The sequence below is a fragment of the Nicotiana tomentosiformis genome, chromosome 4 (assembly GCF_000390325.3).
Source record: "Nicotiana tomentosiformis chromosome 4, ASM39032v3, whole genome shotgun sequence".
NCBI classification, from domain to species: domain Eukaryota; kingdom Viridiplantae; phylum Streptophyta; class Magnoliopsida; order Solanales; family Solanaceae; genus Nicotiana; species Nicotiana tomentosiformis.
Genome location: NC_090815.1, coordinates 6,437,936 through 6,510,024, shown reverse-complemented (window position 1 = coordinate 6,510,024; position 72,089 = coordinate 6,437,936). Strand labels below are relative to the sequence as shown.

Genomic DNA, 72,089 nt, shown 5'->3' with positions numbered 1-72,089 from the left:
TATAACAAGTGTCAGTATCAAACGAACAAGGAATACCATATCAAATGCCAGACATCGGAGGAAAGATAATCTCGTGAGTATTCGGACTGCTAGCGATATAACACACGATTATGCCGAGATCGTTCGGCCCGATCCGAAATAATATGTACACTACCGAGGGTCGAGCGACACGAACTATAAAAGCATCTATTATACTGCCGAGGCGTTCGGCCTGCTCCACAAGAAAGGATGGAAACCATCAAATTACGAGACTCGTGCTTACAATACATTACATGAGCACAAAGTGAATATAACCTTTACCGTTTCTCAAATAACTCGCCAACAACTCAAAGTGATAAGGCTTGGCCATTATATATATATATATATATATATATATATATATATATATATATATATATCAAAATTAATTTCAATTACAAATTCAATTAATTAAGCCAATAGAATGAGTTCAAATAATTCAAATATTACATGATAAAGTCCTAAGTCTACCCGGACATAAACATGCTTTAGCTACGTACGGACTCTCATCACCTCGTGCGTATGTAATACCCATAACTAGTAGCACATAACAATTACATCGCCTAGGGGGTAATTTCCCCCTTACAAGGTTAGACATGACACTTACCTCGCTCCGAAGTTTCATGACCGGCTTCAATGTCTCTCTAACTCTCAAACCTATGTCCATTGATCCGAAACTAGTCAAACAAGGTGCAAATCAATCAAAATATACTCCAATATAAATAATTTATCAATTTATAATAATTCCCAACTCTGCTAGAAAAATCAACAAAATCAACCCTTGGGGCCACGTGCCTGGATTCCGAAAATTTTCGAAGATAAACTTTACCCATAACATTACGAACTCAAATATATGATTTATTCCCAATTCCATGTCCAATTACGTGGTCAAAATCCAAAAATAAAATTTCTAGGTTTTTCTACCTAAATCCCACAATTTCTACTAATTTCTGTGTTTAAATCCACAATAATACGGTGCTTGCAATTGGAAATAGAAGCAACAATTTACAGCGGGACACCACAAGTAGTAACACAGTAGAATGAGCTGGACACAGTTTAAATCCGATGAAAAACAAATAAAGGAAAGACAAGTCGCAACCTGATAAGAATAACCGCTTTCGCACCAGGTTTATTCAATAATCCTCACGAGGTACCAAACCTCAAAATTCACACAACCCATTCATGAATCCTAATCACTTGAAATCTCGTGCCCTCATTACAAATAATAACTGCACGGACGACTCACGTGCTAATAGAACCAATCTAACATATAAGACAAGCAGACGAAGTACGTACAAATGATCGGTAGCATCAGAGTTCATCTTCTTAAACCGATAGGGTGATAAAAGTACGTGTATGCTGGTACGAGTGTTCTATCACAGTTCGGGCCAACGAATAAGAGTAGAGAAAATGAACGGCACATAAGGAACGATCCCCCCAATTTGCACCAAGTAAAACTCACACAGGTTAGGCACGCCACTACACAAATATCAACAACAACAATGCCCTCAGGCCATCACAAGTCATCATAAATCAATCCCCGACTTAGCCCACCTTGTCTCGCCATGTGCACTATAATAAAGTAAATGCCCACTTTGTCTCGCCGCACGCGCATAATAATAGTCCCACCTTGTCTCGCCATATGTGCAAACCCACATATATAGCCCGCCTTGTCACGCCGCATGTGCATATATCAATAGTAACAACAACATGGTAGAAACCTCGTGCAAAAACCCGAACAAAACCTCCCAACAATATCACGTGCCAAAAACACAACATCACAATATAATGACTTTCACAACATGTGCCCATATTCCACAATATTTCATCTAAACAGTGTCAATACCACAACCGCGCATAGCCCTCGGCTCAACAAACTGAGTACAACAACAACAATAGCATAAGAATACGACAAGTAAATCAACTCAAGAGATTTGGATCACAAAGAAGCAGTAGAACGAGCTCACAAAGAATAAACACAATAGGAAATACTAGTTTCAATAAGAACAGCTCAACAAGGGAGAAATGATATGTAACAAATGATTCCACAAAAGTACAATCCGACATCAAGGGAGATAACATGAGTCAATAATTCCAAATAAGGATGAGGCCACTACGATCAAGGATAACTAGCTTCATTTAGGGTTGAGCAATTACGAAGAGGTACGACAAATTCAATTAAGGATAAGTAACAGAAAATATAATCATAACCTCTATTAAGGATAGATAATTACAGAAAAGATAATAATAATAATTTTAATTAAAGATAAGCAATTAGAAAAGGATAGCTTGGCAATCGAAGAGGCAACAACTTCAGTTAAGGCACACAAGAGTCAAATAGGCAATAAGAATGGAACATGAAAGTAATTAATTCCAATTAAGACACGTAGAGGTGAAACTAGTAAATGAGGAACATAACATAACAAAACAACTTCATATCTAATGAGCATAAGAACCTAAGAGCCCTAAAAAATCAACTTTTCACAAAGAAGCCCGAGCACGTACTCGTCACCTTGCGTATACGGACTTCACATAACACAATTATCACCCATGACTCAATACCTAAGGGGTAGTTTTCCCCACACAAAGTTGGGCAAGATACTTACCTCAAATCACGCTCAATCAATCAATTAGAAGGCCTTATCCCTCGATTTCCAACTCTAAACGACTTGAATCTAGCACAAGCAATTTCATACTATAATTATAACTATAGAAAACTAATTTAAATAATGAAATAATGATCTTAGATAAGAGTTGAAAAATTGCCCCAACAAAGTCGAACCAGGCCCACGTCTCGGAACCCAACCAAAGTTACAAAAATTGAACAACCATTTGATATCGAGTTCAACCATACCAAAATTATCTATTTTCGACCTCAATTCGTCCTTAAAATCATCATTTTATATTTTGAAAGATTTCTTCAAAAATTCCCATTTTCCTAAACTCAAAATACTAATTATAAAATAAAAATAAAGATGGAATCAAGGAATATAAATAATTTCGGGTGAAGAACACTTACCCCAATGGTTTGCTTGAAAACCCACGAAAAATCTCCTAAAGCCGAGGTCTACAACTCAATTGTTGAAAATGGCCAAACCCTCGACTTATATGATTCTGCCCAGGTATGACCGCACCTGCGACATAATTAGTCACTTTTGCAGCGTTGCTTCTGCGACAAAAGAACCGCACCTGTGAAGCCCACTGAACAGCTTCCCTCTCGCACCTGCGGACATCCTTCCGCTTATGTGCAACAGCAGGTGTGCATGCCCATATCGCTTCTGCGCTCCATCTCGCCTCTGCGTCCAATATTCTGCTTCTGCGAAAATGCAGATGCATACTAATTTTCCGCATTTGTGAAGACTACCAAGCCCATCCCTTCTCGTACATGCATCTTCGTCTTCGCACCTGCGACCATCGCTCCTGCGCCTAGGGTCCGCAAGTGCGACCACACCAGACTTAGCCCAAACCAGCCTCACCCAAAAATGTTCCAATTGATCGGAAACACACCCAAGCCCCTTCGGGACCCCGTCTGAATATACCAACAAGTCCTATAACAGAACACAGACCTACTCGATGCCTCAAATTAAATCAAGGAACGTTGAAACTACGAATCGCACCTCGAATCAAACATATGAAATTTCGAATATTCCAACTTCTAAAACCAATGCCGAAACATATCAAATCAAGCCGGAATGATGTCAAATTTTGCATGCAAGTTCCAAATGACATACCAGAGCTAATGCAACTCTCGGAATCGCATTCCGAACCCGATATCACCAAAGTCAACTCTCGGTCAAACCCCTCAACCTTCCAAAAATTTCAACTTTCAAATTTTGCCGAAATGCTTCAAATTATCCTACGGACTTCCAAATCCAAATCCGGACGCATGTCTTAGTCCAAAATCACTATACGAAACTATTGGAATCATAAAATTTCCATCCTGGAGTCTTTTGCACAAAATTCAAATTTCAGTCAACTCTTAACGCTTAAGCTTCTAAAACACAAATCCTTTTTCCAAATCAATGTCGAATCATCCGAAATCTAAATTTGACTACGCACACACGTCATAACACATAATACAGAGCGCTAATTCTCAAAACGACAAACCGGGTCGTTACATTCTCCCCCTCTTAAACAAACGTTCATCCTCGAACGTGCCAAGAATCATCCAGAAGTCATTAAATCACTGAATGTATTCATCCTACATACACCCGCAGGTGATCCCACGTCACCCCAATCCACATAGGCCCGACGACACTATCTCAACTGATATTTTCCCCTCCCGCCAATACTAATAAGCCTTAGAACCAAATTTCTCATTATCCCATCGTTCCCAAAAGACTCGATTCCTGCATTAACACACGGTACCAACCTCAACCAGCTGCGACAACTTATGCCTATGCCCACATGTCACAACCACATGATGTAACACATCACCCATATGCCCTTAACAATAACCCTAGCCACAACAACTGCCCATAATCAAATCTAGCATCGGCAATTAGCCTCACATCTGTTAGAACCTTGTTTCAAACCTTCACAACACTGACAACGATGTAATAAACATGAAGACTTCACCACTATTCACCCGAATCAACAAATTACATCTAACACCACCTGGGCACACACCCCGCAAGCTAAAACCCAATAAGCACAACACGAACATTACTGAATATGTAAGGAGAAACACATAAGAGAACTATCAAACAAGCCCGACAAGCACCACTCCATATCAGTCTCAGACTACGAATCAATTTCATAAAGGGAGAATCGATGCATATGAATAAATCACAAGGATTTTATCTTGATATAACTCCGTCGTGGCCCGTAGCCGGGTTCAAACATATCAAATCACATGAAAACGCGAGGATCCCATCCTCAGCTCTGAATCGCATGTAGCATACACATCATACCAACCGAAACCTTCCACTAATTCAAATTCGCCGACAAAATCACAACACATACTGAAATCTCACACCGGTAGAGCATCTAAATCACAAGTCGTAACCTATCACCCAGAAACCACATCAAAACTACCGAATGAGGTACAAAAGTCCCTCAAAATCTCATAAATCTCAATAATGAATAAAAATAAAATGGTAGACACGAGCTACCACTTTAGAATCTCCCAACAGGGATAAACACATAAAAAGAGTACTAAATCATGAAACTCACTCACATGTGAAGAAAAATAGGAGGACTCATCCCGATAAGCAGAAGAGAAACAAAATACGAATGATGCTCTTCTATGACAGATCAAAACCATACATATACGACATCATCTGGTGCAACGGCCTTAATCATACTGTAGAAAACACATCAATGGGACGGGCCTCCCCCTCTTAGGCCCCCTCTACTCGCCTGACATGTACCCTAAGCTGGCGGTGCAGGGATATCAGCAGCTGGAACCGAACTCATAACCTAAATACCCCGTTGTGACATATCTATCCGGAGTCTGGGATAATCCCTCACCATGTTGCTGGTATCTTCACACTCAAAGCAACCTCTCTACTGATGTGGCTGTAGAAACTGTTGAAAAGTCGAGGTCAACAACTCAAAATATGTTGAAAATGGCCAAACCCTCGACTTATATGATTCTGCCCAGGTATGATCGCACCTGCGACATAATTAACCGCTTCTGCAGCGTCGCTTCTACGACAAAAGAACCGCACCTGCAAAGCCTACTGACCAGCTTCCCTCTCGCACCTGCGGACATCTTTCCGCTTCTATGCAACCGCAGGTGTGCATGCCCATATCGCTTCTGCGCTCCAGCTCGGCTCTGCGTCCAATATTCCGCTTTTGACGAACCGTAGATGCGCACCAATTTGCTGCATCTTCTCGCACCTGCGTATTCATCTTTGCACTTGCGACCATCGCTCCTGTGCCCAGGGTCCACAGTTGTAACCACACCAGGCTCAGCCCAAACCAACCTAACCCAAAAATGTTCCAATTGATCCGAAACTCACCCGAGACCCTTCGGGACGCAGTCCAAATATACCAACAAGTCCTATAATATAACACAGACCTACTCGAGGCCTCAATCACATCAAGCAACGTTGAAACTACGAATCACACCTCGAATCAAACTTATAAAATTTTGAATATTCCAACTTCTAAAACCCATGCTGAAACACATCAAATCCACCCGGAATGATGTCAAATTTTGCATACAAGTTTCAAATGACATAACAGAGCTAATCCATCTCTCGAAATCGCATTCCGAATCTTATATAACCAAAGTCAATTCTCGGTCAAACCCTTCAACTTTCCAAAAAACTTCAACTTTTTAATTTCGCCGAAATGCTTCAAATTACCCTATGGACCTCCAAATCCAAATCCGGCGCACGCCTAAGTCCAAAATCGTCATACGAAACTATTGGAACCATAAACTTTCTATTCCTTAGTCGTTTGCCAAAAAGTCAAATTCCAGTCAACTCTTAACGCTTAAGCTTCTAAAACACAAATCCTTCTTCCAAATCTATCCTGAATCATCCGAAATCCGAATTCGACTAAGCACGCACGTCATAACAGATAATACAGAGCGCTAATTCTCAAAATGATAAGGCAACTTACTTTTTCGCGATCGCGGAAAATGCTTCTTCTTCGCGAAAGCGAACCTTTCCACGCGTTCACGATATACAACAAATCCATAGCAACGCGATCGCAACCCAAACATCGTGAATACGAAGGCATAATTTCCCAGCTCAGAACTCCCTCATACGCGATCGCGAGTCCATTTTCGCGATCGCATAGAACAACCGTTCCTCCAATCCACTTTACTCTTCGCGATCGCTTCCTCTAATCCGCGACCGCGATGCATACCCAAGACACCAGAAACCAGCTATCACAAAACCATGAAAAATGATCTGAAACCATCTCTAAACACACCTAAGGCCCCCGGGACCGAGTCCAATCATACCAATCATTCCCAAAATATGATGCCAACTTGCTCGAGGCCTAAAATCACACCGAACAATATCCAAACTACAAATCGGCGATCAAAATCTTTCTTTAAACTTTCAAACTTTCAAACTTCCAAACTTCGACGAACACGTCTGAACCATCTCAACCTATTCCAAGGCTAGGAATCCCAAACAGACTTCGACAACATCAAAATTCACTTCAAATCAAAGTTATGAAATCCTTGAACTTTAAAAATGACAACCTTCTATAATACGTGCTGAAATACTTTCGGGCCACCCGATACTCGACCTGAATATACGCTAAAGTCCGAAATTATCATACGAACCTATTGGAACCTTTAAATCTGATTCTGAGGTCGTTTATTCAAAAGTCAAAACTTAGTCAACTCTTCCAACTTAAAGCTTCCGAATTGAGAATTTTCCTTCCGAAAACACTCTAAACTTTACGAAATTCAATTTCGAACACACGTACAAGTCATAAAACATGAAGTGAAGCTACTTGAGGCCTTAGCATGCCCGTGTTAGCTTCAAGGTTTTACATATTAATTTTGATGATAACAAACCAACATAATTATTAATCAAATAATATTTACTTGTGGTAATCTTATTTTTGCACAGGTTTATTCAAGAAAGAAGATGCTGGTTAAGATCCAAACAAATATGGGAAAGAGAATATCATGTGATGAATTTATCGAGGAAGATTATTTTCAGAGATTTAATCTCCAAGCGTCATAGAAGGAATAATATTTGAAAATCAAATTTCAAATATTGAATGACTTACTACAATATCAGAAGAAGAATCTGCGAAAATTATGGAAGGAAAGTTTTTCAATATCTTAAAAGGAAACTTGCTAAAATCATGGAGAAGATCTATTGTTTTGTGGAAGGAAGATACTACATGGAAGAGATATTACAAGGCCAAGGAAGAATATATTTTTTATGAAAAATAATATATTATGGGTATAGTATAATCTATATTATGGAAAGAGATTATTTTTCAAGATCAAGAAAGGAGTCAAAGATATATTGAGATCTATCAAAAAGGAAATAGTTTATTGGAAGAAGATATCATGATTTATTTTAAGGAGAAAATCTTTTACACCGATCATGGAATCAATTAAGGAAGAGATTTGAAAAATCTATTTGTACTTACTTACTAAAGGAAAGAGATTATACATCAAACTCACTGAAATACTTTGGAAGACACAAATAAGTGGTCTAGGTTCAAGAAGATTTGGGCTTTAAAATACTTACTACGGAATGCGATGGAAGTAAGAATACTCTTACTTCAACCTGTATTTTGGGAAGTATTTAAATTCAAGGATATGGTTTATTCATGAGAATATGTTTGAATTTTATCTCAAGAAAGAGTACTATTCTTATGAAAATTCAAATATTACCACAAAATGAAAAGAAGCATCCATATTCTTCAATGAAAGAGAAGTTAGACATATGGAAACATAAGGTTAAGGAATTGAGTTATTGGAATTAATCAAGGATGATTAATTACTACAATTATGAAAAAATAAATCACGGGATCTTGATTGAATCATCATGACTATTCTCACGTAGATATCCATAAGATTATATGGCGCACCGAAATGAAAGAGTATTTTATACTCACAATTAGTACAACTAATGTACAACAACTGGAGTCTTAAAAAGGGATAAAGATCATCACTAAGCAACAAAAGTGAGACTCCACAAAGGAAAGAGATATTTTGAGAGGAATGCTACAAAGAAATATTAATCATTGGATCTATTCAAGGAAAGAATAGAAACTGACATCATGCTTGGAAATTCAAATTATCCAATTCAAAAGGAAAATTTGCATTGACAGAAGATATCCAAAATCTACCTTATAGAGCAATGTCAGCAACGGTCAAGAGATCTAAAATAAGATATTATTCCAAGATTCGAGGAAGCATCATAAAACGGCTATAGAAAGATTGGAAGAATCTTTAAAAATCCCTTGGGTTATGCAATAGCTAGAACAAGTTGAAAAGGCTATAAAAAGGAAGACTTATGAAGTAAGAAATATACGCAACATTCTATATAATTGTCTACCCAATTTCAAGTTCTTTATTCTACTCTTAACGAGCATTGTAATTCACTTTTAGTAGATTTACTGTGTACACAAAAGAGTGAAGAGAGACAGAAAAATATTGGAGAGGCAGTGTGTCTTGATAGGTTGTGTCATTATTCATTTTTTGGTGATCGAGTAAAAATCAAAGGGTCGTTATTGGTGAATGAGTAAAAATCAACCTTTTACGTTATTGGTGAGCGTGTTAAAATCAACTCTTGTTCGTCGTTGGTGAGCGAGTGAAAACCAACCTTGTAAACGTTGGTGGTGAACGTTGAAAATCACACAAGATGTACTCAACTCATATTACAAAGAGCTAAAGAGATAACCTCATTGCAACCCAAGGGGACTGGATTAGGATATGACATTGGTTCCGAACCAGTATAAAATTTCTGGTGTTATTTACCTTACTGCTTTCATATTTGATTACAAGCCATTACTTTTGTCAAGATTAGTATATGATTGAATCGAAGTACTAACAGTATTGTGTAGGCTGTCTCCGTATTAGTCGACTAGATCTGAGGAGTAGTCGACTAGCAATTTAAAAAGGCTACAATTCATACCCCCTTGTACTTTCAATTGGTATCAGAGCAGATCTCACATTTTTACTTTTGCTTAATAGCAAGTGCGTAACGATCATGTCGGCACACACAGTTATCAGAGCCTTACTCCAAGAGGGGACTTATGAATTAAGACCCCATACTTCAACGGACAATATTACACTCACTGGAAAGTTCGAATGGAAACTTTCATCAAATCTTATGATGTCAAAGTATGGCGAGTCATCAAGAAAAGTGACTTTCCTCTCCTATATTCCAACCCAAAAAATAAACCAGAAGGATATGTATAAACTGAAACCCTTGATATTAATGATTACACGGATGAGCATATGACAATCGTGCAGATAAATTCAAAGGCAAAAAATCTATTATACAATGCTATAAACAGAGAAGAATTTGAGAAAATATCAAGTTGTGACACATCCAAAGAAATGTAGGATAAACTTGAAGTTACCTATGAAGGTACCAGTAAAGTAAAAGGGACAAGGATAAACCTTCTGATTCGTTATTATGAGCTGTTTCAAATGAAGGATGATGAATCCATTGAAGACATATTTGGTTGATTCAGTAAAATAGTTGTAGATCTAAAATCCTTTGGAAGACCATATTCAAATGGTGAACAAGTCAGAAAAATTCTAAGAAGTTTACCCACTTTATGGCAACCAAAGGTTGTTTCTCTTGAATACGAAAATCTCGACAAATTATATATGATGAACTTCGTGGAGACCTTATAACCATTGAGCAAACCCATCTCAAAAGGCATGGACATGAAGAGAAGAAAAAGAGTGTTGCTTCTAATCAACTATTGTTGAGTCTGAAAATGAAGACGAAGAAGAAGGAGACAAACATCAATATGATATTGCATTATTTTTTAGAGTTGTCTCTAACACGATGCAAAGAAGCAAGAATAATATAAGAGGCAAATCAAGTTCTAGAAAAGGTAATAAAATAAGTGAGCAGTAAAATAATGATAGAAAATGGTATGAATACAGAAATTATGGTCACATCCAAGCCAACTGTCCAAAACTAAAAAGGAAACTTTATAAGAGCGATCGAAAGAGAAAATCTTCCAGCGTATGGAGTGATGAATATGTACCATATAAAGATCATTGTCGAGCTGCCAATCTTTATTTCATGGCACGAAGTGAAACAAGTGAAAAAAGAAAATATTTTAGTGCCTGGAGTGATGAAGATATATCAAAAAACGATCATGAGGAATCTACAAGCAACTGATTTATGGCCCCAAGTGAAACAAGTAAGGTAAGATCCTATGACTGTAATAAATGTAATGAACTACGAAATATCGTAGAATATGCTTTAGAAGATATGAGAAAAATTCTTGATGAGCTCAAGAAGACTAAACGGGAGAAGAAGAACTGGGAGACCCAACTTGAAGAATATAACAAGTTGAAAAAGGAAAAAGAAGAGTGGGATATTCTACTTGAAGAATATCAGGTTGAAAATGACCTACTTCAAGAATAAAATGCGGAACTTCGCAAACAAATGAATAGTTTGCAGAAATCTTCCCATCATCATTTTGATCGACCGAACAAACGGGCTCATTTTCTTAATAATTCCAAGTTGACTGACAAGGGATCTACTAGTAGACGCCCTACATAAAACAAGTCGACTCAGGAAAGCTTCAAGTCGACTAGGGTACCTGCTGGTTAATACTCTACTTCTTTTGTTACATGTCACTGTTGTGGTAGTTTTGGACATAAGGCATTTGCATGTAATTATGCCAAAAGTCATGTTAGATCAAAATTTATTTAGAGACCTAAACAATTACATGTATCTCCAATTATACAAGCTACTAACCATGAAGGACCCTTAAACGTTTGGGTACTAAAAACAAACTAATTTGTTTTGTAAGAATTCCTAAGTCCAGCCATAAAAAGGATCAATGATGTTTGCATATTGGCCGGTCGAAGCACATGCTTAAAGATGCTTCAAAGTTCTTAAATATTCAATAGAGGATGAAGAAAATATGACGTATGATCTAAAGAAGTGACTCGTATCACTAAGGTTTATTCAAGTTCTTCTCGCTGCATTAGGTGATACATATCCAGTTATTGGTTTAGTAAAATATAGCCCAGTATATACATATTAGTCACCTATATACACTTGAGCCCGCTAGCTACATCACATTGTTATTCTCTTTGGTATTATTTTTATACATGACTTAGGGATTTTAAATAGCTTGAGTACATGTCTTTCATGAATCATGTCATTTGCATAAGATATTAGGACAAGCAAGCATGCGATTATATTGATATTGTACAAACTTGACTCATGCCTATATGTATCTTAGATTATTCTTGAAATGAATTATATGTGTGATATTTGCTTTCCTGGCAAGAATACTAATGCTTCATTCAAGTCAAGAGAGTTATTCAACTTTTAGGTCACTTCTGCACATGAAAATTTTCGGGCAATACTCAAAAGGTTGAAGACAAAAGATATGTATTTCTACTATTGATGAATATTCACCTCAATTGGGTTATGTTCAGGATCCATGGGAGAACAATTCATATGAGATATGATATCAAGAAAAATTAATTGTTGATTATGTTTATCCTTTTGGTCAAATGTCTATCCACTATCATGGAAAAGATAAAAGTTGGTAAGATTGATGGTATCTTGCTAACCCTTGCTACCAGCTAATCTTATGAACATGAATTTATCTTATTGCACTAATGTAACTTTGAGAAAGAATGTGAATGCAGATTGGTATTGGTGCATTCATACAAGCTGATCTAGAAAATCCATGAGGAGTATTGTGTTAAATGATATATTCTAGAAATACAAGAATAACCGAATAAAGTCGAAAGAGATAAAGAATGAGAATCGACCAAGTGTACAACCAAGTATATTCAAAAATTAAGCTTGATGATAAGGTATTGAGAAACAACGGTAAACTTACAGCTCAAGGTTTCACAGCAAGAATGTTTGTTTCTTCGTTGAGATTATTGTTATATTTTCGCGGGCATCTTATAGAGTTTTTAAATATTTCTAATATGTTTTACATGGTTTTATAATTGAATAATTTTCATAAAACATCCCCTAATGTTAAGATTTTTCTAACAGTGTTCTTGTAACCAATTCGTTTTATGATCATCACTAAGAGTATAATTTCTCTTCTTTTTCAAATTAAGTTTTTTTTAAAAAAAAAGACATGGTTGTTAGATTACAGCTATACACATATATATTGATGATACTAACGAGAAGTTGTATCAAGAAATTTATAGAGTTCGCAAGGTGATTGAATTTGAGAGTACAGGGGAGAATTAACTCTCCTCTTCAAATCTCAAAATAACGCAAAGCAAGAAAGTAAGTTCATTCATATGGCAGATCATTCAAAAGAACTATTCAAAAGGCTTGCATTAGAACTTTATAATACATAAATACTCTTGTAAGTTATCTACTTCTCTAACCAAAGAGAAATATGCCAACGGTAAGGTAACATGGGAGTATGCCTTGAGGATACATAAATATTTTCTCAATTTGAGGAAAGAAATTGGTATCTTAGTGAAATCCTCGTGTATCCTCTTTGGTAAAAATGATTCATTATCATCTTACCTCATTTGTGTTTGTCATTTGTGTGATTTTAAGTCTACGATAGCATGTATGCGGTTTGATTCTATTAGAATTATTTTCAATAGATTCAAAATTGTTTCGTCCTGCTCTATATTATTAGAAGTCTAATAATTCTCTTCAAATGTTTGAAATTATTTTTGGTTGACCTAAAATGAACTATAATTTCTCGTGCTTTTGTATGGTCAACAATGATTTGGTTACTCAAAACATTTTCCAACTGAATCAAACCTTTGGTATTGATTGCTTAGTGTTTATTATACCTACCGTTGGTTTTACTTTAAATTGGATAAATTAATGGATTGTGCATTTATCTGATCGAGAGATTCTTGGAATATAATTTTTTTTTGTTTAAGTTAATTGAGTGCATGTTTTAATATTGGTTCTAGTAATTTATATCCTATTCCACCCTTTTGATGATGACAAAAGGGGGAGAAAATAATGTGTACAACAACTCAAAAAGCTCTAAACTTCAGGTAGACTGCATGGAGACGGGGGGCATAACTGAGAAATGCATAGAGTGAGGGGGAGTTCACACTTGATGTACTACATGCATTTCGAGAAGATGACTTACAGAAAGTAACCAGTTTATCTAGCTTATACCATTACTGCCTTTAATTAAGTCTTTTGATTAAATTTTCTTATTTTGTACTCAATGGTTTGCCATCATAAAAAAAGAGGAGATTGTTAGCTTCAAGGTTTCACATATTAATTTTGATGATAACAAACCAACGTAATTATTAATCAAAGAACATTTACTTGTGGTAATTTTATTTTTGCACAGGTTTATTCAAGAAAGAAGATGGTGGTAAAGATCCAAACAAATATGGAAAAGAGAATATTATGTGATGAATTTATCAAAGAAGATTATTTTTAGAGATTTAATATCCAAGCGTCATAGAAGGAATAATATTTTGTAAGACCCCGTAAAATATTACCTAAGATCCGGGGTTTCGTGGTGCCGAAGTAGGCTTATGTGTTGACGATTGTAGAGATTCCTTTTGGGTTGAACAATGCGTTGGGGAGTTGAAATTTTTTTTTGGAAGTGTGGGGCATTTTTGCGATCCATTCTGCAATCGCAGAATAGATATGCGAACCGTAGATCTGCCGCAGAATTAGGCAGACTTGGGAAACATTTTTGGACCCTTACGCGGTCCATTATGCGGCCGCATAACCCATCGCAGACCCAACATGAAATTTTTCGAGGGAAGTTTTGCGGTGCATTATGCGATCGCAGAATAGGTCTGTAGACCGCAGATCAGCCGCATAATGAGGCAGAATTGCCGAGTTCCGGAGGGCCATTGTGCGGCCCATTTTGTGGACCACAGAAACGTTATGCGATTGCATATGCGACCGCCGATCTGTGTCGCAACTTCATTTTTCTAATTTTTTTTACCCGACCCTATTTGGATTAAAAGCCCTTTGGGCTCGTTTTGAAAGAGAAATATGATATTTTAGAAAGAATAGAGAGTGTTCTAGAGAGAGAGAAGGAGACCCTAGGCTAATTGTTCAACAATTCTTGCTCACGACTTGGAGAATATTCACAAGGAAAACTCACAAGGTCTTTATTCAAGAGGTAAGGTTCTAACCCTAGTCTTCAATTTCGAGTTTAGGTAGAAGATGAGTAATTAAGAATATGATTCTTGAGTATGAGAGTTGTTTATTTTACATGCATGTACCACCAAGGGTAGTAGGAAAATTGTTGAGCTCTTTTGGGTAAACTTTGGGTAGCGGGATGGAAGAATTCACCATAGGAGGACCTTGAAACCTTAATGCACACCTAGTGTTTGATAAAATGCTCAAGTGAGCTGGAACTATGAACTCTCTCCTAATTTGTGTTCAATTTTGCTATATTTCTAAATAGATCGACGAGGCTAAGAATTCCGGAATATTGTAGTAATTTAAAAAGCTCGAGCCGAGGTATGTTGGCTAAATTTCTCTCTTAAAATTGAATTCCCACAACGATCTTGTAAGTCCATAGTTGTCCATTATGAATTGTTTTTTCTGAATAAGTTTGGTGTCGGATAATGTATATATATGAATATGTTCAGAATGTGTTCTGGAATATTCTTATCGTGAAATGTGGGGATTAGAATATATTTTGATTGGTTTGCACGTTGTTTGACTAGTTTTGAAGAGACGGGCATCAGATTAAGGTGTTTGCGTGTCTTTGGAGCCGGTTACAGAACTTTAGAGCGAGGTAAGTTTCTTGTCTAACCTTGTGAAGGGAAAACTACCCCCTAGGTGATATTAACTGTTATGTGCTAGTTGTGGGTGCTACGTACGCACGAGGTGACGAGATATGAGGTTTTAAATATTTTTAGTGCATTTATCAGAATTATATTTGCATTTTCAGGGCCAAATTGCACATTTTGCAATTATTCTTCGGGAGCGTGTTCAAAGTATGAGTATGTATTAAAATATTGTGACTTCAAGTCAAGCCTAATTGAAAGTGATCATATCAAATTGTGTAAGAAATCACATGTGCCTAAGACCCTAAATTGCTCAAATATGTGCTTAAAGTCTTGAATAGAAATGTTTGTTATTGACAATCCGTGTTAATGTTCTAAAGTAGAATAGTGAGCATGAATTATGAAGTACGACCAACTTGCCAAGAATGATATTGCGTATGGCCAATTATGCCAATAAAATGAATGACATATAAAAGAATATGAATTGAGTGGTAAATACTTTTAATAATAAATACCTTGGGAGTATCGTTTAGCCATCGAGGAAAAGTAGGTCAGAACAACCTAACCCTGAAACTACACGTGCCGGTGTAGGAGTGATTGAGGGGTAAATCCTCGTGTTAATGTGATGAGACTGTTTCCCCTTATATGGGATGAGATTGGTGTGTTGAGATATTTTCCCTTAAATGGGATGAGATTATTGCTAGCGAACTCTGATGTGATGTCAACCCACACGGATTGAGGTGAGACGGCTTAGCCGATAGGGCTGAGATCGGATGCCATGCCGCGCACATAATGGTATTGTGAGTGTATGTCTCTGGGTGAGACGGCTTAGCCGGTCGGGCTGAGATCGGACTTCGTGTTAACATACGGTGGTGTATCAGTGGTAAAGATCTCCCAACTTAAATTAAAGAAACTTACTTGAAATTTACCTTTACCCTAACTTGACACCTTGATACTGATTGAGTCTCTTATTGATTTCATGCTTTATTCTCCATTTACTGTTACTCATTCTATTGAGAGAGTGTTTAGTTTTACATACTAGTACTATTCCATATATACTAACATCCTTTTTGCCGGGGGCGCTGCATCTTTAATGGATGCAGGTGGTTCCATAGCAGGTGGTATTCATCAGTGATAGCAACACACCCTCTCCTCAGCTGACTCGGTGAGCCCCACTTCATTTCGGGGTCATGTATCTGTTGTTCCATATACATAGTGTTTTGAGGTATAGCCGGGGCCTTGTTACCGACACTGTCGTAGCACTCTTTTGTTTCTGTTAGAAACTCCGTAGACACAATGTAGGTTGTATCCTATTTTGGGAAGGTTAAACTAAACTTGTTGTAATTGTATCATCTCTCCCACTTTAACTACGAATGTATAATGTACCTTTTGGGAACTTGTTAATGACGTAACTAATGAAAATGAATTGTTGTTATTCACATGACCTTTTACTATCTAATTAACGAAATGAATTCTTCTCCTTATTCATGGGTAAGTTGGGTAGAAGATATTGTACAGGCTTGCTCGGCTGGGGTGTCTCTTTTGAGAGGGGCATAATATATTTGAAAGTCAAATTTCAAATATTGAATGGGTTACTACAATATCAGAAGAAGAATCTACAAAACTTATGGAAGGAAAGTTTTTCAATATCTTGAATAGAAAGTTGCTAAAATCATGGAGAAGATCTATTACTTTGTGGAAGAAAGATACTATATGGAAAAGATATTACAAGGCGAAGAAAGAATATATTTTTTATGGAAAGAAAATATATTATGGGTATAGTATAATCTATGTTATGGAAAGAAATTATTTTTCAAGATCAAGAAAGGAGTCAAAGATTGTAACGACCCGACCGGTCATTTTGAGTATTACAGTCCCGTTCCCCCATTTACTGGTCAAGTTATGCTTTACAGTTATTTTATGATAGTTGGTTCGGGTTCGGAAGGATTTCGGTGTGAATTGAGACACTTAGTCTCATAATTAAAAACTTAAGTTGAAAAAGTTGAGCGGATATTGACTTATATGTAAACGACCTCGGATTCAAATTCTGATAATTCAAATAGTTCCGTGTGGTGATTTTGGACTTATGAGCATGTCCGAAAAATTATTTGGAGGTACGTAGTGGAATTAGCCTTGAAATGGCGAAAGTCGAATTTTTGGGAAGTTTGACCGGGGGGGTTAACTTTTTGATATCGGGGTCAGAATCGGATTCATAAAATTTTAAGAGGTCCGTTATGTCATTTATGACTTGTGTGCAAAATTTAAGGTCAATCAGACTTGATTTGATAGGTACCGGCATCGTTTGTGAAAATTTAAAATTTCAAAGTTCATTAGGCTTGAATTGGGGTATGATTCGTGGTTTTACAGTTGTTTGATGTGATTTTAAGACTCGACTAAGTTCGTATGATATTTTAGGACTTGTTGGTGTATTTGGTTGGGGTCCCGGGGCCCCCGGGTGAGTTCCAGGATGGTTTTAGATCATTTTTTCTTGTTTTGCAACTGCTGGAACTGGTATCTGGTATTGTTCTTCGTGAACGTGAAGGGTCTCACGCGTTCACGAAGAAGGATTTTGGGCTGCTGGGATTTACCCATCGCGAACGCGATGAAGGATACGCAAATACGAAGAAGAGACTGGGAAGACTACGCGAACGCGAACGCGAAGAGGAAATGTAGCTGGGGGGCATGCCTGGCATTAAGCCTTTGCGAATGCGGCTCGTGTGTTGCAAACGTGAAGGGAAGAGATAGGAAGGCATCGCGAACACGATGAAGAGGTCGCGAATGCGAAAATGGAACCCCGACAACACATTTTTTGTGCTTCGCGAACGCAAAGCTATGGTCGCAAACGCGATAAAGGCATTTCTGGGCAGAATTAAAAGTTCCAAAACGAAGGTTTTGAGTTCATAACACAAAATCAAATTGGGATCTCGGTAGAAAGCGATTTTTGGAGAGATTCTTGCGTGAGTGTTTGGGGTAAGTGATTCTTATCCAGTTTTGGTTAATTTTCATGATTATGCCTTTGCATTTATCATTTAATGTGTGAATTAAGTTGAAAAATTGGTATGGTTAGACTCGTGGTTGAATGGGTTTTCGAATTTTATAACTTTTGTCGGGTTCCGAAACGTGGGCCCCACATGCAATATTTGAGTTAATTTCAGATTTTTATTGGAAAATTAGTATTTCCTTATGGAATTAATTCCATTAATTTTTAATGATTGAATCGGATTATTTGTGGCAAGATTTGAGGCGTTTGGAGGCCAATTTTCGTGGCAAGGGCATAGCGAAATAAAGAATTACACGGTTTGAGGTAAGTAACAGTTCTAAATTTGGTCCTAAGGATATGAAACCCCAGATTATGTTTTATGTGATTGGTTTTGAGATGACGCACATGCTACGTGACGGGCGTATGGGCGCGCACGGTAGGAATTGTGACTGGGTCAATTCCATAGATATGTATAGTTGAATAAATTATTGTTACCCATACATTTTTACACGTATTAGAGAAATTGAACTATAAATCATGTTTAAACCATGTGTTGAAATTGTTGGGACCCATAGAGGTCGTGTACATGTTAAATTATCTGCTAAATTGACGTTTCTTACTCAGTCACGATTTTTACTCGCATATTACATCTTAGTCTCTCTTATTCATTATTGATGCATCATATCATTGTTGTTAGGCTGCTTATCATGATTTCTGAGATTCCGAGAGACTGGAGAGGTTGATGATTGAGTGAGGACGAGGGCCTAATTGTGAGAATATTTATGGGATTGGGCTGTACGCCGCAACATATTTTATCGATTTATGCCATGATTGGCTTGATTTAGTGCTTGGGCTGAAGGAGCCCATTCGGAGTCTGTACACACCCCCAGTGAACGTAAGTACCTACTGAGTGTGAGTGCCGAGTGCGAGTGATGAGTGATTGTGAGGAATGAGCGACTGTGAAGAAAGAGTGACTGTGAGGAAAGAATGACTGTGAGGTTGAAGTGAATGGGAGGACTGAGTGACTATTACTCTGAGAGAATGCAATGATTTCATTATTTCCTGCATTTCAGCTGTCATATATCACTATTTTGGAAATTTCGGAAAAATATTATTTTCTGTTCCAATCAAATTTGATATGAAATTTCTGTGAAATTTTAAATGTTGAACTTGAGACCATGCCTACCCTTTTATGTTGGAAAGTACTGTATTTGGACTTAGCTGAGAAGCTCATCACTACTTTCAGTTCCTTATTTATAATTGTTACTTACTGAGTTGGTTGTACTCATATTACACCATGCACTTTGTGTGCAGATCGAGGTAATCCGGGACATAGTGGGTGTTGATTCTTTCACACAGTTGATTTTTCGGAGATTCAGAGGTAGCTGCTATGTTTCGCAGACCTTGTCTCTCCTTCCCTATACTGGGTTTTGGGAGTGTGTTTATTTCCAATATTGTGTGGTTTATCCTTAAACTTAATTATTATGTTTTCAGTATTTAAAATACATTTTGGGCTATTGGTGTTGTTGGCTTGCCTAGTATTGAGATAGGCGTCATCACGACGAGTGAGATTTCGGATCGTGACATGTTGGTATCAGAGCTTAGGTTGTATAGATCTCACGAGTCATGAGTAGGTTTAGTAGAGTCTTAAGGATCGGTACGGAGACGTATGTACTTATCTTCGAGAGGCTGCCGAACCTTAGAAAAATTTCACTTTCTTGTATTCTATCATGCGAAATTGATTCAGCTTGAAACATAACTCTTTGAATTCCTTCCATGCATTCACGTGCGTATGTGAGCGCTCAGTATCGGTTGTGCATCACCGGCTTGTGATTCCATGAACGAGATTAGTGATATGTATTCTGTGTTTTGGTGATAGGCCAGTTTGGAGGACTTGGGGCCAAGGTTAGACCGCAACTTAAGATCGGTAGTTACAGTTGTGTAAACTTGTACATTTGGACTCATATGTCCGGTAATATCCCTATGAGTGGAAATTATGGCTCGATGAGCATTTTAATGGCTATACGATAAATATGATGTGATTGCAGAATGTGTTCAGATGGGTTGAATGTGACAAATAAAGTTACTTGTGACTCAAGAGTTTGCTATTAGGTACTTGATTTCTGTCTTGATTTGACATATAGTCTTGAATTGTGAGTGTATTGAAGGAGCTTTCATGTTGTTAAATTGTGGGACAAATTAAATTCTCATGTCTTATTAATGAGTCTGGATTCAGAAAGAGTAATTGATTGCGTAGTAATTGTGGCTGCAAAAGGGTATAACAATATGTCAATTTGAGGCTAAACAGGTGGGTTATCTTCTGCAAAGTAATCTACATAGGCGTGTTCCTTATAATGTTGAGTGGAGAGTTTCTTTTCTACCAGCGGAGTGTATGTGTTGAGATTTGAATTTTAATTTGGTTGAGAAAGTTGACTTGACTGTCACGAGAATGAAAGCGAGCTTAGCGAATAAATTGAGGTATTTTGTGGTTTGTGTTAGCTGAGCTTGTGAAGAATTTTCGTTGAACTGACTGCGGTATTATGGCAGTAATAAAGTATGGATATTACGAGTTATGGAATGTTTTGTTCTATGGCTTTGAGCCAAGTGAGGGAGTCTGTTATTGACGACTTGATTTCATTATTAAGTGTGTACTGGTTTCGGTTTGAGGCATACATGTGAATCAGTTATGACTTGCAAAGATTGAGATCGAGGATGACTCGAGTAAAGAAATTCCTAAATACGGGTTATATTACACTTTAGGAGTATATGAAAATCATGGGATGATCGAGTTGTTATTGTTGGATGTAGTACGCACGAAGTATGAATTGATTGGTGGTGTTAAGGCAGTGTTAATGTTGTTAAGTTAAGGGAGCACGTGTCTTTCGGCTCGTTTGGGCGGTGCGATTTAGATTTGAGCATAGTGGAGGACTCTCTAGAAGGTTCTAATGGGTTCAAGATTTATATATAGCAATCGAGGATTTTTTATTTTTTTTCGGATTCGTGTATGGATAGAACCTGGGATTTTCATTTTTGGTGCCGGGACTTGCGGTAATTCTGTATGACTATGAATTCTATATTCCAGTATAAGAAAGGTAAAAAAACAATTTTAAATTCGCATAAGGGATTTTTAGAGTGGGCGTTTTAGTTGTGGCACTTATGGGGGTGCTTAAGAAGAATACAATGACTTATGGGCCTTAGGGCGGTATGCTTTTATGTTAGAATGTCTTGTAGTGAACTTTAGGTAAGGGTCATGAAGTTCTAACATGGAGAAGTGTCAACTTGAGGGTAATTCAGAAGAAACTCGGAGAAAAATAGGACGATTGGGTAGTAGGCTGGACTAGTATGGTATGATCGCTTCTTCGGGTACCTATGAAGTAGTGAGGCTCTACGGATGTTTTAATGGAAATATTCTTCGGTTGGTGACATGTGTGGCTTGGTCGAGTTAGAGAAATTTAGTTCTGATAGCTTGGTTATGTGCAAATGGATTTCAAAGTATTCTTGATGGTTTCTACCATGGTTGAACCAGATATTTTCTACCGGTGTGGGGAACGTGTTGTGAATTGTGATTTCCTCCTGGAAAGAAGCAAGAGAAAGGTTTCTAACTATTAGGGTATGTAATTTGCTGGTGACTCAAAGTTGATAATGAGATTCTTATGCTTGACACATGATGGCATGATAGATGTGGTGTGTTGTGTGGGATTAAGATTTACATGTACAAGGTGGCAGTTCATTCTTGAAGGGAAGGTCACGAATTCTGAACAAAATGGTCAATGTTATATATTTAGATGAGTGTTATAATTGCTCGGTAATCCCTGAGAAGGGTGCGCATTTCAAAAGGGCATTGTGTTTTGATTTACATATGTTCATTGGTATTGCGGTACTCACTTGGTTGATAGACTGCTGATATTCAAATTATTGCTATGTGGCACGGAAGAATTTTGAAGGTATTCCTAGTGGGAAGATTGTGCATGAAAGACGTGTTAGTCATTTGAGTGCTGAAGTTGGGACCAGTTACGGTGATTCATGTGTTCTATGAAATTGGAGACTGGGATTTCTCGGAAGCATATTGTTTCGGGGTTGCGACCTGTTTGAGGTGACTATTTTATTTAAAACTCAGTGGAGGCACTAGTTGCGTTAATTATTTATGATAGCTACGCGCTATGAGTGCACATATATGTGAGGTTTGAGCCTATGTGTGGGTATCAGGTCAAGTATTCATACTCAGAAGAATGCTTAAGCAAAGATATGCCTAGAGTTGACTGTTAAGCGTAAAGTTATAACGTTTCTCGTATTCGTACCTTTGTCGAGAACTATCTGGACTACACTTGAGGTTACAAAGAGGCTAATTCCCTGAATAAATTGGGTAGTTACTATTTCTGCGTTAACTTTCCGATTTGAGTGGTGATAGCACACATTGCACCTGCCTACTCTATGACGTGTTACTTATACCAGTTCAGGAGCATGAGAATCATAATTTATTTATCATATACAGGTGTACTTATTTGAATGCTCAGGTATGATATGCTTGGGCTGGAGGCATGCGACAATGCCAGGCAGATTATATTATTGGCACGTGAGGTTTCCGTGCGGATCCATATACTGATATTATTGGCACGTGAGTTATTCATGCGGATCCATATATTGATACTATAACACGTGAGTTGTCTGTGCGAGTGATGTTAATGTGAGCTCTAGAAGAGTTGGTTACTGTTATTAAATTCGCGTGTCTTAGTTCTACTATATATAATGAGCTTATAGTATTGCAGTTGTGGTGGTGCTTGTTGAACTTGTAATACGGTTCTTTACTTTGGGACATCTTTCATTTTGAGTACAAAGTTGTGCAGTTGTGGCTTGAGTTATATTGGTGTGGCATGTCAGTGGGATAGTTGTGTTTAATAATATATGATCGTTGGACCTAGAATGGGTACTATCAGATTTTACTACGGTATATTGGGAGGATAATATTGAAAGTCATCTTAGAAGGCGATTATGATTCTAGTTGGGGCAAGAAAGCTCCATGACTTGTTAATTTGATAAGGGGTTATGAGATTCCACGTGTTTGTTTCATTATCAGCAGTGTATAAAGGTTTTGGAATGAGGTTTGGCTTGATATGGGGTTTAATACTATTACCGGGTTACTTTGGAGTAGTTATTGTGATCGAAAATGGTGTTGCGAGCATGCAAGTTGTGTAGTGTGCTACGTGATTATATATGGGTTTATGGTTATGGCTTGATGCAACTTGTTCATACTCATACAATGTGTAGATGTGAGATTCGGGTCTTGAAAAGAAAATTCTAAATGTTGGAAATTTAATTCCAAGGTTTATGGGCTAAAGTTGAAGTAATGATCTTCAATTACGTGGTATTTTCAGGCCAATATGGAATAGGGTGGCATGGGATCACCCCCGGGTATATGCGTGGTAAGGTGGAATAGAGATTTGTAGGTTAGGAATAACTCTTGGCACATTCGAGGACGAACGTATGTTTAAGTGGGGGAGAATGTAACGACCCGACCGATCATTTTGAGTATTACAGCCCCGTTCCCCCATTTACTGCTCAAGTTATGCTTTAAAGTTATTTTATGACTCACCGGGTTAGTTGGTTCGGGTCCGGAAGGATTTCGGAGTGAATTGAGACACTTAATCTCATAATTAAAAATATAAGTTGAAAAAGTTTATCGGATATTGACTTATGTATAAACGATCTCGGATTCGAATTCTGATAATTCCAATAGATCCGTGTGGTGATTTTGGACTTAGGAGCGTGTCCGAAAAATTATTTGGAGGTCCGTAGTGGAATTAGCCTTGAAATGGCGAAAGTTGAATTTTTGAGAAGTTTGACCGGGGGGTTGACTTTTTTTATATCGGGGTCAGAATCCAATTCTGAAAAATTTAATAGGTCCGTTATGTCATTTATGACTTGTGTGCAAATTTTGAGGTCAATCAGACTTGATTTAATAGGTACCGGCGTCGTTTGTGGAAATTTGAAATTTTAAAGTTCATTAGGCTTGAATTGGGGTATGATTCGTGATTTTAGCAGTGTTTGATGTGATTTGAAGAAACGATTAAGTTCGTATGATGTTTTAGGACTTGTTGGTGTATTTAGTTGGGGTCTCGGGGCCCCCGGGTGAGTTTCAGATCATTTTTCCTTGTTTTGCAACTGCTGGAACTGGTGTCTGGTAGTGTTCTTCGCGAATGCGAAGGGTCTCACGCGTTCGCGAAGAAGGATTTTGGGCTGCTGGGATTTGCCCATCGCGAACGCGATGAAGGAGACGCGAACGCGAAGAAGAGACTAGGGAAACCTATGCGAACGTGAGTGGGTGGACTCGAACGCGAAGAGGAATTGGAGTTGGGGGCCTGCCTGGCGTAAAGCCTTCGCGAACGCGGCTCGTGTCTCGTGAACGCGAAGGTAAGAGATAGGAAGGCATCGCGAACGCGATGAAGAGGCCGCGAACGCGAAGAAGGAACCTTGGCAGCACATTTTTTGTGCTTCGCGAATGCGATGAAGGCATTTCTGGGCAGAATTAAAAGTTCCTAAACAGAGGTTTTGAGTTCATAACACAAAATCGAATTGGGAGCTCGGTAGAAGGTGATTTTTGGAGAGAATCTTGCGTGGGTATTTGGGATAAGTTAATTTTCATGATTATGCCTTTGAATTTATCATTTAATGGGTGAATTAAGTTGAAACATTTAGAAAACCCTCTTTGTTTAATTTGATGATTTGAGGGTCGAGTTGAGGTCAGATTTTGGTAAAATTAGTATGGTTAGACTCGTGGTTGAATGTGTTTTCGGATTTTGTAACTTTTGTCTGGTTCCGAGACATGGGCCCCACTGGCGATTTTTTAGTTAATTTCGAATTTTTATTGAAAAATTAGTATTTCCTTATGGAATTAATTTCAATAATTTTTAATGATTGAATCGGATTATTTATGGCTAGATTTGAGGCGTTTGGAGGCCAATTCTCGTGGCAAGGGCATAGAGGAATAAAGAATTATACGGTTTGAGTTAAGTAACAGTTCTAAATTTGCTCCTAAGGGTATGAAATCCCGAATTATGTGTTATGTGATTGGTTTTGAGGTGACGCTCATGCTAGGTGATGGGCGTGTGGGCGTGCACCGTAGGAATTATGACTGGGTCAATTCTATGGATATGTGTAGTTGAATAAATTATTGTTACCCGTACATTTTTACACGTATTAGGGAAATTGAACTATAAATTATGTTTAAACCATGTGTTGACATTGTTGGGACCCATAGAAGTCATGTACATGTTAAATTATCTGCTAAATTGATGTTTCCTACTCAGTCGCGATTTTTTCTCGCATATTACATCTCAGTCTCTCTTATTCATTATTGATGGATCATATCATTATTGTTGGGCTGCTTATCATGATTTTTGAGAGCCCGAGAGACTGGAGAGGTTGATGACTGAGTGAGGTCGAGGGCCTAATTGTGAGTATATTTATGGGATTGGGATGCACGACGTATTATGTTTTGTCGATTTATGTCATGATTGGCTTGATATAGTGCTTGGGCTGAAGGAGCCCCTCCAGAGTCTGTACACACCCCCAGTGAATGTACGTATCTACTGAGTGTGAGTGCCGAGTGATGAGTGATTGTGAGGAATGAGCGACTGTGACGAAATAGTGACTGTGAGGAAAGAGTGACTGTGAGGTTGAAGTAAATGGGAGGACTAAGTGACTGTCACTCTGAGAGGATGCAATGATTTCATTATTTGCTGCATTTCAGCTGTCATATATCACTATTTTAGAAATTTAGGAAAAATATTATTTTCTGTTCTAGTCAAATTTGATATGAAATTTCTGTGAAATTTTAAATGTTGAACTTGAGAGCATGCCTACCCTTTTATGTTGGAAATTACTGTATTTAGACTTAGTTGAGAAGCTCGTCACTACTTTCAGTTCCTTATTTATTATTGTTACTTACTGAGTTGGTTGTACTCATCCTACACCCTGCACTTTGTGTGCAAATCCAGGTGATCCCGGACATAGTGGGTGTTGATTCTTTCCCACAATTGATTTTTCGGAGATTCAGAGGTAGCTGCTATGTTTCGCAGACCTTGTCTCTCCTTGCCTATCTTTTGTTTATTGTATTTGGTCTCAGATTATTATAGATCGAGTTTTTCCAGACTTGAAATGTATAGATACTCATGTACTCAGTGATACCGGATTTTGGGAGTGTGTTTATTTCCAATGTTGTGTGATTTACCCTTAAACTTAATTATTATATTTTCAGTATTTAAAATAAATTGTGGGCTATTGGTATTGTCGGCTTGCCTAGTATTGAGATAGGCTATTGGGTCATGACAAAGATATATTGAGATCTATCAAAAAGGAAATAGTTTATTGAAAAAAGATGTCATGGTTTATTTTAAGGAGCAAATCTTTTACATTGGTCAAGGAATTAATTAAGGAAGAGATTTGAAAAATCCATCTGTACTTACTCACTAAAGGAAAGAGATTATACATCAAGTTCACTGGAATACTTTGGAAGACACAAATAAGTGGTCTAGGTTCAAGAAGATTTGGGCAAAAAAATACTTACTACGGGATGCGATAGAAGTAAGAATACTCTTACTTCAACATGTATTTTGGGACGTACTTAAATTCGAGGATATGATTTATTCATGAGAACATGTTTGAATTCTATCTCAAGAAAGAGTACTATTCTTGTGGAAATTCAAATATTACCACAAAATGGAAAGAAGCATCCATATTCTCCAATGAAAGAGAAGTTAGACGTATGGAAACATGAGGCCACAGAATTGAGTTATTGGAATTAATCAAGGATGATTAATTACTACAATCTTGAAAAAGTAAATCACAAGATCTTGATTGAATCATCATGACTATTCTCACGTAGATATCCATAAAGATTATATGGTGCACTGAAAATGAAAGAGTATTTTATACTCACAATTGGTACAACTAATGTACAACAACTGGAGTCTTAAAAGAGGATAAAGATTATCACTAAGCAACAAAAGTGAGACTCCACAAAAAAGAATAGAGATATTTTGAGAGGAATGCTACAAAGAAATATTAATCATTGGATCTATTCAAGGAAAGAATAGAAATTGACATCATGCTTGAAAATTCAAATTGTCCAATTCAAAAAGGAAATTTGCATTGACAGAAGATATCCAAAATCTACCTTATAGAGCAATGTCGGCAACGGTCAAGAGATCTAAAATAAGATATTAGTCCAAGATTCAAGGAAGCATCAGAAAACGACTACAAGAAGATTGGAAGAATCTTCAAAAATCCCTTGGGTTATATAATAGCTAGAACAAGTTGAAAAGACTATAAAAAGGAAGATTTATGGAGGAAGAAAAGTACGCAGCCTTCTGTACCATTGTCTATCCAACTACAAGTTCTTTATTCTACTCATAACAAATATTGTAATTCACTTTTAGTAGATTTATTGTATACACAAAAGAGTGAAGAGAGACAGAAAAATATTGGAGAGGCAGTGTGTCCTGAGAGGTTGTGTCATTATTCGTTTCTTTGGTGAGCGAGTGAAAACCAAAGGATCGTTATTAGTGAGCGAGTAAAAACCAATCTTTTGCGTTGTTTGTGAGCGTGTTAAAATCAACCCTTGTTCGTTTTTGGTGAGCGAGTGAAAACCAACCTTGTAAACGTTGGTGGTGAACGTTAAAAATCATACAAGCCATACTCAACTCATATTACAAAGAGCTAAAGAGATAACCTCCTTGCAACCCAAGGGGACTGGATTAGGATACCACATTGGTTCCAAACCAGTATAAAATTCCTGGTGTCATTTACTTTACTGCTTTCATATTTGATTATAAGTCATTCTTGTTTGTCGAGATTAGTATTTGATTGAATCGAAGTACTAACAGTATTGTGCATGCTGTCTCCGTATTAGTCGACTAGGTCTGAGGAGTAGTCGACTAGCAATTTAAAAAGGCTACAATTCACCCTCCCCCTCTTGTACTTTCAGCCCGAACCATCTCCAAAAAAATAAACTAAATTAAGCTGGTAACCTGAAATATATTAATGTGCTTTACAGAAAAATAATACTCCTACTATATTTAAGTCTAACAATAATAAAAAAAAACAGTGAAACTTTTCTCGACAATATTAGGTCATTCAAAAGCCAAGCACAAGTAATAAGCTTTTAACTCATAAAATTACAATATCTTGTTACACAATATTAAACCTAGGTAGGTGATTAAAAGAAAATACCGTTTTATGGTCTACAAATTAACATAGTCATCCTTACATCAAGAATACATACATCAAGAATCAAAAGTCAATGGCTGCTTTAAAATACTGATCAGAACTTAAAATTAATTTACCGGTGAAGGATTTATATGTATTACTCCTACCTTTATTCACTGGAATCTAAAACATGAGGCTTTTTTTATGAGAACTCTGCAGACTTGGCGTTTTCTTTGTTTTGTATATCATATTGTTGTGTTTTCTTTTGGTTTGTATATTATATTATTGTAAAATATTGGAGATGGGTGGCAACGGGTTGGTGCGGGAGGATGAATCCAAAATTAATTTGGATAGGAGTTTTTCACCTTCACACTTTTTCTTTTTTTTTTTGCTGGGCGTATAAATAATTTGAATCAGAATAGAATTCTAGCATTCAATGATTTACAATTATATTATTAAATTATACAAATATTTAAAATTATTAAAGTCGATCAATATTTCGAAAATATTTTAGTATTTTTATAAAAAGGCATCAAGAGAACCATATAAAATAGGTACGTTAATCAATAGGATATATATATATATATATATATATATATATATATATATATATATATATATATATATATATATATTTTAGCTAGCAAATATAATTTACGGAGCTAACGGCCAATTGTGAATTTTGCCGTTAAGTGCTGTAAAATTCTAGATGCAGATGCACCGACAAGAAAAGGAAATGAGTGATATAGTGACAATCTGAAAAAATTCTATAAGCTACAAATATTCAATGATGCCGACTATCTCTATTATTTCTTTTATGCACTTACTAGTAACAGATAGGGCACGGGTCCAATAAGCATATGTTAATATTGGATTACTATAATTTTGGGGATCTTTATATAAATAGACGGTCGAATTTATTATTTATTTTCTTAGCCGATATGTATAAATTATACACTAATAATATATAATTATACATAATATATACATGAATTATATATTTATGCTACAGATATCGGCTTTTTTTTAGCTTTAAGTAGATAGATGGACAACTATTTAATTTAATTCATCATATTATTTTTTTTATTAAAGAACCTCTTCAGATTTTATAATCTTAAATCACCTAAATAATTGAAAAGAATTTTGTTATATAATTTTGTTGGTCCCAACTATTACTTAGAAATCAAATTTTAGAAGGAGTTTGTTTTATGAGCAAGTTGTGCTAATTAGCATGAGCAAAGTTTTTGTTAAGTTATGCTGAATGGCATAATTTTTCTTTGGCCAAATACCTAGACGATCATTTAAATTTGGCTCCAATTTTTATTTTGGCACTTCAACTCACATTAGTTCCAATTGAACACTTCAACTTTAATAATGTATACATAATAAACACCTCATGTAAAATGCCTAAGTAAATTCAGCCACGTGAACTGCACGCACAACAGCGTGGCAAAATGGACTAACCAAAAAATGCCATATGGCTTTTGAAGATAAAAAAAAGTGCTATGAGAAAACCCAAAAAAAGAAGGAAAGAAAACAAAAGAAAAACAAGATAGCAAAATAACTTCTTCTGTAACTCCATTGCAGCCGCTATCATGTCCCCAATCTTTCAATTTTTACCACCTTCACAATTTTAAGGTTCCCGAGAATATCCCTTTTCAGACCCCGTTTCCTTCCATGGCTCCCAGCCCCACGATTTTCAAACTTTTTTCTATCGGCCTTCGCCGCACCACCTCCCCCCTACCACAACCACGTCTTCCTCTTGCCAGACCCACCTTTATCTCCCCCCCCTTACCTCACACGACTGTTAGATCCTTCTATCAGTATAATCGATAACTATTTTTTAATCTAATCAAAAAGAATAAATAGAAAAATGAAGAATGAATTGAAAATTGATAAGTAAATAAGCTCTAAACATAGATCTTGAGGAGAAGGCCATAAGAATTTTGAAAAAGAAGATGAGAATAGTGAAATGCAAAAGGAAAGAGGATGACCTTGGCCATGATAGTTATACCGGAATTCTCATTACCGGCGAACACTAGTTTGGACGCCGACGTTATTCTGTTCATGTAATGCCAAGAGCAATTTTTTTCTATTTTATTTAATGTTCTTTGTGTTAGATTAGAAAATTATTGCTATTATTATAATTGATTAGTGAATTATTTAAGGTGTACCAGTGGAGCAGTGATCGTAAGAAGAGAGAAGGGAGAAAGGAAAGGTTGATTTTGTGGCAGGAGAGATGAGGAATAAAAAGAAAAAAAAAAAGATGTGCCTTTTTGGAAAAGTAAAGGAAAAAATCTAATTTGAGACTCATTCACGTGCGATGAAGAATACTGATTTTGCCACATCATTGTTTATATGTAATGGGTATATTTTTATTGGAGTTGGAGTGTTCAATTGGTACTAGTGTGAGTTGAAGTGCGAAAATAAAAATTGGAGCCAAGTTTATGTGGCTGTTTAAGTATTTGGCCTTTTTTTTTAATAACATAAAAGATTTGTTGCCAACTTAGACACAAAATTCATTTAAAGTTATTTTGATATTTTTATCAAAATAAATACTCTATCTTTTTTATCTATAGCATAAATTTTTAGTGATACGTTTAGACAAGAAATTCATTTTGAGATTTTTGTCAAATTTTTATTGAGCTTCATATTCTCCCATTTTAGAGGTGGATTATGTTTTTAATCTGAAAATTTTCAATCCCCTTTCAAGTACGGGATATATACTCTCCAAGGGTGAAGATTCTTGTCACTTAAGTTTACAAGATAGGAGTATTTTATACGTTTACAAGTTTTATTGAATAATCCACTTTATTTATTTAATTATCAAATTGTCATACTAACAATGAACATAAGTAATTTAACAGACCTTTTCCTCCAATAATTGAAAGGAACAATAATCATATATAGTTGCATTAATTTATCAATTAGTAAAATTTATTTACAAACCATTCTTCTTCTCACGGGTAAGTGAAAAGTATAATAATGGTATATAATTTTTTGTTGAGTCCTTTCCCTATCATAGTAATAATTAACACAATCTAATTATGACCTTTTATTTTTCATAGTACTAAAAAGCATAATAAAGTATATAATTGTCTCTTTATTTATTCATTTGTCATAGTAATGGATAATACCTTTTTCTTAACCTTAAATTGACTCTATTTTACTATAAACAAAATTCTTTTACCCAAAATAATTACTATTATTTCTATAAGATTTTTGAGATGAATATGCTAAAGGTAAATCAATTTTAAGTTACAATGACGGAAATAAAAGATTTAGTTTTAATTTACAAAACGAGCTTATTTTGTTTATCCAAAAAGGACCTACTATTATTTTATATAATATTTTACAAATGAATATGCTAAAGTTGGATAAATTTTAATTTACAATAAAGGTAATGATTAAATTTACACAAATGAGTTTTTTTTGTATGCTATGAAGTTTATGTTGAAAAAGAAAATATTTAAGTAAAGCACATATGCCAAAAGAGACACCTGTGAATTGTGAGAGCATGTGTCACTTTCATGTGACATCAGCAGTTGTAGTGCCTTTTTGGGCATTGAAAGTAGGCTGTACTATTAGTTGATTTTACAAAATTGTACAAGTGTATTTATTGTAAAAAAGGTGCAAAGTTAGGGGCAAACTGAGACATAGAAAAAAGTACTACAACTAAATCCATTACCCGTTTAAGGATGCAATGGAAATTAGAGTAAATAGTGCTGGTTTTCAGGTCAAACAGAGCAGAAAATCAAATCTCTACACCAGTACGTGCAATACAGCTCAGCAAGAAAAACATATAATTCCAAAACTACCCCTACGCCAGTGATCGTGAGCTGTGTGTATTTCCTCTTATAAGAAGTAGGAAAAAATATTGTTCAAAGGGGGTACACAGGGAAGTTGGACTGGAAGAGAAGAACCCAATAGAAATCTTCAGTATTTTATTTATTAATTTCCTGTATTATTTTGATATTTTTTTATTAAAAAAACCATATATACTAGTTAAAATAGCTTTTGTAATGATTAATGCATCATAAAACTAAATTTCCGACAAAAGAGACGAATTTGACACCGAAGTCACACCAAAAAGATTCGGACAACTGGTTGATTATTTATATATATATATATATATATATATATATATATATATGTGTGTGTGTGTGTGTGTGTGTGTGTGTGTGTGTGTGGCACTTTTCATCTCCTGTCATTTAAATTAAAACTTAAAGTAGTTATTAACTAGTTCAGTTTGTATACGTTATTTTTCCTAACGCCTTACGTAATTTGTTCATGCATTTTCAGTTCTGTCATACCAGAAAGACGTCTTTTAATTATATATAATTTTAGGTTTGATAATATAATAGAATTTTATTTTGTTGATCTCCAACTACTGAAATGGGCACATTTATTTGAGTGGCTTTTAATAACATTTTGCCATCTTTGTATAGCAATAAGATAAGTATGTCTATAACAAATTATGTACGACTGATTAGGAATTTTTGCTTTCTTTTAGATTTAAATTTATATGAATTGATGGTGTAAAAGAACTTAATTAATTTCACTATTATATTGTTTGAATTGTATTACATGTATAGCAGTTAATATTCACTAGGAGTATTTTCGCCCTAGTATCGATTTTTATGCCAGTTAAAAATATAAAAAAATTCTGGTACATTTTATTTCTATTTTTTATTTTTATTTTGCATAATGTTAGGATATGAATTTTATTAGATAAAGATGATTAATAAGAATATATAGCCGACTTTAATTTATTTGAGACTGAAGCGTTACTGTTGTCGTTGCCGTTATAATTTGATTTTATTAGGTAGTTTGAATTTTGAGAATGGTAGATTTTGAAAAGTGAGGACGGCAACTCTCTTCAGCACTTTTTTGGTGTTGCTTCAAATTAAAGAAAAAATATTGAAAATTGTTACTAAAAAGTTTATGATTAGTACATAATATAATATCCAAAAATTGCAAAGTAAAAGAAACTAGTGAACAAATTAGCTGTCAGAATCGGGTTAAGCATACCTGCCATGTGGGGGTACATCTTCCATTATTGCACTAACCAAACTAAACCACTCCCTACTCTATTTCTTATTTTTTGTACTATACAATCACTAGTAATCATTAAGCGCATAGTGGGATAGTTGAGATCTTTCATTTTTAATATGACGTCGCAAATTTAAGTTTTGAGAATCAAAAACTTTTTAATAGAGCATTTTATCCTTTTTTTTTTTTTTTTTTTGTGAGTCTATTCGATGTGAATTTAAATTAATTGATAAATGGGCTTCCGTAGCGGATATGATATGGAAAACAGGGTTGAAATAATTCGGGTATGTAAAGAGGAGGTGTCCAGATGCCCCAGTAAGAAGGTGTGCGAAGTTGGCCATGGTGGATTTGAGGAGAGGTAGGGGTAGTCCAAAGAAGTATCGGAAGAAGTGATAAGATAGAACATGACACATGTGCAGCTTACCGAGGACATGACCTTGATAGGAGAGTACAGAGGTCGAGAATTAGGAATGTTAGTAGGTAGTTGAGATTTTCCTTTTAATACATGTAGTATCATTATTATTCACGGATTTTCTTACACTTAAAACTCTATTACTATCGGTTGTCTCTTTTGTTTCGATTATCTTATTACCATGCTATTGTTAATGCTTTTTTTTTAATCACTTTTCCTTTATTGTATTTCTTTTACTATGATGTGATATTATTTTTTCTGAGTTGAGCGTCTATCGGAAGTTTCTCTACCTCCACAAGATAGGAGTAACGTCTGCACATATACTATCTTTCTCATATCCTACTTGTGAGATTATATTGAGTTTATTGTGAGTATTAATGGGCTTTAAATATCACATGGTTAAACTAAGAAAATACACATCACTAGTATTCCTACTATTAATAAATTATTTTTGGTTTGAAAGAAAATGGAAAGGTGAGGTGTAACAATCAAATCCAGCACATGCAAACGAGAGTATATAGTCAGCAATCGTAGGCCGCCCCACACACACACAAAACAATTCAACTCCTAGCTAGAAGCTGCCAAACAATCAATTGATGATATCATGAATTTCAACAAATTCCTTCTCCTTTCCTAACTTACTTACCTCTTTCCTAAGTCATTTCTCCTTATCATTCTTTCATACTATTAATACCACACCCTTTTTCTCCTCCTCATTTGTTTTTCTGTGAATTCAGATCCATCTTCTAATTTCTCTGGTCTACACTTTCAAGTCTGAACCATGGGTGGTGACAACACTGAGAAGGTAATGCTAGTCTTTTTTATCATATTTGTTTTCTTTTTTCTTAGTCGGTGCTAACTTGTTTGGGACTGAAGAAACGTCTGTAAGCAGGGGCGGATTTAGGGGCGGATGGGAGTTCATCCAAACTTCCTTACATTGTATATATAACATAAAATCTATTTTTTTACCTCTATATATTATATTTTGAATGCGCTTGATACAACTCAAAATCATAGTTTAGTGGTCAAGGGGCGTCACTGGTTCAATTTTCATTGGCTACAATTTTTTTTAATTTTTTTAACTTTTTTTTAACCCCTTAGGGAAATTTTGTCTCTGCCACTGTATGTAGGTGGCTTTTTAAGTCCGCCGTCAAATCAGAGGGCTCATAATTGTTGTTGTATTTTTTATTTTTTTTCTTTCTTATAATACAAAAAAAAATGATCATTATTACATGTTCAATAGCTCATTAGCATTTGGATCCACTTTTGAAGTCTCTAGCGTTGATTTTCACATTTTCCTTCATGAATAACACTATGAATTTTTTTATTTTGGTTTCTTAACAGACCACCGTAATGGTGCTCAAGGTTGATCTTCAGTGCCCTTGTTGTTACAAGAAGGCCAAGAAAGTTCTCTGCAAAATGCCTCGTGAGTCTCTTTTTTCTTGAATTTCCGTCTTTTTTGGACTTGAGTTTAACTTATATACATCAATTGTGTAAAAAGAATTATTGTCAGCTTACTTTTACTTACGGATAACCTATGTTATTTTCAAGATTATAAATCTCATTTTGTATGAAGTGTTATTACAAATATCTTTTGGTTGATTAATGTAAAAGTTTCTTTTGTTTAATAACCTTTTTAGTGTATTTGATGTTGAAATGATTTAAATTGCAGAAGTTAGAGACCAAGTGTATGATGAGAAGGCCAATACTGTCACCATTACTGTAGTATGTTGCAGTCCTGAAAACATTCGTGACAAATTGTGTTGTAAAGGAGGAAAAGCAATCAAGAGTATTGAGATCAAAGAACCTGGAAAGCCCAAAGTTCCTGAAAAGCCCAAGGACCCCGAGAAACCCAAAGGGCCTGAAAAGCCCAAGGAGCCTGAGAAACCCAAAGGGCCTGAAAAGCCCAAAGACAAGCCCAAGGAGCCTGAGAAAGGTAAGACTGTCACCTTTGAAAAGCCCAAGGAGCCCGAGAAGCCCAAGGACAAAACGAAAGAGCCCGAAAAGCCGAAAGACAAAGCAAAAGATACCGAGAAGCCGAAACAAGAAAAGCCGACCATAATTGACAAGCCCAAACAAAAAGATCCCGAGAAGCCCAAAGACGGTCCTACAACTGCAATGGTAGCAACACCGTGGGTATCAGAGCCGGTGATGATGATGCCGGTCCAGGGATACCCACAGGCGGCACATGGATGCGGTTGCGGCCAATGTTATTATACCGGAGGCCCATGTTATCAGTATTATGGAACACCAGTACCACAGGCCCTGGCCCCGACCCCATATTACGGTAACTACTCATATGGGTATGGGCCTGGATCAGGCCCATCTGGTTACGGAAAGGGCCCTTATGTTAACAGTGAATACTTTAGTGAAGAAAATGCTACAGGTTGCACAATTATGTAATGTGACCCAATCATTGTGGGCCTACTTTGTACTTTCTTTATTGGGCTTTTAAATGTGTCCAAAACAAAGTTTTGGGCCCATGTGAATGCCTTTTCTTTGTATTATTATTGTATTCATTAATTTCACATACGATGTACAAGGTATAGTTTCCTTTTAAAGAAAAAAAGTGCAGAAAGAGAATAATAAGTAGGTGACCAGATGGCTTGTTGACTGTCTTGTTATGTAGTTAGTATACTATTTGATTAAAGAAAAGTACTTCACTAATCATTGCCCATTTTTTAAATATTACTTTGTGGTATAATATATCTTCTATTATTAATTTCTTTATTTTCCACTTTGTATTTGTGTTGTTTATATTTAGTAATGAACATAACGGCCTTCATTTCAATGGAGAGGAGAACTTATAACTAGTTTTTTCATGGAACTTTTGGAGAGTGAGTTTGGGAATGGAGTTTACTATATCAAGAAAAGATAAAGCTTGAATAAGAAAATTTTAACATTCTTTGCCTCCTTCATCTTTGGCATGCCGACATTGAGTTGACAATATTGTGGGACTTTTGCGTTCTCATTAGGTATAATATACATAAAATGATGCAGGCCTCTGACTTAGGAAAAACTTTGTAATATACAACTCCTATTTGTCAACCTACTAGAGAAGCCTTAACATAGCTCAAGAGCCTCTTTGATGAGTTCTTTATTCCATATAATACTTCACTCTTTCTTGGTCGAGTTTAAGTTAAATAAATCGACAGTTTAAAAAGAATTTATCGAATCAAGTCATTTAAAAAGTAATTACATATTGATAACTTTATAGAATAATATTGATTGGTAACCTACTATTACAAGCTAATGAGTCAAAAAGTTTATTACACTATATATAACTTAAATCCAGTTAAAATATGCATGGTTGCACAATTTTAAATAACTAGAAGTTGCTTTTGCTAGAAAAAAAAAAGGGAAGGTTTTAAAGGTGGCATGCACGTTTCTTTGTCTTAGACATGGTATCAATATTATTATAATAGCACTATAAATAGAGATGGTTTAGGTCATAAATCATAACTGTTCAATGCAATTAATCATGGGGAATTGTATTGATACACTATTTTCTTCATCTCTGAATCAAGAAAATGAAGAGTTAAAAGATTTAGCCAATAACCAAAAGCTGAGATATGATTCACCTAGATTTCTATGTAATGACATGAGTGATAGTTGCAAGAACCAGAGAATCAAGATTGTCCTTACAAAACAACAGTTAGAGCTGCTTGTAAATAATGTAAAAGAGCTCCAATGTGGACAAATCCCAGTTCAGTCTTTAAGAGTAAGAGATGATTGTCAAAGGTGGAAGCCTTCTTTAGCTACTATTCCAGAGTTATAGAGTCTTTTTTTTCAACCATCTAGTATCCAAAATCTACTAGCCCGACTAATTTAAGGGGAAAGTTCTCGTTACCAGAAATTTTCTATTTCAGGGCTTGAACTCGAGACATCTGGTTAAGGGTGGAATGATCATGTTGATCCCACCACATCCCCGATCAGTGGAGTTATAGAGTTTTTTTTTGTCAACCATCTGGCATCCGGAATCTACTAGCTCGACTAATTTAAGGGAAAAGTTCTCTTTATTACCAGGAAGTTTTATTCCACGGATTGAACTCGATACCTCTGGTTAAGGGCGGAAGAATCATGTCGATCCCACCACATCCCTAACTAGTAGAGTTATAGAGTTGTTATAACAAGAAGATGAGCACTCTTTTTTTCCTTTCATTGTAGGTGCAAAGTTGACAACTTCGGTTTCTTGATTTCTCCACATTATTTTGGAAAGGGAGAAGTCTGAAATGGAGATCATTTTTAATATGATGACATAATTGTATAGTTATTGGAGAAAACCTGTGTTGCGTGGACTCTCTAAAAATGCTGCCGCACCCGCATCTGATCCTCCAAAAATACACTATTTTTGGAGGATCCGACACACACCGGAGACATTTTGGAGAGTCCGAGCATCATAGGAGAAAACAAGAAGCACTCTGCTGGAGGAGTTGTGGGTATTAACAAAAAGGATCAAACTTTCAATTATTCTTACTCATCTGAATCTAAAGCTGAAAATAACTGTACAAGGACCTGGGCAATGGGGGAAAATTAAGAAACTAAAACAAAAGAATTACCATCCAGTTGTGACAGAGTTAGTCACTCACTTTACAAATTACAAATGAATTTTGGATCTTTATTCCTGTGATTACTATTCACCTCTTTGTATATACAATAAATGCAAGAGTCAACACTGATGAACCAAGATCACTTTTTCTGCTTTTTTACATTAATCTTCAAGATGTTCTCACTGACCTTGTTGCTTAACTTTTCGTTTTCTTGCTTCGACTTCTATGGCTTTTGACAGCGTCTCGATCTTCTTAGTTAGCATCTGAAAACACCAAACAGATTGATAAATGATAAAAGGAAGAAGATAAAGTGTGTGCAAGGACTTTAAGATGAATAAGAGCAATAGAGTTTTGTTTTATGGTAATACTTCACCTTAATTTCTTCATCTTTAGTATTCAAAGCAGACTCTTTTGTCTCACAAAATTTCCTTAAACAGATAACTTCTTTCTGTAGCCGGTCATACAAAAAACCTGATACTATATCATCGTTATCGCTCTCCATGCTTCGACCAGTCTTGTTTTCTTCTTTGTCATCTCCTGGATTCTTGATTTTCTGTGCATGTGTGATTTCTTTGCTGTTCATTTCTGCATTTTCTTTTCCAACATTGTCAACGTTCTTATCTCGAGAATCCCATAAGGTCTTCTTTTTCAGACTAATGACTTGCTTCATTTCTCCAGAAGCATCATCGCTTCTTTGATCCGTGTTTTCCTGCTTAGTGTTTCGGCTAATGGTGGATACCCTTGGTTGTGATGTAGATCTCTTCTTTATTCCGGTATTGCTTGACAGAACACCAAAAAAGTGTTTGGTCTTTTGAATTTTTGTGGATCCATGGTTTCTATTGGGATTGACAGAGACGTTGAGCGCTTGTTTCAAGCCTTCTTCGAGTGTCTTGAGCCTCAGTTTCAGCTTATCCTATAGCAAAACATTGACAGAATGAGGATAAAACACATCAGTTTATTTTCAATAAATAAGCTCACCTTTAGTTGTGCTTCTGCCTTGGCTGTTCTCTTTGATATGGTTAATTTGTCTTTCAGTCGTTGCATCTCAGCCTACAATGCCAAGGCGAATACTATTTCAAGAAATGTAATAGATGAGTTTGAAATGTTATTCATTTGCAGTTGAATGTTATGCTTTAATAACCTGCAACAGCCTTCTCTCTTCTAGCCATTGTTTTACAGGCATAACTTTGTCATTCTCATCTTTCCACTCGTTTGCCACGACAGTTGCTACTCGGTTTGCTGAAACCTTAACTCTTGCTAGTTCCCTTTCCAATGTCCTCTTCTCCTCCTACAAGATTGGGAAAAGCTAATGTCTTATGATCTATAACAGACTCGACTAGTCTTATTACCAAATATGTATGCATGGTTTTTACTTGAAATTCAGAAATTTGTCGTTTGTAGTCACGAAGTCTATTAGCTGCTGCTCCTCCAGCAAGAATTGCCTCCTCGAGTTCTATAATGGTTTGGCTAAGCTTTTCCACCTCAAGAATCTTTTGACGATTCGTCTTGTCAAGTATTTTGGTTTCCTCCTGAATTGAGAGAAATTCATGTTAGGCCATACACTAATCTGCTTTTACAAAATGGAGTTGGTTGAAATTTCCTACCTGGAAGATTTCAATCTGTCTTCTAAGTTCAAAGTTCTGGTTTTGAATCTCCTCTACTATTAATGCCCTTTCTAAAGCACTTTTTAGTATCATTTCTGCTTCAAGCAAAGCTTCTTCTTTTGACTTAGTGTGTCGATCCAAAGCCCTTTTATCCTCCTGTAATGCTGCAATCTAGAAAAGCGACAGAGAAAAGAAGTTAATGCCACCAAATATTGTAGAAAATGAAGCACCTGGAAATGTGGCGGAGCCAGGAATTTCAGTAAGGAGGTTTAGAATATAAAGAAGTAAATATACAAAGAAGTCCACGGGATTCAACTTTTACTATATATACATAAAACTTAATTTTGGCCAAGTATATATAATGTAATTTTCAGGCGAAGGGGGTTCATCCCTGGCTACGCCCATGCCTGGAATGAATTTATCATTGTAAAGTACCTCATTCTTATACATCTTAATCTCTGCCTCGAGAGGAGCAATAATGGACTCGAGAGGAGGAGAATCGTCGTCCTTCTGATCTGCATATACTCTTCTAAGAGTTGCTTCAGCAGCATATTGTGCAGCCAGTGCCTCTTTTTTCTCATTAGCGAGTCGTTTGATATCAAGATTCTGCATTTGCAGTCATAGCCAATTATTTATGTGCCCTTTTTGGTAAAGAAATGGTTGCTTTTGAAACACCTTTACAAGAACGATGAGATGACATACCTTTTGGTCAAGAAGCGTTTCGCTGATTTTCAGCTTTCCCTCCAATCTCTGAAATTCATTTCCGAGCTGTGGAAAATAGGAATTGGATTATCAATACAATATAGTAATAGCTCAAGTATAACAAGAAAATGCAGTTTTTGTGAAGGTCTTCTTTTGAGAGTACCTCTTCAACAGCCTTGTCTTTGAGCACTTCTGTTGCTTTCAGAGCCTTAATTTCACTTTGCGATGCTACCAGTTCGCGATCTTTCTCTAATGAAATTCACATCAAGAATTGAAAATCAATAGCTAAATTTTGTTCTTATACCAGCGCAGTGAAGGAGAGCCTTGGCATAATTGGTAAAGTTGTTGTCATGTGACTAGAAGTTCACGTGTTCGAGCCGTGGAAACAACCTCTTGCAGGGTAAGGCTACGTTCAATAGACCCTTGTGGTCCAGCCCTTCCCCGGACCCCACGTATAGCCAGAACATAGTGCACCGGGCTGCCCTTTATATCAGTGCAGTGTGTTACAGGCATGTACATGTAACTATTGATGCTTCAGGAAAGCCAGTTACCAAAAATAATACACTACAGTCTACAGCCAAAATCAGGACTTTATGGAGTCATTGTAGCCAATAAATATATAATGGTTATAGGGAAACTTTTATGTAGTGGAAATTAGAGGTTTAAGGCTATTCTTATATAACTGTCTAGAAACTGCAGATCATTAAATTATTATTTAGCCTATGTTAAAACAAGCTGGACTGACAAAACCACAACAAACTTAGAAAACAACCCAACTCTTGGATTGTTTTATGTAGTTGTCATTGGTTTACAATCTTGAATGTCTGTGCTCTAACATGAAAATCAAATATTCAATAGCATGAAAACATAAACTTGTTAACTCCACTAGCAACTGTTACTGACCAATCTAACTATGAAAGTAACAATTAAAAACATCCATCACTAAAGCATGAAGAGGAGCCTTGGCGCAACAGTAAAAATTGCCGCTATGTGATCAAGAGATCATGAGTTCAAGCCGCTGAAACAGCCTCTTAAAAATATGTAAGGTAAGGCTGCATACATAAGAACCAATGAGATTCGACCCATCCCGGGACCCTCGCATAGCGGGATCATGAAGGGGAGTCTTGGCGCAACGGTAAAAGTTGCCGCCATGTGACCAGGAGGTCACGAGTTCAAACCGCGGAAATAGCCTCTTAAACAAATGCAAGGTAAGGCTACATACATAAGACCCAATGAGGTTCGACCCATCCTCGAGCCCTCGCACAACGAGAGCTTTGTGCACCAGACTACCCTTTTTATTCGTCACTGAAGCATAACACTTCTGTTAAAGGCACAATACTGTCATAGCAATAGGAGTACATACACCAGCTAGCATCAAAAGGGTAGCTCGGTGCACTAAGCTCCCGCTATGCGCAAGGTACGGGGAAGAGCCGGACCACAAGGGTCTATTGTACGCAGCTTTACCCTGCATTTCTGCAAGAGACTGTTTCCACGGCTCAAACCCATGACCTCCTGGTCACATGACAGCAACATTAACAGTTACGCCAAGACTCCCCTTCATACACCACCTAGCATCATAATCAAGAAACACAGAAAGTGAAAACTAAAAGTAGTTTTTAACCTTTGAGTTGGTTCTGCAAATTATTGAGTTCCAAGATAACAGGATCAGGATGAGCAAGAAAAAATTCTTCAATCCCAAGTTCATATATTCCTGACATTTCTTTCTTTTTGTTTTCTGTTGCTATAACTTCTAACTATAGTGCAACTATTGAAAACTGAAGATACTAAGAAAGAAGGCAAATGACTATGATAATAATTAAGTAGTGAATCATAGACTTTGTAATTGTAGCTATTTAAAGAGTCCATTACTTATAAAGAAATTGAGTGGAATTGAAAGGATGGACTTCCCTTCTTTTGAAGCAAACCTCAGAAAATAACAAATCAAATCCAGCTTAGCTGCTCTTAATTCCCTCTACTTTTTTTGTTTAATAAATATATTTATCTTATTTTAATAAAAGGCTATCCCATATCTCCTTTTATTAAAAACTTTAATGCAATTCCACATCCTTTTTCTAGTTTAACTACTCAACTTTAAAAAAGATAGTAATGATTATATGGAACAAAATCTCTATATGCTTCACTCTTTTTTTATGCTTACTAGTTTGTATGGTTTAGCTGTAACATATTCTTGAAGTTTGTTTTTAGTGGAACAAAATTATAAGGAAATAATTTTAAAAAATGGAGTACAAGAAATATTATTGCAAAAAGTAAGTGAAAATTAAACTAAACAAGACAAATTCTAGGGAATAAAGACTAAGTTGTCCTACACTTATCTGGACTTTGCCTTTTGAAGCTTTCCTTAAGCAGAAAAGGGGTGGTAGGTAATCAAGTTTCATTTCTAAAATAGAGCTCTTTTCTTTTTTCTATTTTGTCCCTATTTCCTTTTAGGAAAATAGATATTTTTGGTTTAACCATCATCTAAGTATACGAAACATATGGTCTGACTATTTCAGATTCTCGCAGCATAGTGTTATTTAAGGGGGCAAGTGCATAAATAGTCATTCTCGGGATGTTATTTAGAAATTAGTCAGTATTTATTTAGTCCTGAAATTTTAAACTAAAAATCTTAACTTCAGGACAATTCAGAACATTTTTATCCTAAAAATTAAACTGAAAAACTGAAAAACTGAAATTTTGAACACACTGACTAATTCCTAAATAACAGTCTTTTAGAGTGGCTACCTGGTGTCATTTATATCATTTAAGGGGAAAACGCTTTTTGCCAGAAATTCTTCATTCTCATGGCTCGATTCTGAGACGTCTAAGAGCAGAAGGATACTATTCATCCCACCACATCGCTACATAATAAGGGAAATATTGATGTGATATTTTCCAAACATAATCTCCAAATATTGATGGAAAGCACTTCCTACTTGAGAAGTAAATAAATCGCTTGAGCGTTAAACACTCCTTAAAATCATGGAATCATTGATAAAATACAAAGAGAATGAGGTGTTGAAAACATATAATTGAAAAGGGTTTAAACTGAGTTTGCTTTAAAGTACATAAACAAACTGAGTTGCTTTTAAGTATGAATGATTAGAATATAATTGAAGATAAGAGCAATTGGGCAAAGAAAAAACCATATACTGATACTTCCCTTGTAGATATATTATATAAAGCTTCTCATAGGTGGATGACACTTGGCAAATGGCAATATTCAAGCTGTACATGATCAATGTTTTGGTGAGGCAAAAGAAAACACACCTTTAGAATAAAGAGAGTCTCACTACAATTTTTAAAAACAATTTATAACGGCGGTGTTCGAGCCAGCTTACATGCACTTCGACTAATTTCACGGGATACATGTTACCTCCACTAGCAACATGTATTTGGTAATTCTGTCCACCAAATCTTGAAAAATAGATAGAAATCACCTAGTAATAGTTTTTGCCTCCACTGGAATTTGAACTTGTGTATGTTTACACCAAATTAGAATATTTTACTATAATTAAGTAATAAATAAGGTGACACTACACATTAATTAATCATACTTAGGTGATAAAATTAAAGAGTATTTATGAGATACAAAACTTATTTTCACTGTTTTTTTACACCAAATCAATAGATAAATCACATGTATCAGTATATATATTTCTTTTATATATTCTCATCACATCAAATAATCGGGTGCAAAGAAGTTTTTGCTAAAAATAAAGTTCTGAAAGTGACCTCAAAGGAGTTTCAAGCTAAGTTGTAAAGGTTCTATAATTTCTATTTAATAATATCTTTTGATAATTAGCTTTAAGTAGGTAAATTATGATAAGGATTCGGTTCTAATATTGAATTCCTAACAATTTCATCCTTCTTTTCTATCCCTTTTTTTCTCTTTCTGTTTTTATATTACTTATGTATCACTCCATTAATGGTACCTTAAGTATATTTTTTCTTGCCTAATTAGGACTTCACGCAAATAGTCATGTTAGTATCTCTTCTTCGCTCTACGGTTAAAAACCAATTACTTAAGATTCAAACTATATTTAAGTATGGTCTAAAATTTGCAGTATTTAAGTAAAATAATCTTTTTCTTTTTCTACTTAATTTGTTCTGTTTTCTCTCTATTCCCTCCGCTGAATTTGTTTTTAAAAAAAACTAGTACTTAATTTGTTTCATTTTAATCTCTATGTTTCAATTTAAATGAGATAGTTTGACTCGGCACGGAATTTAAGAAAAATAAAAGATTTTTGAAACTTGTGGTCTTAAAAACTTAAAGGGTAAAAGCTTTGTGGGGCCATGATATTTGTGTGGTTATAAAAACTTTTCATTAAAGGTAAAATGAGTAAAATGAAGTGTTTAAAATTAAATTATTTCCAATTATAAAAATATGTCATTCTTTTTTGAACAGACTAATAAGAAAAGTGTGTTATCTAAATTGAAACAGAGGAGTATGTGATTTTGTTAACTGGGAATAAAGCTAACGAAAGAACGGAAAAGTTTTGAAACGTGCGGTTTAAGACATGACATAACATTTTGTGTGACTATAAAAAATTTTCATTAAGAGTAAAATAAAAAATACAAAATTAAATTATTTTCAAATTTAAAAATAGATCATTTAAAAAAAAAAAAAACTTAAAAGAAAATGATCCCATAAACTGGACTGATAATGAAATAGATCCTATCTATATTGAACTCTAAGAATTTCAAATTTTCAAAATTTTCTAGAAGATAATCATTTTCTGGTTTGCTTATTTACAAGCCACTAATAGCAATGGTATTGGATTATTAATGGTGCTTTAGTTGATAATTAATGTAATTGAATATATGCACTATATCAATGTGTCAAAGGGTCAAATCTTTATCAATGGACTAACACAATTAACATCAAGGGCAGTGTCTTTGTAGTAGGTATTGATGTGTATATATCCTTAAACTATCTCACCAAAAACCTCCAAATTAAGACTTATCTTTTTAGAGCTAGCTATCACTTTCTTTCTACATTATCATAGAATTTTATTTTAATTTCTCCCTATTTTTTCCCTTTATTCTCTACTTTTATTTTTCCCATCCAATAATAAATTTTGGTAGGGAGAAAGAAATTGAATGAGTCAAAACCCCTTTTTAGGCTTTGAAGGCAAAAATCTCATGAAACTTTCTTGTTTTGAGGCTAGATTTCTGTCAAAATACACCATTGTAAGCTTTTATCTTTCGCATCATATATTAATATTATTAACAAATTACCTATTAAGTGATCTGATTGTATCGAATTTCTAGTAGTTGCTTTGGTCTTCAAAATTTCCTTTAAAGCTCAAAGTTATGGCTTTATGCCTTCCTTGAGTCCACACTTTCAATATGCAATATTAAAAGGGACATGATTGTGATTAACATTAGGGTAAGCCGGAAGCAGCCCACCTTAATGTGATTATAGGTTACGGGTTTGAGCCATGGAAACAGCTACTAATGCTTGCATTAGGGTAGGTTGTCTATATCACACCCTTTAGGGTGCGGCCTTCACCGGACCATGCATAAACGCGGATGCCTATTTCACCGAGCTGCCTTTTTTTTTTTATGATTGTGATCTTAACATTCCTTAAACATATCTCTGAAAGCCTAAGTTGAGAGGTTTCCCCTTCTCATAAATTTTTTAATCTTAGCATATCCCTCAACATAAGGAAATCTAAGGCAATTAGACACACAATCCATTTAGATAAAACTGAATGTAAAGGTATCAAAGATTAGGATTGCTTTTGGAAACAATTTGGAGCCAAAACAAAGTCTTGTCACTTTGAACAAAGAATCTTGGCAAAGACAAAAACCTCTGCTTCTCTCCCTCCTTTTCATTCAGAAAGTCCATTTTGTGTTTGATTGAAACTCTAAATAAACCCCATGGAAATCTTTACCAAGCTTTTTCAGTTCAAGAATCATATTGTCACATTATTTGCTGCATCATTTGTTCTTACTTTCTTCTTTGTTTTGGCACCTAACTTTGCTAACATTCTGTCTTATTTCTGGCCTCTTGTCCTCTCTACAACTCTACTTTTGATCACAATACTTTCCTTCAGCAAAATATCACCATTAGCTGTTGACTTCTCCAATCAAAAAGAGAGTGAAGGACTACTGAATTTTCTTGCAGGGTACCAGCAGCAACTGGAAGACTTCTGATATTCGATTGGCGATTTTAATCTGAAAGTTTGGTTTCTGGTGTCCAGTTTATAGTTGGTGATTGATAATGTGCATTCTTGTCCAGTTTAAAGAACTACTAAGATGATGTTGGAAATGTAACGCTTGTCTCAATCCAGTTCAAATTTAACATGCCTTAACTTATATTCTCCAATAATTTGAAATTGTCACAGGTTATGGAGTATATCTATGATACATTTCCAAATAGCAAGTGCATAGGATTGAAATTGCAAAGCATTCAAATTGATTTTTCATTACTACGCAATTCCATACATGCAAACAAAGGTATTGTGTACCAGCGAGTACGAATAAAGGGCAGCCCGGTGCACTAAGCTCCCACTATGTGCGGGGTCCAGAGAAGGGCTGGACCATAAGGGTCTATTGTATGCAGTCTTACCCTGCATTTCTGCAAGAGGCTGTTTCCACGGCTCGAACCCGTGATCTCCTGGTCACATGGCAACAACTTTACCAGTTACGCCAAGGCTCTGGCGAGTACGAATCATAATAAAATAACTGTACTAACTTATTAGTAGCAAGGCGACCTTGTTTTGTTCCCGGTTGAAAAAAAATGTCTTCATCAATCGGAGAAGCTCTTTGATGAATAGATTTGATCTTGATCAAGCTAAACTATTAGGAGTAGAAAACAGCGGCAGTTAATATATTGTAGCCTTTCAAATAATGATCAATCCATGAGTATACCATGAAGTTACAAAGGTTGTACTTGTGAACCAATCTCTAAAGTGAAATAGCTGCAAGGAAAGAGCAATAAACACCTTGGCTCGCCTACTCGAGTCTTGTATGGATATGAAGGGGTGCTCCTAGGTGTGCATGTGTAGGGGTTGTGTTTATTCAGGACGAAGAAAAAGGGGATGTTTTGTTAATACGAAAAAAAAAGTATTTATAGCCGTAACTGTATAAACAAGAATACTCATTTGAGTCGCAGGAACATGTACGTCCCTTCAAGATAGAGGCTTCAGTCATCGTTAGAATCTTTCTATGATCTATGACAAAAACTTAATCAAATCAGATCTATTAAAGGGGTTGATTATCAACTTTTGGATCGAGACGAGTGTAATAATGCAATATCCTTTTCAGTCAATGTGCCTGAATGATCAACATCAAGCATTTTGAAGCTCTCCATTACTACAGAAATATCTTCCTCAGTTATCTTCCCCAACTCTTTAAGTTTATAGACAATAAATTCTGCAGCACTAAATAAAGAAAATGAAAGTGATTAGGATATAGCCCAAAAAACTTAAACGCCAAACAACAACAACAACAACAACAACAACATACATCCTCAGTCCCAAACGAGTTGGGGTCAGCTATAAATATCTGATAGGGCTAAAAGACCAAGCATAGGAACGTACACGTACTAACATGACTAAAGCATATACTCAACTTATTGCTATCGATTATATAGATCTTTTTATTTCATTATGCTCTATCTTTCGTCAAGTCTTTTGAACGCGAAGTAAGAACTTAAATAACAACTTACCTCACTTCACTGTCATGATCAAGATCTGCAGCCTGCAGATCTGAATTTGTCAACTCCCGAGTTAGAACCCATCTGAACATAGATTTTCGCCTTTGTTCTGTGTATAATTCAGCAAGGGAGTAAAATAACTGACCCAAACAAATCGTGCTCAACAGTATCCAAAACGAAGCAAATAAACGCCCCCATTTTGTCGAAAAGCTCTTATCTCCATATCCCAGAGTAGTAATAGTAGCACAAACACAATAAAAAGCATCAAACAAACTCAGATCCTCAACTTGGTTTAAAAAAATTGTTCCAAGTATAGTAAGTGCCACAAGAAGTGCCAATGCACTTAAAAACTTATACTTTTCGATGTTCGTTTCAACCTCTTTTAGGACCTCATTTGAACTGCTATAATTTTTCCTCATTTTTATGGCTTTGAGAAAAAGGATTTGCTGTCTCTCAAGAAAACTATCTGCTGCTTTACTTAGAACAAATCCAACAAGAGCCATGCCCGTGAAGACGAATATACACGCGAGTAGCTTAGCTAAGATACTTTTAGGAACAAGATCACCATATCCGACAGTAGTCATTGTAACAATACACAAGTATATTGCATCAAGAATTCCATTAGTCTTTTTTCCTTCGATTTGATGCCTGATTATGAAGAAGCAAATCGCTCCGATGCCTATATAGGCAGCCAAAAATAAGAGTACAGACCTGAGTCTAAATCTCTCTGTAGCAATGAACTCAGAGGAATGAAACAGTTCCTCATTATTTGTCTGTGGTATATGACTGATATTACAAGTACTGCTGCTCGATTGTGTTCGCCTTCTCTTAAAAGAGTTTATATCATTAAATCGAATCGAAGAATTTACATGGCCTCGTAGTAGAGGTTGTTCAACATCACCTTTATCCATGACAGCCAGAGGCGGACCCATGATTTTAACGCGACGGGGCACAATGTTTGGTTCAATCAGTGCTACCTAAAGACTTTTAGAGGGTGCCAAGTAATTCAAATTAACCATTTTCAAGGTATAACATATATATACAAGATTTCTACCGAAGTTTACGAGGTCCGGTGACCCCTCAACATAGCACGTAGGTCCGCCTCTAATGACAGCAAAAGGACATGCTTCCAAATCAAACTGCAATCAGGATAATGTACATTAATAATCAACTAACATTTCTAGCAAAATATGAGGCAAACAACAACAACGTTAGTGTAATCTCATATAGCGGGGTCTGGGGAGGGTTGTGTATACACAGACCTTACCCCTACCGCGTGGAGGTAGAGAGATTGTTTCCAATAGACCCTCGGCATTTCTAGCAGAATACGAGGCAAAAACATAAATTCATACATTTGAAACTCAGAGGCATAAATATAATCGTTCTTTTGTGTGACTAACTTTGATATCAATCTCAACTATTAAACTTAATACCTAAGTATTTCAAGATCGCGTACTGTTCATAACACCCATTATTGATCCATGTTAAGTTTCAGTCCTTGCAATATGGGCTTCATTCACAAAAGTTAATAAATGGTTCCATACACATACAACTCTTTTTTATAACAAAGAAATACCGAGGGCCAGTGGCATACGGTTGGGCCCAACTCTCTGCCCTATCTACTTAAATATCAGGTTTTTGTCTGCAACAAGGTTAAAACCCAGAATGTGCGCTTAATAACCCACATATCGCGTCGAGGGCTTAAACATACATTGTCTTCAAATTCGCAAACCACGAATTTTCTTTTTTGTTTTTTACCTACCTTAGAATATCTGAGGGGAACCTTGGCGTAACTGGTAAAGTTGCTGTTATTTAATCCGGAGGTCACGGGTTCAAGCCGTGGAAACAGCCTCTTGCAAAAATGTAGGGTATGATTGCGTATAATAGACCCTTGTAGTGGCCGGACCACGCGCATAGCGAGAAGCGGGAGTTTAGTACACCAGGATGCTTTTTTAACCTTAGAACATCTGAAGATCTATATTGATGAAGGCTAATACAAACTTGCTCTAATGATATCATATTCATTAATGAGAGATTTTCAAGCCCATAAAAGTCAAAAAATTGAACAATAGAGAAGGCAAAATTTAATTTCAGAACAGAGAAATGGAATGTGTAAGGAATCCAACAAATTTGAGTATTTTTAAATCTAACTTCAAAACAAGAAACAAAGAAATCCACATAAAATTGCAAAAGAATATGCCTTTTTATGTTAAGAGTTGCACCCACAAACCTATAAATCTACATACATCACCGCACCCCATTAACCTCGGTAAAAGTTTTAGATATATATATGTTGATGTATGTTGAAAACACGTATATATTTTGCGTGAAATTCTTAAAATCAAAAGTCCGATGGGACACCGATTGAGCAGTCCGCCCATGTGCCCCACCATCTTCAAATTTCGGGGTCTGCCTGTGCATACATCATCCCCTAGATTCTTATGATAATTAAATCAAATAAAAGATGGAGAAGGGTCATATTACCTTAGGTTAAGACTATCATATTCATCAAATTTACCCTTTTCAAATCCATGCATGCATTGTATTGTTCTGTTGGATGAACAGAAAGCAAGAAATCAAAGTCTGTAAATTTTCACAAGGAAAAAACAAAAGGTTCTTTTTAGTTATGGCTACAAAATTTGGATCAAAATAACCTGTAACAGAATCCAGTAGTTAAATTAAAGGCACCATAGACAAACAGAATCACGGGAAACAATATGCATGTCTTGAATCTTACACCTACTATTTATGGGACGCTTGCAATTGATTCTAATTTCTCAACAATATATGGTTACTCTTTTTTCACCTCTATGTGGTTTACCTTCCCATATTTATTTTTTAACTAGACATACGCGCGTTGCGCGTGTACCCCACCTCAATTAATATAAAATTATTATGTTGAAACTTTATTTGAATTACAAAATAAAATTTAAGAAAAAAGTATAATTAAGTTCATGAAATGAAGATTATTGATTTTACGGAAAAGGGTCAAATTGTCTTCGAACTATCGGAAATAGCTCAAATATTTCCTCCGTTTGTTTTTGGTACCAAATTTGTCCTCGCCGTCTAAAAATTGGACCATTATTGCCTTAACAACTAATGGCTGCCATATAAGCTTTTGGACATATTTAAATATTACGAAAAAGGGTCAAAATTACCCTCGAACTATCGAAAATAGCTCAATTATATCCTTCGTTTGTATTTGGTACCAAATATGTCCTTGACGTCTAAAAATTGGACCATTACTGCCCTAAAAACTAACGGCCGTCACATGAGCTCATGTGAACAACAAAAGTCTATTTCCAACAGACGGTCCTCCATCTTGACAAAAGCTCCCATGGAAAAAATTTCTTTCTCCATTTTCATTCGTTGACTTATCTAAGTGTTGCTCCTTCCAAATAATTAAAGTTACGCCAATCTTATTATGAGAAATTTAATTGGGCTATTCTTAAGATTCATAAATCTGTAAAAAATTTCAATATACTATACAAGAAATAAAATACCAACTTTTATCATTTAAAATCAGAAATCTTATCAAGAAAAAATAGTGAAGAACAACAAAAACTACATATTGTAGTACTCCCATGGCTAGCTATCCAAGCTCATAGCTCAAAAAGGTCACAAATTAGTTGCAAAGATATATCCTTTTAAAAACAACTCTCATAAAAAAACTCGAAAACCATTAGAATGAGACCATCCTCTAAAATACTATATCCTTCCACTTCCAGCCTTCATCAACAGAAAAGAAAAGAAGACAGACCGCAAATAAGATCTAGACCCAAAACCTCATAAAAAGATACACTTTTTAGTCAACCGCCTAATCCTTCCCCTCCTCACTGGCCTAGCTAGCAGGCCACCTGAAGTGCTTCATTGCGGGAAATGCAGCAAACCCTCGCAGAAAATGGGTTCTTGCGGGCGGAGAAGGTTTTTTTTTTGGTCATATTGTACTGGCATGTCAACATGATTATAATATTTAAATAGGTCCAAAAGCTGATGTGGCAGCCGTTAGATTTTAGACATATTTGGTACCAAACACAAACAAAGGATATAATTGAGCTATTTTCGATAGTTCGGGGGGCAATTTTAATCTTTTTTCCGTAATATTTAAGTATGTCCAAAAGTTGATGTGACAGCCGTTAGTTTTTAGGGCAATAATGGTCCAAGTTTTAGACGGTGAGAATAAATTTGGTACTAAAAACAAACGGATGGTATATTTGAGCTATTTTCAATTGTTAGAGGACAATTTTGACCCTTTTCCGTTGATTTTATTTAGCTATTCAATAAAAAAAGAAACTCCATTCTATAAAAGTAGATTAGTCAACATTTCCGTCAATGTGTAGCTTAAATCTGATCCCAACTTAAATGAAAATCAATTACAGATACACACAAAAACTAAGACACTATATCTGTTTGAGTTGGTTGAAAGAATGAATTCTAATTTTAATTTAACATGAATTCCATAATTTTACTTCTTCTATTATAATATTAACAGTCTTTTTCAGAATTCATCTATTGCATGTATCTTACACTTTTTTTTCTTTTAATTTTAAATATAATATTTATGTGATTTTTTAGAAAATTCAACTCATTAAGTCGGGTACACAATTTTGATTTTATAATATATTATATTGGTCGAAAAAATACTTATTTGTTATTGAAGAGTTATTTTAAATATTTCATAATTTAAATTTCAATACAATATCTGATTATTAAAATTTAGATTCCAATCGAAAAATTTCAGCAGATTTTTCGTCTAATTCAATTATTTGCAGTGACTACTAAAAACATGCATCCCTATTCGAGATGCAGTGGACTTAAATTACGTAGGGCACGAGTAAATCTAACCCAAATCTCTTCGTACTCTTTAAACTTTTTCTCAGTGTGAGCACCTAATTTTTGACCGTGCTTGAATATTTTTCGCTTTCCAGGCGTGTTCCCACTCAATTTTTCTTTCTCCCCATGCTTTGTCTCCCCCACATTTTGCTCCCTACTCCACTCTCCATTGTTCGCCACTCCTTGTCCCCCATGCTTGTTGTCCTCCATGCTTGTCCCCCCACACTTTGCTCCCTACTCTCTCCATTGTTCCCCACTCCTTGTCCCCCATGCTTGTCTCCTATCACAAACCTCATACCCCATTTTCAACTATAAAACACACACATAACACACAAAAAAAGAGGATGAATCCAGCCCCAAAACTCCCTCAAAACAGCTCAAAAACGAGCTGAAAACAGCCCAAAAAACGAGCTGAAAACCAGTCCACACAGCTGCCGATAACACCCCAAAACAGTCACTTTTCTCCAGTTCAACACCCCTAAAAACGAGCTGGAAATCCAGTTCCAAAGACGACCTCAAATGCTCCAAAAAAGAAGCTGGATATCTGCCCGAAAACGCAGCCATGAACCTCCATTAAACACCATCCAAATCAGCCCCGAAACAGCCCCCAAGCACAAGCTAAAAACTGCTGAAATCAGCTGAAAAACGCAGCAAACAAAATTGCAAAATACCACCCAAAATCCAGCGTTAGAGAGCAGCAAAATCAGCTGCGAATCTGTTGAAAAATCTGACCAAAAGTAGTGAAACAAGCTACGAAATAGCTCGAAATCCAGCCACAAACCTCTATTGAAACGACCCTTTTACACCCGAAACGGTTGTCCAAATATAGTCGAGTTGGTATAGCCTTTTCCTGAATCCTGATTCGTGGTCGTAGTCGGGTTCATGGTCAATTGGCTCTGTTCCGTTCGAGGTCCGAGCTTTGTTTCGCTATTGTGTTTCGAAAGCAACAAGGCCACACTCTTGTATTGAAGGTCGATTTTTTTTAATTTTTACTTTGTTACAGTATTTTGAATCTTGTTGTTCACTGCTGAATCTGTTAATCACTACTTCTCTGGCCTTTGTTTGGCATTCCTAAGTTGTTTTCTGCACAATCAGGTATTGGATCATGAATTCAAGCCTTTGATTTGTAAAATGTTGAGTTCATATGCTTGATAATAAAGTTTTATATATCTATTGCTATATGCATTTAGTTTCATTTATGATTTCATTTTGTTTAGTTTTAATCTGACCATGCTGCAGTAGTACAACATTGTTTATGACAAATAAAATAAAAAGGATGGATTCTGGATTAATGTACTATGTGTGCACTTAAATCTATAATGGCATGAACAATATATGATTTTAGTTAGTGCTAGACTCTTGTCACATTGATATATTGTCCTAAGCCAGTTTTGGGTTTCAATAACGATGCACCTGCAGTTTATGAATTTGGACTCAAATCATCCACACATTAATTCCACAAGTTATGGGACCTCTAATCTCAAACAAGTTTTAGAAAAATTAGTTAAACTCTTGAATATGCGTAGCTTGCTTTAAGCGCGATTAATAAATTATCGTGGCCATGGGTACGGTTCCCGTTGTATGGTCACGATACGTAATCTCCAAGTCGAGTGTGCGTTTCACGTGATTCGACCATCACTTTAAATAATAATAAAAATTAACATGTTGTAAATCGCGGGTGTGTTTCACATGACGCGATTCGCAACGTGTACAAAAAAAAATGAGTGTGCGACATCGCGACTTGATCAAACAAATTTCATAAACACTAAAAGTGGTTAATTAATTAAAAGCGGTAAACGATTAAATGCACTATAGGTTTTTAAACATGTTAATAAATTATATAATTAAGCCAAGTTTAAGTCAATAAGGCGACCGTGCTAGAACCACCGGACTCGGGGAATGCCTTACACCTTCTCCCCGGTCAACAGAATTCCTTACCTGGACTTTGTTTTCGCAGACTAGTAATAATAGAGTCAAACTTTCCTTTGACTAGGGATTCAAATAAAAGGTGACTTGGAACACCCGAAAATCAATTCCAAGTGGCGACTCTGAACAATAAGATAATCCCTATTTCAAATTGTCACTTTAATTGGAAAAACTTTTTAACCCACAACAATCCAATAACGCACATATTTATCATTTTGTGGGGTGAAAAAGGGGTGTGACAGCTCTGGCGACTCTGCGGGGGACTTCGAGAATTCGAGCTTGTACATTGACTTTATTAATTTTTGTATATATTGTGATTTATTTGGGACTAATGTGCTACTTGTCCACTTTTTACTGTTTTGATATTGTTGAACTGTACATATAAATTGTATCCTCTCTCGCATCCCACTGAGTTTTCTGATAATTAGTTATGTTGTGTTTGCCTACCAGCATCACAAAATTTTTATCTTGAGATAAAGCCAGTTAGCCTACCAGTTTCTGGTGAAGGATTTAGTCACACATGTTTAGGCGGGAGAGTCGTTAGCTAGCCAGTGCTGTTCTACTACTGTTAATGCTTGACGCTCCTCTGCTCGGGTTGTCCGCCCGGGTAAATCAGGTCTAGATACCATCGCCTTTAGGATTTACAAACTTAGAAGAACAAGCCACAAGCAATGAATATCCCTAGTAGGCTACGCTTTATTTGCATCATGTGCATTTGACTTAGCAGCGCTCGACTCATGGGCCGAGTTCTGTTTTAGGACAGGTACCTTGTTGAGACCATTATGTCATGTTATGTGCTACTTGTTGCATTATTTGGGAGGCTTGCATGTCGACCGACTTTAGCATATATCGGTTGAACGAAGAGAGAAAAAATGATGTGATTTAGTGCATATGGTTTTTAAAGATTAATTTTCATATAAAAAAAGAAGAAGAACATAGTCAATTTTGACCGAACTACGCGGGTCTGATTCTCACCGGATGTGAGATACGTAGGTAAACCTCATCGGTTCCGGCCCCCAATTTTCAAAAATCCAAAAAGATATTTTCCTTTAATTGCTTCTTTAGAAGTTTCATTTTTTTTTGAGACAAAAAATCCAAAAATATTTTCTTCCTTTTTAAAAAAAAAGTCTTTCTCCCAAAATCCAAAAAAATATTTTCTTTCTTCTGAATTTTTTTTAAAAAAAATTCAAAATTCAAAAATATATATATATATTTTTTCTTTTTTAGAAGCTTTTCTTTAACCAATTCCAAAACAAAACAAAAAAAAAATCGAAAAAAAAAATTGAATATATTTTCTTTGCTAGGAGATTTTGTCGGATTAATTATATATGAAAAATAAAAAGAGTTAGTTTATCTATTTTATTTCTGATCCACCGAATTATGCGAGTCTGATTCTCACCGAATATGAGATACGTAGGCAAACCTCATCGGTTCCGGCCTCAATTTTTTTTTAAAAAAAATAAATAAAAAATCAAAAATAGTTTCTCTTTCCTTGATTCCCTCTCTAGAATTCTTTCCTTAGAAAATCCAAAAAAAAAAAAATTAAATCCAAAAATATTTTCCTTCTTTTTCGAAGCCTTTCATTCGGAAAAAAAGAACAAAAAGAATCTTCAAATCAAAATCCAAAATATTTTCTTCCTTCTTTAGAATTCCTTTTAAAAAATTTCAAAATTCCATAAAAAGAAAAAAAAATCAAAAAATATATTTAAAAGTCTTTATAAATAAAATAAAAAAATAAAATAAAAAATGGGTCAGTCTATTCCCAATCTTCTTGAACTACGTAATGATCTGATTTATACGGCGTCATGATACGTAGGCAATCCTCATTGGATTCGATCATAGCCATAAACAAATTGAGTAAAAAAAATCGAAAAATAATTGAGTGAAAAAGAAAGAAAGAGTGACAAAAAAATAGTAGAGAAAAATAAAGAGAGAAAAACAACAAAAAGAGAGGAAAAAATCAAGATATGAAAAAAAAATCAAAAAAAAAAAGAAAAAAAGAAGAAGAGAGAGAGAGAGAGCCTCCCGAGATGGATTACCCATGTTGGTGAATCATACTCGATCTTGTTCCAAAAGCTAGTCAGGCTAGGTCTACTGTGGCCAGTAGCCCCGAACCGGCCAAACCCTGAGTCCCATTCGCACCAGGCTAATGCTAGATGTGAATACCACTCTGGAGCAGTCAGGCATGATACAGAAGACTGTTAGACTCTTAAGAGAGCAGTGGAAGACCTCATCAATGTCAAGAAAATAGTGCTTAGGGATGAAGAGGCCCCTAGTATGATGAACAATTCTCTGCCTACTTACACTAATGGGCCAGTAATCGGAATGATCTGTGAAGATGAGGAATTTAATCTGGCACTGAAGGCCATTACAGCCATTGCCGAGACAGAAGAGAAACCTAAAAACGGGCGCCAAACCTGAAAAGTTCTCTGTCATATGGGAGTCTCGGTGGCCGGTCTTGCTATCTTTTCTGCGTCCGAATTATTTCAGGATCTAATCCGAATATTTTACTTCACTGCTTTGCTTTCTGATGTAAACCCTTCTATCTTAAAAACTTTTTTTAAAAAATCAAATGAAATTAATTTTTTATTGTCGGGGAATGTTTCTTTTCTTAATCTTGTCACTTTTCTTATTCTCTTTTTAGTTCTGTTAATGCAGATTTTAATGACATGACATGCTTGCGGACTTCATGCCCAGATCCTAAAACGTTGTCAGACCCCGAAATAATAGATCAAGAAACAAAATATTTTGAAGACAAGGCTTGTAAGAAAATAAATAGAAAATTGGAACGAAGTTGAGATTCCCTCTCTTCGGATCATTGTTGAAGCCGGGATTGAGGATAAAGATTGAGTCAAGAACCGATTGAAATAATTGACACTGATGGATGAAAAATGATTGGCCGCAATTTGCCACAAAGAATGGTCCGTGTCTACAACAAGAAAGTGCGGCCCAATAAATTTAAAATAGGACAACTCATTCTGAGACGTATCCTCCCAACTCATGAAGAAGCTAAAGGAAAATTGGCTCCAAATTGGAAAGGTACATACATTGTAATGAGAGTACTGCAAAAGAGAGCGTTGTATATGGGAAGCAACGAAGAAAGTGTCCCTGAAACAACCATCAACGCGGATCCAGTCAAAAGGTACTATGTTTGACCCTCTATATAGCATTAATGTTCTCTGATTGGGATGATGAAGGCTTTCATTCTCGCTATCCAAACACCATCAACCCTTTGCTAACCCTTTTGAGCCGGTTACCTTTCTTTGATTACCCTCTTTGGAACCTGAAGATGTTATTTAAAAAAATAATAAAAAAAAGAAGAAGAAAAACAAATAAAAAAAAGAAAAAAAATAAAATAAAAAAATCAAACAAGTTCATGTCAATCGAACTACGTTCGACTTGATTCCGAAAGGATACGTAGGCAGCATCTCTCTGGGGTTCAGTCACACCAAAATAAAAATCTACATTCCCCCAAAAGTTGAAACTGGGGCAGGTGTTATAATGGTTCGGCGATGGTTTCGCCTGAAAGGTTCCAAAATTGTAATTCAATCCAAATCCTTTTTACCCAAATCCTTTTCAAGTCCTTCCGATCAATCAACGAGAATGTTCAAGAATTGGAGGATACAATCACTTGGATCTGATGCCACCAAAATGAGAGAAATAAAATGAGAGAGTCTTATTGGTGAAAATCCTCACGGGCACCATAGGGCGATGACGAGCAAAGAAAATAAAAATGAGAGAGTCTTGTTAGTGAAAACCCGCAAAGGGCACTATAAGGCGATGGTGAGAAGAGAATTGAGAGAGTTTAGCTGATGAAAACCCGCAAAGGGCACTATTGATCGAAAAGAGGATCTTCACAACCATTGGTATTGATAATCCTAGGCAAGGTTTCTAGGTTTCGAGGCAAAAGTTGTGATGAATTTATAAGAGTCGGACGGTTTACACAGATCAGACATCAAGTCCAAAAGGCATGCCATGTTCATTGAAGTCCGCATATACTCCAGATAAGTCATTCTTTCCTTCCCCGAAAGGGATACCTCTTGTCTAAATTCATTGTCCATTCCATTATTTGTTTTTCTTCGAATCCATTTTGGTCTAACTCTGTTCCAAAACTAAGGCAAAGAAGGGATAGCAAGACTGATTTACAGGGCTTTCGTTTGATACAAGCTAATATGCAAAAAAGGCACCCAGACTCGGCAGCGACATCAAGTCGACCCCAACTGGCCATGGCGGCTGATGCTTAGAAATCAAAAACTCTTGTAAAGAGGAAATCAAATTGAAAGTGCCTACAAGGCAAAATGAAGTTGAATAGGTTAAGTCCCAAGTGGCTAACCGTTTTGGCAAAGTTTGAAAAGCTAAAGGTTCCCCAATTCTCAGAAATTGAAAGTTTCGGGGGGAAAGAAGTCGAAAGTAAAATTCCACAAAGGCAAAACAAAGTTGAAAAGGTTAAGTCCTACGCGACCAACCGTCATATAAAAGTTTGAAAAGTCAAAGGCTCTCTGGGTCCAGACATGCTAGTGGTATTCAGGAAACATCTAGTGGCAGGTTGAAATCATCATCAAAAGAAGATGGGCACAAAGCCAAGCTTCCAAAGACATCAGGGCCACAAACTGATCACTATTTTCAAAACTCACAATTTTTCTTTGTTTGCAGCATGAACAAAACTGTGAAGAATGGTGATTTCTAAAGGACGAATGTCACCAAAGATAAGTTTCCTCAAAATCTCCACTTTCCTTTATTTTTAGCATGCATAACTATTGTTCATAGCCCTCATTTTCGTAGCTTAACCCAGGTAGAACCTTTTCGCCTATGGGGATTCAGCTCATAGTTCGGGTAGAAGTACTCTTTGCCCAGGTTATTTTACGTAGCTTAACCCAGGTAGAACCATTTCGCCTAGGGGGATCCAGCTCATATTTGCAGGTAGAAGTACTTTTCGCTCAAGTTTAATCATAGCTTAACCCAGGTAGAACCTTTTCGCCAAGGGGGATCCAGCTCATAGTTCGTGTAGAAGTACTCTTCGCCCAGGTTGTTTTACGTAGCTTAACCTAGGCAGAACCATTTCTTCTAGGGGGATCCAGCTCATATTTGCGGGTAGAAGTACTTTTCGCTCAGGTTTAATCATAGCTTAACCCAGGTAGAACCATTTCGCCTAGAGGGATCCAGCTCATAGTTCCGGGTAGAAGCACTCTTCGCCCAGGCTGTTTTTTGTTGCTTAACCCAGGTAGAACATTTACGCCTAGGGGGATCCAGCTAATATTTTCGGGTAGAACTACTTTTCGCCCAGGCTGTTTTACGTAGCTTAACCCAGATAGAACTTTTTTGCCTAGGGGGATCCAACTCATAGTTCCGGGTAGAAGTACTATTCGCTCAGGTTGCTTTTCATAGCTTAACCTAGGTAGAACCTTTTCGCCTAGGGGAATCCAGCTAATATTTCCGGGTAGAAGTACTTTTCGCCCAGGTTGTTTTACGTAGCTTAACCCAGATAGAACTTTTTCGCTTAGGGGGATCCAGATCATAGTTCCGGGTAGAAGTACTTTTTGCCCAGGCTGTCTTTCGTAGCTTAACCCAGGTAGAACCTTTTTGCCTAGGGGGATCCAGCTCATAGTTTCCGGGTAGAAATACTATTCGCCCAGGATTGGTTTTTGTAGCTTAACCCAGGTAGAACCTTTTCACCTAGAGAGATCCAGCTCATAGTTCCGGGTAGAAGTACTTTTTGCCCAGGCTGTCTTTCATAGCTTAACCCAGGTAGAACATTTTCGCCAAGGGGGATCCAGCTCATAGTTCAGGTAGAAGTACTCTTCGCCCAGGTTGTTTTTCGTAGCTTAACCCAGGTAGAATATTTTCGCCAAGGGGGATCCAGCTTATAGTTCGGGTAGAAGTACACTTCGCCCAAGTTGTTTTACGTAGCTTAACCCAGGCAGAACCATCTCGCCTAGGGGGATCCAGCTCATAGTTCGGGTAGAAGTACTCTTCGCCCAGTTTATTTTACGTAGCTTAACCGAGGTAGAACCATTTTGCCTTGGGCGATCCAGCTCATAGTTTCGGGTAGAAGTACTCTTCGCCCAGGTTTGCTTTTCGTAGTTTAACCCGGGTAGAAACTTTTCGCCTAGGGGGATACAACTCATATTCCGAGTAGAAGTACTCTTCTCCTAGGTTTGCTTTTCGTAGTTTAACCCAGGTAGACCATTTTCGCCCCGGGGATTCAGTATTTTTTCAGTAACACAGGGCGCCAACCCCTGGTTACATTATCCTTTTCAGTAATACAGGGCGCCAACCCCTGGTTACATTATCCTTTTCAGTAATACATGGCGCCAACCCCTGGTTACATTATCCTTTTCAGTAATACAAGGCGCCAACCCCTGGTTACATTATCCTTTTCAGTAATACAGGGCGCCAATCTCTGGTTACATTTCCTTTTCAGTAATACAGGGCACCAACCCCTGATTACCTTTCCTTTTCAGTAATACAGGGCGCCAACCCCTGGTTATATTTCTTTTTCAGTAATACAGGGCACCAACTCCTGGTTACATTATCCTTTTCAGTAATACAGGGCGCCAACCCCTGGTTACATTATCCTTTTCAGTAATACAGGGCGCCAACCCCTGGTTATATTTCTTTTTCAGTAATACAGGGCGCCATCCCCTAATTACATTTCCTTACCAGTATATGGTACACCAATCCCTGATCTCCTTACCAGTATAGGGTACACCAATCCCTTGTTGTGTTCTCCAACATAGGGTACACCACTCCCTAGTTGATTTGATTTTAAATGCAGGATACACCACTCTCTGGTATCATTGCCAATATAGGGTATCCCATTCTCTGACCACAGTTTCCCAACATAAGGTACACAAATCCTTAGTTGAGACATTCTTTTGGGACAATAAAAAAACAAAATTATCATGACCTTTTCAAGGTACACCATTACTTTTTTTATTTGCTTTAAATAAAGAAGTAGTTTAGAATTTTGTTACAATAACTCACGAAATTTTCCTAGTGAAAACTAGGACAGAAAAATTTCGTTCGTTTGTTTGTTGTGATGTCTGAGCAGGTTTTACCTCGAGGCACAAGGTTCGAGATGAACAAATGAAGAAGTTTGAATCCACAATAAAGAAAAGAAAAGGAAAAAAAAGTGAATCCAAATGCAGAAGCAGATGAAAATGATATGGACTGCTCAAAACATGACTGAAGTTACGAGCTTCACATTTCCCGTTTTGCTCAGAAGAAGCTTCAGATCAAAGTCTGCATGAACAACCAGTCAAGACTCAAGATCAAGGTTCAGAAGACTTATAAATAGGAATCTTGTAACTTATAACTGATAGGCTTGTTTAGTTCCTTTATATTTTGATGTAATAACAGGGCCACGGACCGGAGCCTCGACGGAACCTAGCTCGACTTTCGAACTCATCACTCCATCATTTTTCTTGAACTACACGTGACCTGATTCCCTTATAACCCGGGATATGTAGGCTGTCCAAAACCAGGACTCGGTTGCATCTTTTTCTTTTATTTTCTTCCTCTTTTGAATAACGATATGGTCAAAACTTAGTCACACGGCTCACTTTATCTTTGCCTGAAAACTTTTAATGTTTCCAAGCAAAGAGGGGCATGTTGTGAGCACCTAATTTTTGACCGTGCTTGAATATTTTTCGCTTCCCAGGCGTGTCTCCACTCAACTTTTCTTTGTCCCCCATGCTTGTCCCCCATACTTGTCCCCCATGCTTTGTCTCCCCCACACTTTGCTCCCTACTCCACTCTCCATTGTTCCCCACTCCTTGTCCCCCATGCTTTTCCCCCCCACACTTTACTCCCTACTCTCTCCATTATTCCCCACTCCTTGTCCCCCATGCTTGTCTCCTATCACAAACCCCATACCCCATTTTCAGCTATAAAACACACACATAACACACAAAAAAAGAGAAGGAACCAACAAAGAAAACAAGCTGCAAATCCAGCCCCAAAACTCCCTCAAAACAGCTCAAAAACGAGCTGAAAACAGCCCAAAAAACGAGCTGAAAACCAGTCCACACACAGCTGCCGATAACACCCCAAAACAGTCACTTTTCTCCAGTTCAACACCCCCAAAAACGAACTGGAAATCCAGCCCCAAAGACGACCTCAAATGCTCCAAAAAAGAAGCTGAAAATCTACCCGAAAACGCAGCCATGAACCTCCATTAAACACCACCCAAATCAGCCCCGAAACTAGGTGTGTTCAAAACCGAACCGAAATCGAAAACCGAACCGAAACCGAAGCTTAATGGCTTATTGGTATCGGGTTAACGGTTTAACAGACGGGGAACGGATTAAAGTTTTTTTATTAACGGCTTATCGATTTGGGACGAATTATTCAATTTTCTTAACGGATAATCCGTTAACCCGTTAAAAATATCAAAAACCTTTCACTTCTTCCAGTACTTTATCTCTAAGTTCTAACGCCTAATTCCTAAATAATCAAAACCCTAATGCCTAAACTTCAACCAACAGCCACCAGCAGAATTATGGTTCTCTTTATTCGACCATAATTCAACCAGCTTCAGTAAAAATTCAACCAGCACTCCAGCAGCCACCCGCAGTACTCTATCTCGTCGACTTCCAGGCTTCCAGCACTCTATCTTAGTGCCCTAGTATGAAGAGCAAGCTCATATTTTTGCTTTTTAAAATTGTAAATATGGATCCAGCACAGCCTTTGTGTTAATTATTAATATATTGTTAATGAACAAGAAACAAAGGGAAGGACCGCACATTTATTGCAATTTTGCTTCGTTTGTGCTATGAATAAATTAATAAAAGCTTAGATACCATTATATTTAATGAGCTAAACTCCTGAAATTGTTCCTTTGCATCTAAACCCAGGCAATCACATAGTTATCTCAATGAAATTTGATATCCTTATATGATCCATGTTATAGCTAGCAAGAGTTACAGTGACATATCCATTAGGACTATTTTTTCCTTAATTACATCATATCATAGTCTGATTTGGGATGTAATGTAGACTACAATGTGTTCTGCTTTTTTTACTCTACACCACATGACACACTACATCATTCTTATATAGGCGTTAACAGACATTTATGTCTGGACTCAATGTGTAATTTTCTATTCTGAATTTGTATGCTAGGCGGTCAACAAACAATTAATGCACGCAATATAGATTGAATTAGGCCGATAAACCGCCCGATAAGAGCTAAACTGATACCAATCCGCCCGATATCTTATCGGATGGCTAGCGGATTAATACATTTAAAAACCGATAACCGTTAAGCCAAACCGTTAAAAGTAATTAACCGCCCAATCCACCCGATAAGCAGCCCTACCCGAAACAGCCCCCAAGCACAAGCTAAAAACTACTGAAATCAGTTGGAAAACGCAGCAAACGGAATTGCAAAACACCACCCAAAATCCAGCGTTAGAGAGCAGCAAAATCAGCTGCGAATCTGCTGAAAAATCTGACCAAAAGTAGTGAAACAAGCTGCGAAATAGCTCGAAATCCAGCCACAAACCTCTATTGAAACGACCCTTTTACACCCGAAACGGTTGTCCAAATATAGTCGAGTTGGTATAGTCTTTTCCTGGATCCTGATTCGTGGTCGTAGTCGGGTTCATGGTCAATTGGCTCTGTTCCATTCGAGGTCCGAGCTTTGTTTCGCTATTGTGTTTCGAAAGCAACAAGGCCACACTCTTGTATTGAAGGTCATTTTTTTTTTTAATTTTTACTTTGTTACAGTATTTTGAATCTTGTTGTTCACTGCTGAATCTGTTAATCTCTACTTCTCTGGCCTTTGTTTGGCATTCCTAAGCTGTTTTATGCATAATCAGGTATTGAATCATGAATTCAAGCCTTTGATTTGTAAAGTGTTGAGTTCCTATGCTTGATAATAAAGTTCTAGATCTCTATTGCTATATTCATTTAGTTTCATTTATGATTTCATTTTGTTTAGTTTTAATCTGACCATGTTGCAGTAGTACAACATTGTTTATGACAAATAAAATAAAAGGATGGATTCTGGATTAATGTACTATGTGTGCACTTAAATCTATAATGGCATGAACAATATATGATTTTAGTTAGTGCTAGACTCTTGTCACATTGATGTATTGTCCTTAGCCAGTTTTGGGTTTCAATAACGATGCACCTGCAGTTTATGAATTTGGACTCAAATCGTCCACACATTAATTCCACAAGTTATGGGACCTCTAATCTCAAACAAGTTTTAGCAAAATTAGTTAAACTCTTGAATATGCGTAGCTTGCTTTAAGAGCGATTAATAAATTATCGTGGCCATGGGTACGGTTCCCTATGTATGGTCACGATACGTAATCTCCAAGTCGAGTGTGCGTTTCACGTGATTCGACCATCACTTCAAATAATAATAAAAATTAACATGTTGTAAATCGCAGATGCGTTTCACGTGACGCGATTCGCAACGTGTACAAAAAAAAAAAGAGTGCGACATCGCGACTTGTTCAAATAAATTTCATAAACACTAAAAGCGGTTAATTAATTAAAAGCGGTAAACGATTAAATGCACTATAGGTTTTTAAACATATTAATAAATCATATAATTAAGCCAAGTTTAAGTCAATAAAGCGACCGTGCTAGAACCACCGGACTCGGGGAATGCCTTACACCTTCTCCCCGGTCAACAGAATTCCTTACTCGGACTTTGTTTTTGCAGACCAATAATAATAGAGTCAAACCTTCCATTGACTAGGGATTCAAATAAAAGGTGACTTGGAACACCCGAAAATCAATTCCAAGTGGCGACGCTGAACAATAAGATAATCCCTATTTTAAATTGTCACTTTAATTGAAAAAACTCTTTAACCCACAACAATCCAATACCGCACATATTTATTATTTTGTGGGGTGAGAAAGGGGTGTGACACTCAGACACTTCAAAAACATATTAGCACATGTTAGAATTATAACATAAGAAGTGAATTAACATTGTCTTAATTCAACTTCCTTCGTCTGAAATAAACATCCTTTCATCTAAAATTTAATATTTTGCTATTTATTCTATCTTTTTATTTTTTTTCTCATCTAAAATTTAATATTTTGCTATTTAGTGCATTTTTAGATTATTTATTAGAAGATAAGTATGTCAAATAGAAAGTGTGAATTGAGAGAGATTAAATGGGTTAACTATATTGTCAATTGAGAAAGACTTATTAGGAGAAATTGATTATAAGAAAATTATTAATAACTTTGCTCTAAAAAAGTTAGAATAATTGACTTCAAATAATAATAAAAAATTAAAACATTAAGGCCCTTCATTAAAATTTAGCTTTAGGCCCAAAAATACGTCGGGCCGCCCCTGCGGTAGAGCCACGGAGGAAATCTTTGAGTATCTCTTAGTGTCCCTGTGGAGAATAATGTGTGTAAATTTTATAGTATGATTCTGTGGCGTGTAAGTGAGTGATTTTTAATCTCTTTGTGTGAAATTAATTTTGTGGTGAGAACAGAAGAGGAAGGTGGTCGGTGATGGTGATAATGGTGGCAGGGGAAGAGAATGAGGAAGTAGAAGGAATTTTTTTTTATTAAAAAAAAAAGAAAGAAGCCTCACGCTCATAGTTAGTGCAGCACATACACTTTGCCATGTCAACAATGTGTGTTTAATACACACTTAGGTTCAAGTTTAAGTATTCAATAGGAACAAAGGTTAATTTAAGTGTCCAAACGAAAAAAATGAACAAGTTTGAGGGCCTACATATGTATTTGACCTTTATTCATTTAATCATTTAATACAAAGTATACATACATGTAACTAAATTAACCCCCTCCCCCCAACCTTGTCGAGAAATTATCGCTAAAGTTAAAATCATCATCGCTTTTGGATTATTATCGAGCCTACCTTGGGCGAAGTGCACAAATAGCCTATTTGCACAACGCCATATTAGGCGTAGTCATTTTTTCAAAAATATTTAACTTCTGGCCACTTATAATTGAGACTGAATTTGGAGTCTGTTTAAGCCTAACTTCACTCCATGGCGAGAAGTTGAGATCTGCTGTTCAAGTTCAACTTCAGACCAAAACTACAAAGTTGAGGCCAACTTCAATCTTTTGTCTAAAGTCAAATTATCCTCCACTTCAGCTCTTTTGGTAGGGGTGGCATCTGTGCCGGGCCAGGTCCTAAGTGGGCTTCGCGGGCCCGGTCTTAAGTGGTCCGGTCCTAGGCGGGCCGATCCTAAGCGGTTCTGAGTTTCTCGTTGGAATCGATCCGGGACCGGGGCAACGAACTAGCGGTCCCGTGTTAAGTGGGCCGGTCCCGGACCTAAGCGGGCTCAAACAGTCCTAAGCGGGCCCAACAAAAACTTTCTATTTTTTAAATTATTTTTATACAAGTTAGAGAAAAAAATGGTAATAAAAATATCTAAGGCAATTCCTAGTAAATTATATTATAGAATTGTCACCTAAATTTTTTAATTCAAATTTAAAGACAAAAATATTGTAAAGAGATATTCAAAGCAATGCGTTATAATATATATATACTATACTATAATATATATATACATCTTAAGATATATAAGCTATATTCGATTTACTTTATATACATCTTAAGATTTATACATTAATATTCGATTCAATCCAATGACTGGTAACAGTAAGGTAATCACAGTCATTACCACTTCTACCAATATCAGTTGTAATAGCAACACGATAATTTATATGAGTAAATAAATAGCGCAAATATTGTTCATATTCATGTTTATATTTATAAATATCACTCTTTACGGTTGTGCGAGGAAAACCTTTATAAGTAGGATTATAAACTTTTCTAATATAATGCACAAAGTGAGGGTTAGAAGGAAAACTATAGGGTAAGCACATAACAGTAACTATTTTTGCCAATTCTTCCCGATCTTTTTTTGGATCATAATATAAAATACCACCGGTAACAGTGTTAATTCCCGGTTAAAATTGATTTGACCCGGTACTAAGGTCAACCATACTAGGTGCACTTGTCCCCTCGGCCAAAGCTTTCATACGAAAATATCTAGCTTTATCTTGAGGGTGTAGCAATATGTGTCTAGTCAAACTTTTCGTCCCTCCCCGACTTCCAACATATTTAAAAACTAACTCTTTGCCACAAGTTTTACACTTAGCCCTATTGTTTTCTCTTATTTGAGTTTAAAATGGCCAAACAAGAGATGTTTCTGTCCGTTTAGAAGATTGTCTAGAAAATGTAGGGGCAGTAACAGGAGGGTCAGATGGGGGATCATTTGGATTATTATTAGTTGGGTTAACTTCAGGAGCAGGACTAGTGGGTGTATCGTCATCCGGTTGCGTTTCATCAAAATCTATTTCTTCATCATCATTTTTATCAATAGTTGGATTACTATAAAGAGCATTCATATATTCATGGTTTAATTGTTCACCGGGTGCAATATTATGACAAAATTGACTCTCGGTAAATTGTAATAAACTATTATCGCTATCAAGAATAGCAGGTGTAGGACGGGTAACATGTTTCGGCCGGGGAACCGGGGGAAGTGGAGGAGGAACAGATTGGCCACTAGATTCACCACTCTTGGATTTTTTCTTATTTTTACTAAATATTTTTTTTAGAGAATAAGCCATCTTAATTAATCAAGCAAAGTAAATAAAACAAACAAAACTATAATATTAAAACTTAAGAGTTGGAACGAGTTTACCGAATTGACGAATAACTTGTTGAAAAATAATTATCGTTGAAGACTTGAAGACTTCAATTCACCAACTTCACAATTTTGCACAAATTGTAACAATTAAGTAAGCAATTATAGAAGAATATTAGAGAGAGATTGATGATTTTGTGAGAAAAATAAAAGAATGATGGGGTATTTATAGTTGAAAATAGGGAAAAAGTATAATTATAAAAAGTTTGGGGTTAAAATAAAATTTGGGGGGTTAAATGGCTATTTTGCAAATAGCCAACTGCTATTTTGGCAGACCAAACGGCTAGTTTTTAAATGGCCAAACGGTCAATTTTTTTTTTTTTTTAAAATTATCCGTTGGGCCCGTTTAGGACCGCTTGAACCGGCCCACTTCTGAGCCGGTCCCGGTCTCGCGGGCCTCCCCTATGAGACCGGCCCACCACCCCACGGTCTCGGTCCTATCCGGTTAGGACCGTTTAGGCCCACCGCCCATGTGGGCTTGCGGTCCTGGGACGGTGCCGGTCCTAACCGGCCCACTAGCCACCCCTATCTTTTGGTCTGAAGTTGAGCCAACTTCAGTCTCGGGAACTGAACTTAAATGACTATTGTTGCAAAAATTTTAAAAAGTAGTCAAACTTTAAATGACAATGTGCAAAAACTGTCGGCAGAATAGCGCGAAGACATCTTACTTGTTCGTGTTTGTCATCCCGGTCCGTATACTTTATTTAGTTTTATCTGGAGACATGAACTCAATCAAAACATGTGTTCTAAACCTCTCCGTCATTACGTATTGGTCACTCGTCCTAACGTGGAGAAAATATCATATCTACATCAGATAAATTAATGTCACATCTTTATTTATTTTAAATATTACTTTTTAAAAATATTTCAAATCTATCCCCATCTTCCTATGCTGTCGGCGACGGTCACCTCCACCGTTTTGCTCTCTTTCCTCATTTCTAAGCACAATCTTAAACCCCAACTCATATATAAAGTTCACCAATTTTCATAAAAAATTTCTATCTTGCTTCATCTCCTTTCTCTCACTATTTTAGATAAAATTCATATCACCATAGTAATCTTGAAATTTATAGACTACAACAAAGTAAATCCTCAAGAATAGAGACACAAATTTCTTCTCCTACTAGCAGCGTACCTAATCAATAGAAAGGGAGATCAGAGAGATAGCATTTGATTTAGTTTGAAATGAAGCTATATATAGGAATTTTGTGTGGCAATGTTTTAAAGCCTTTTGTTGACAAAAAAATCATGTGTAGCCCTTCTAGAAGTTATGAGATAAATGGTAAAATGCTCTTGAAAAGTGGCAATGGCATTTGCGACATTCTTTTCCCTCGACATGATAGATCCATGCACATGTGCCTATAAATAGGCTCTCAATTAGACAAGAAAATCATCATTAGTAAGACAAAGAAATCCTTCTACTTTTTTCCTTCTAATTTCGTTCTTCACGGTTTCCCTTTGTTGTCTTTCTTTTCATTTTGGTAGTTTAATTTCTTTTGTTCCCCTCTTTTAAATAACTGGGTGTGTAATCTTAATATTTTGCTGATTCCTGTATCCTCTAAATAAATAGAGGTAGGTTTGTTTAATCCTGGGGAAATATTTCACATTGCTGAAATAGTTTCTTAGGATAGTGCCCAGCACGGCTCAAGCCAATTTGTGTATCTGCTTACAAATAATATTATAGCAGTATTGTTGTTATTTTCTGGTGTCATTTCACTACAATCAAAGAAACTATGGCAAGTAATACTACTATGAATTTTTTTGATGATGATGCCAATTTTGGTGTTGTCTTCGCTGCTACTGCTCCAGTTGTCCTGCCAGATATTCATGGTATTGCAAATACGTTATTGCATCCACAACTTGAGCATACACTGATATCAAAATACATGTATGTAAATAGACATGGTTACATATCCAATGCTAATATTAAAACCTTCAAGAAAAATGCACCTCAATGCAAGAGAAAAGTTGGGATAGATGACATCTCGCTAAGTCAAAATTAAATTTGACTAAAGCGGATAACATAATTATTGCGATCATTTTTTAAATAAATAATGTGGCCAATGTGAGAGATTGGGTGATAGACTCTGGTGCTACTAGGTACATATGTGCAAACAAAAATGAATTTTTGTCTTACACCCAAATTAAGGAAGGAGAAGAAACTATTTATATTGGTGACACAAGAAGAACTCGCGTTCTTGGGAAAGAATTTTTTTTTCTCAATTTCACATCTGATAAAACTCTAACATTGAGTGATGTATTGCATGTTCCTAATATCCAAACCAATTTGATTTCTGTGGGATTATTAGAAAAAGTTGGAGTGAAGGTTTCTTTCGAGAATGATGAGGTCGTCTTGAACAAAAATAATAATTTTATAGGCAATGAATATTGTAACCATGATTTATTTGTGCTTAATATTTATGATACTAGAAATAAAAATGTATCTTCTTTTGCTTATATGGTTGAGTCAATTTCTTTGTGGCATGCTAGACTAGGACATGTTAATATCGCGTATATAAAGAAAATGCAGTCGCTAGGATTAATATCTGGTTTAGACTCAAATAATATTAATAAGTGTGAAATATGTGCCGAAACTAAAAGTACTCAATTAATACAATTATAGCATGGCATGACCTAAGTCTACCCGTACATAATCATAAATTCTAGCATACGCACGGACACTCGTCACCTCATACGTGCGCAACTTCCACAACATGTAGCATATAACAAGAATAAACAAGACTTATTTTTCTGTAAATCCAGAAATTGAATTATTATCTTTGATTCCCACTGATTTAGGCAATTTAAAGCAGACTATGACTAGATGTGGTAAAAGATATTATATGACTTTTATTGTTGATTTTTCTAGATTTACTAAGTTGTATTTGCTTAGAAATAAAGTTGATGCATTTAATTCTTTTATTTTTTTTATAAAATTGAGGTTGAAAATCAACTTAGTAGAAAAATCAAGAGAATTAGATCTGATAGAGGTGGAGAATATTTATCTTTCAATGATTTTTGTGAAAAGAATGAAATTATTTATATTAGAACCCCATTCCCGTAAATAAGACTCCTCATATATGCTTTTATTGATTTATGACTTGCGAGGATGGTTGGTCCGGGACTTGAA

The 72,089-nt window shown here is 36.2% G+C and overlaps 3 protein-coding genes across 13 annotated transcripts; 1 reads left to right on the top strand and 2 right to left on the bottom strand.

Annotated features, from left to right (window-relative positions):
- Positions 1-34,559: 34,559 nt before the first annotated feature.
- LOC104106467 (protein PYRICULARIA ORYZAE RESISTANCE 21-like) lies at positions 34,560-36,684 on the top strand. Its single transcript, XM_009615016.4, has 3 exons — positions 34,560-34,822; positions 35,362-35,443; positions 35,690-36,684. Exons 1-3 carry the CDS (start codon positions 34,799-34,801, stop codon positions 36,418-36,420), a joined length of 837 nt encoding a protein of 278 aa, XP_009613311.1. The 5' UTR covers positions 34,560-34,798; the 3' UTR covers positions 36,421-36,684.
- A 1,775-nt stretch (positions 36,685-38,459) lies between these two features.
- Positions 38,460-42,720, bottom strand: LOC104106465 (microtubule-associated protein 70-5-like). Its single transcript, XM_009615015.4, has 10 exons — positions 42,495-42,720; positions 41,037-41,122; positions 40,874-40,939; positions 40,607-40,777; positions 40,172-40,342; positions 39,941-40,096; positions 39,709-39,855; positions 39,546-39,617; positions 38,941-39,480; positions 38,460-38,830 (listed from the first exon to the last, which is right to left on the bottom strand). The coding sequence occupies exons 1-10, from the start codon at positions 42,589-42,591 to the stop codon at positions 38,747-38,749; spliced, it is 1,590 nt and encodes a 529-aa protein (XP_009613310.1). The 5' UTR covers positions 42,592-42,720; the 3' UTR covers positions 38,460-38,746.
- Positions 42,721-46,654: 3,934 nt separating this feature from the next.
- Positions 46,655-51,320, bottom strand: LOC104106464 (two pore potassium channel a-like). Of its 11 annotated transcripts, none has more exons than XM_070199512.1 (5): positions 51,191-51,320; positions 51,021-51,086; positions 48,549-49,675; positions 47,593-47,672; positions 47,170-47,495 (listed from the first exon to the last, which is right to left on the bottom strand). In XM_070199512.1, exons 3-5 carry the CDS (start codon positions 49,466-49,468, stop codon positions 47,308-47,310), a joined length of 1,188 nt encoding a protein of 395 aa, XP_070055613.1. In that variant the 5' UTR covers positions 49,469-49,675; positions 51,021-51,086; positions 51,191-51,320; the 3' UTR covers positions 47,170-47,307. The 11 variants fall into 11 exon arrangements, with proteins under 11 accessions (XP_070055620.1, XP_070055613.1, XP_070055612.1 ...); XM_070199511.1 differs by having other exon boundaries at positions 51,021-51,119; positions 51,280-51,320; XM_070199515.1 differs by having other exon boundaries at positions 51,021-51,119; positions 51,274-51,292.
- Positions 51,321-72,089: the final 20,769 nt, after the last annotated feature.

What these genes read in the sequence shown, in the direction of transcription:
- LOC104106467 (XM_009615016.4), top strand. Translation starts at nt 34,799, where the DNA reads ATGGGTGGTGACAACACTGAGAAG. An exon ending in GTGGTGACAACACTGAGAAG is followed by an intron (nt 34,823 to 35,361) that starts GTAATGCTAGTC and finishes GTTTCTTAACAG; the next exon opens with ACCACCGTAATGGTGCTCAA. An exon ending in AGTTCTCTGCAAAATGCCTC is followed by an intron (nt 35,444 to 35,689) that starts GTGAGTCTCTTT and finishes TTTAAATTGCAG; the next exon opens with AAGTTAGAGACCAAGTGTAT.
- LOC104106465 (XM_009615015.4), bottom strand. Translation starts at nt 42,591, where the DNA reads ATGTCAGGAATATATGAACTTGGGATTGAAGAATTTTTTCTTGCTCAT. An exon ending in AAGACAAGGCTGTTGAAGAG is followed by an intron (nt 40,940 to 41,036) that starts GTACTCTCAAAA and finishes TATTTTCCACAG; the next exon opens with CTCGGAAATGAATTTCAGAG. An exon ending in GACAGATTGAAATCTTCCAG is followed by an intron (nt 40,097 to 40,171) that starts GTAGGAAATTTC and finishes CTCTCAATTCAG; the next exon opens with GAGGAAACCAAAATACTTGA.
- LOC104106464 (XM_070199512.1), bottom strand. Translation starts at nt 49,468, where the DNA reads ATGGGTCCGCCTCTGGCTGTCATGGATAAAGGTGATGTTGAACAACCT. An exon ending in GATCATGACAGTGAAGTGAG is followed by an intron (nt 47,673 to 48,548) that starts GTAAGTTGTTAT and finishes CTAATAGTTTAG; the next exon opens with CTTGATCAAGATCAAATCTA. An exon ending in TCAACCGGGAACAAAACAAG is followed by an intron (nt 47,496 to 47,592) that starts GTCGCCTTGCTA and finishes CCATGTGACCAG; the next exon opens with GAGATCACGGGTTCGAGCCG.